Here is a 65,407-nt window from a genome sequence, read left to right on the forward strand (position 1 = left end):
CTTCCCTTCCAATATTCCCAATTCTATCATCCTACTACAAGAAATGAATTGTTACACACAGACAAATTTCTCGTATTGAAATACCAATACCTTGGTTTTAATTGCGTAGTAAATTCTTGAGTTACATATGTATAAACTTGAAAGTAACTACCATCCCTCCTTCTGTTCTCCCCATTGAATGGAGGGGTGAGAACTTAATATCCATAAAATTATTTTTCGTACTCAAATACTTTTCGATGTCATATTTGATTTCATTTGCAGCAAAAAAAAAAATGTATGGAAGCCCCCTTTCCCCCTTTATATCTTTCCACTGAAAAAAGGTGGGGCTTCAATTTATAATAGAAACATTTCTCGTATCCAAATACCCTCACACGCCAAATATGGATCCATTTGCTCGATCAGCTCTCCAGTTATACTGAAAATTGTAAGGGAGACCTCTCCTCCTCCTTTTCATCCACCTCTTTGAAGGAGTGATGGTTACCAAATATTCATAGAAGCATTTATCGTACCCAAATATCGTTCCATGCCAAATTTGGTTCCATTTGCTGTTGTAGTTCTTGAGTTATGCAGTAAAAATGTAAAGAATTCCCCTCCCTCTTTCCTTTTTCCCCGCTGGAAGAAGGAAAGGGTCTCAAACAATCATCTGAACATGTTCCAAATACATTCCCAAATACCCGCCCATGCCACATTATGTTCCATTTGCTTAATTAGTTTTTGAGCTATGTAAAAAGTTATTAAAAAAGACCCCCTCCCTTCTTTATATCTTCCTACTGGAAAGAAAGAGGGGTCTCAAATAATCATAGAAATATTTTTCGTATCCAAATACCCTCGCATGCCAAATTTGGATCCATTTGCTTTATTAGTTTTTGAGTTATGTAAAAAAATATGGAAGAGGCCCCCTCCCCCTTTCTACAAAAAAAAGGAGAGGGGTCTCAAATAATCATTGAAATATTTTTCGTATCCCAATAACTTCCCGTGCCAAATTTGGTTCTAATATCTTGATTAGTTTTCGAGTTATATGAAAAATTGTAAGGTAGCCCCCCTCCCCCCTTCCTGTCAACCCACTGAGAGGAGGGAGGGGTACCTAATATTCATGGGAACACTCTCCGTATCCAAATACCACCCCATGCCAATTTTGATACCATTTGCTTGATGGGTGCTCGAGTTATGCAAAAAATTGTCTTTGTTTGGAAGGCCCCTCCCTCCCTTATTGAGAGAGGCAGAGGTATCAAACCATAATAGGAACCTTCCCCGGCCTCCAATACCCCCACCTGTCAAGTTTCACGCAAATCGGTTCAGTAGTTTCCGAGTCTATAGGGAACAGACAGACAGACAGACAGACAGACAGACAGACAGAAATTCATTTTTATATATATAGATTAATTATAATTCAAACGACTTAGAAAGATTTGACTTTTGGAGTGTCAAATTGACACTCTAAGTTGGAAAGGGTATTTTTTTTGTTCAGGCTTCCAGGGTTCGTCCACAAAAATTGTAAAGATACAATATTCAAGAACTTTTGAAATCATTTGGGGTCCCCGAAGAAATTTTTGTTTTTTGAAGCTTCTGAAAAAAGTTACAAGCCTTCAAACATGCAATAGTATCGAAATGACACTCCAATGCGGATAAGGGTTAAACCCTGGAGCTTAAAAGGCTTCGTTTTAGTCCAAAACTCATCCATGATTTTTTGCAGAATTTTTAAGTTACGCTTAAATGAGAAAATTTAAAGTTTTGGGGTTGTATGGTAAAATTAAATATTTTGTTTTGAAAAATCAACATAATTTTTGTTTCTTCCGTGGAACCGAGACTGCTTATGGTTTTTGTGCCAATTTAAAAGTTTTCTGACGGAAATTTTTGCTGAATAACTTTGTCGAAGACTCTAGCTTCGTATTTTATTAGACAACAAATTTATTAGATGTTGAATGGGGGTGTGTCTTTTGGCACTGATAAATAATAAATTGAATTGACATCACTCCTGAGTGCCTAGCTAGGTATGGCAAGACTACTTTTCATGCAATAATTCGCTAGGCTCCAGCAGTGATGTCAATTTAATGTATTGTTTATTGTTTATGCGAAAAGACATACCCCTGTTAAACCGCTAATATCTTTTTGCCTAATAAGATACGAAACGACGAAATTAAAAAATATACACCAAAACCTTCAGCTGGCTCGGTTCTACAGAGAAAACAAAAATGATGTTGTTCAAATTTACTCATGTAAACGTTACTTAAAATCCTGCAACAAATCATGGATGAGTTTTGGACCAAAACAAAGCTTTAAAGATCCCAGGGTTTGAGAAATTCAAAAATGACCCCAAATCGACTCAGTCTATCGCAACAATGTCTTTATCCTTAATTAAATTTCAACGGCTTGGAATCCGAGAAATAGTAAGTAAAATTTTCCAGTAGAATTTCCAGCATAATTTTTGTTAAATTTATCCTCAATCTGAAGGTACTTAACATGACGTAAAAAGATGTTCAAAGTTGTTGTGAAATTATGTAAAAAAGATTATACATTACTTTAATAATACTACCTCAATTTCTACAAATTTATGAAAAGAAATCAAAACTTGAATGAGCCCCTGTGAAATAATATCTAGAATAGTTTTTCTCTTATACAAATTAAGGGGGCCCCAGAGTAAGCAGTGAAGGAGTTCTCCCGCATTTTCAAATATCGAAATCCTAGTATTGAATTGAGAATTTTCAACCCAAAATCTACACAAAAATAATCTAAACCGAATTCGAAAAAAAATTAGTAGAAAATGAGGAAAACACCACAATTTTTTTTATTTTTTTTTTAAATCCAAACATATCAATCAGGATATTCTGTACAAATTCCATTACAACCAAGAGTCTTGCACAACTATAATGTTTATTATTACGTTAATTTTCCAAATAGTGGTTACTGCATTAAAATAGTAGCTAATGAAATGAATTTGCGGCTTTATCGGTGAGGGTTAAAGAGTTGAAATGAAAGACGGATAGAAGATCAGAAGAAATTTCTAAGGTGGTGAAAAGAGCGAAGAGCATTTGAAATAGAAGCTTGACCACATGCTAAATTCTTTGTCCCGCATCAATTAACTGTATTGAAGAAGTAGTACCCAATAGAGAAGGCACTACATTTTTCGATACAGTTAATTATGGATGGTTCGACCGCCATGTGAGTGTGCACATGTGCCGAAGTATGCACACTCACATGGCGGTCGAACCATCCATAATTAACTGTATCGAAAAATGTAGTGCCTTCTCTATTGGGTACTACTTCTTCAATACAGTTAATTGATGCGGGACAAAGAATTTAGCATGTGGTCAAGCTTCTATTTCAAATGCTCTTCGCTCTTTTCACCACCTTAGAAATTTCTTCTGATCTTCTATCCGTCTTTCATTTCAACTCTTTAACCCTCACCGATAAAGCCGCAAATTCATTTCATAAAACAAATTCACGGTGATTTCTCCTCTTAAAATAATAGTAGCTAATTTCGCCAAAACTGGCTAACAGTGGTAAGAGAGAACGGAGAAGTTTTATGATAAAAATTCCAGAATGTTACCCAGGCAATATCCGGGTTAATACCGGGTATTTTTATAACTTTTCACTTTTCAATCATTATTATTAAAATTTCCGTTGGTTTATAAATTTCCATATTTATCTATAAAAAAACCGTAGTTCTATAAATCTATAAAAAAAAACTGTAGTTAATTTGATAGGACCATTCGACAGTACTGAGTTTTATTATTAAAATTTCCGTTGGTTTATAAATTTCCATATTTATCTATAAAAAAACTGTAGTTCTATAAATCTATAAAAAAAACTGTATTTAATTTGATTGGACCATTCGACAGTACTGAGTTTTATTTATTGAACTAGCTTATTTTACCCGGCCTTGCTCGGGTTCACAAAAAATTTAAATCAAAATGAGTGGTTTGATTTTTCGAAATGTTGGAAGCTTTACATTCATCATTTTAAGAAATTTGGCTCATGTTTGGCCACGTATGTTTTGTTAGTCTTTTGAAAGTTTTTATTGAGATTATTCACTGTGTTTATCGATTTAATTTCTTTTTTTTGAAGAAGCATACAGTTTTGAGGGTTATCAATAGAATTTCAAATTAATTTTCTTTCCCTTTCCCTATCACGAAAAACTTTTTTAACCCACCTTTTTTCTAAGAAGCTCGAATAGATTTGGCCGTTAATTTTTTAAATGCAAATGATAAAATAATTTGCTATCTTTCCCATCCTCCATTCGATGAAAATCTCTTTTGAAGATTATCCCACTTTTCAAGATGGATGATCTACTTGTACAATGGTATATTTAAGTTTTATTCACTTAAAAATTTCCAGAAAACACTTCCGAACCTTGTTGAACTATGTTTAAGACTCATTTTGAATGTTTTTAATTGTATGTGTGCTTTTTTCGCCTTTTAATTGAACACTGTTTTATGATTAGTTTTTCTTAAATGTAGAAAGTTTAACTAAAAGTTTCTTGGAGTTATCGAAAATAAATCATCTCTGAACCGCAATTACCATTTAAATGGTCTTATTTGAGTTCTATTTAAGTTTTTTATCCTCGGACACAATCATTCTATTAATTATTTTGAAGAGTGATCAATGTTAAAATTCTTTGATATCATTTGTTTGAACTCGCATTACCAAAAGATTTTTTTCCAAATTGGATGGTAGAATTGAACACATTGATGGCCAAAAATAAATCAAAAGTTATAAATTGGTCAATGAAATAGAATTGTATAAAGCTTAAAACCTCAGATTTAATTATCTTAAAAAATTTCTACTTCCCCGTTTAAATTTCCCGGCGGCTATCAAAGCATTGAAATTGAAGCCTTCAACGTATAACTCTGAATCTTATTAATTTTTCTTTCTTTATAAGGAATCCTAAAAATATGAAAATGGTTGGACTTTAAAAGCTGGAGTCAATGAAAACGCTGTTCATTAGTATTTCAGCCTCCAGTCCAAATAGTTATTCACTGTTCACTTTTCAGTTTACTGTGTATCCTTGTAGACTCTCAAAGCCCTCGGGCGGTGGTAGGGAGCACTTTGAAAACCATTGAAATTCTAGTCGATATATTCCTAACAGGGTAATTGTATTTTTTAATCCTTAATTAAGGCTCATTATTGCAATCAAATACCTCGTACCAGTACCACGTGCTTAGAACAGTAGAAAGAAAAAAAATCAGCCAAAAACTTCGCTTTGAACTTTTAAATCGCTAGCAGGCTTTGATTTGCTATCCAGTACACGTGAACTCTGGATGGTCGTTTCTAATGCCCAGCCCATGGTGATGGTGAAAACAACCCCGCCAAAGGAAACGAAAAACGGTTGGCAAAATGGGTGCCATGACTTTTGATTCGTGTGAATAAAAACAAAAGTTGTATGGGAGGGTCCCTTTTCTTAGGTGGGAGGGGCTCAAAACTATTACTAAAACCTTACCATGGTCCAAACACATAACCGTGCCAAATTTCAGGCTGATCGGTTAGGCGGTGTGGATTTGTTTAAGGTGCATACAAACAAACATATATAGCAAAACTCATCTTTATATATTAGAAGAAGAAGAAGATTTCCATCCCAATTTCTGTCTTAGACTTGAAATTCGTTCTTAAACACTTTCAACTGATTTAACCAAAATTTTATCATCTACTAAAGTAAATATCCTAAATTCAGCATATCATTTTTCAAATGATCATTCTCAAACTATCATAAAAACGATATCATAGTTAAGTTGCTAATACCATTGAGTGATTCTCTCAACATGAATATTTCTATGTTTTTAGTTTTTTGCTTTCCAGTTTCAATTCATTAAGATTTTCTGAATTTTGAGAACTCTGGATCTTAGTTTTAGGTACTTAACTAATTTGGATTCCTTATCTGACATTTTCAATGATAACTGATTTTGTGTTTTAAACATTCATCTCTATTCATTTTTTCATTTATACCCCTTTGGCTTTGGGGGCATCGAATGAAACTTTTGTCACATTTAGAATAACAATTTGATATAATTTTTTTTTATCTGATATTTCTTGTTCATATCCATAAACATCTTATGAAAACGTTTTATTTTGTGTTCCAAAGATATCAAATTGAAATAAACATTTGGTGTCATTTTTGCTTTGGCTCTGATTGTAACTTTAAATCACTTTTTTTTATTTAATACATATTTTGTTTCTCAAAATATGATTTGAAATTATGATTAAGATTTGAGACACTGAATTGTGGTTCTGAGTATAACCTAATTTGTTTAAAGTTCTTAAACTCTTATATTTGCATCTCTTTCGAATTTAATTATTTTGTTTATTTTCATGAATTTTGTATTCTATGATTCAAAACTTCATGATATTTCCCAATTGTCATTAAGTAAATATTTCTCGATGAAGCACAAACCAGACGATCAATGATGAAATGAAAAACATTTGAAATATCTATCCGGTCATGTTCCTAAATCAAAAAATTTTTATTGGTGATAAGTTTAGAATTAAATTTTGCATTTTGCAGCTCAACTCAGAGCTTTTAATTTTGAGAAATTTCTAAACTCTTCCTCAATGTTTGCACGTTATTGATTAACAATTTTCATTTGAAGATACCAGATACCATCTTCTACGCAGACAACATGGCTATTTGAAGAGAGTATACTGAACTCATTCCCAGTTCTTTTAAACGTTTAGAATGTTTTGTATTCTCTGGGAAAGCATTTAAAAAAATCGAATCACAGGGGCCTCTCGAGAAAGTAGTATTGCTGAAATGCAAAATTCCCTAATTCTATAGGAAAATCTCTAGAAAAATCCCTTAAAAACCTTTGTGATACAAGAAATTGTCAAAAAATGCAGTTTTTTATTCAAATAGTTTGTAGAAGCATTATTATTCATTTTTACACAGAAAATACTAAGAAATAATCTTGATTTTTGTAGAAAAAAAAGTGCTGCTATTCTTATTTCGCATTTTTTTTATTATTGATCCTCAACGTGAATTGCTTCATCCAAAAAAGTAAACTTATGCCTGATTTATCCGATAGGCAATTTAAAACAAATTGTAGAAAAAAATTTGGATGATTTTCAATCATTCATATTATAATAAGCCAATAACATAGTGGTACTATTCTTGTATCGTTCACTGTATCTTCCATGATGGTAGGTACCGTAATCCGGGGTAAGATTGATCAATTTTTTAAATGTTTTCCGATTATTTTTTCTGTTAAGGGGAATGTGGCATGTTTCATATTTTTAGAACCAGTACTGGACTCCTATGAACGTAAAATAGGGTTGCAGAAATTTACTATTTAAATTGGATTTAAAAATCGATTATGTCTCTGTTCAGAATTTGATGGTTTGGGGTAATATTGATCGGTCTCTATTTTGACGGTTTTAACGAGTTTTCTTGATCATAAAGGATACAAAACACCTTCATAATATTTGCAAATGCAAGTTTATCAATTTTACCTTGCTTTTCAACGTTTTCTTTCCAAAACATTTATCATCAAAAAAAGAACAAAGATGCTGCATACATTTAGGGGCAAAAATTATAACAATTGCTAAATAGTTTTAGCTTCAAAATACAAATGAAATTTCACCTTAACACGTTCTCCTAGGCCCTCCTATTATTTCCATTTTCATTTTTTCTTCAAAGTTAACCTTTTGATAGGGTTCCTATCCATTTGTCTAATACGGGCTTACTTTATGAAAATGTCCTTTTTAAATATAAAAAAAAATATCATTAAATGAAATGACTATAAAAAATAGCACTCAAACTATACATATAAAAAGAAAAAAAGATGTTCTATCACATTCAACAACCCGTTTGCTTCTAAATGCTTTTTGTTATCATCAAAAGAGCTGTTTGTATGCGAGCCCTGGAAAAATAGATATTTGAAGATTGTGAAATTAGATTTTACAAGAGAAAAAATTTCAAATACTACCCAATTTTTTCCTATTTGATACTCAATTTATAGGCTTTCAAACGTTGAAAACAGTTTAAAAAAATTCAAACTATAGACTGAGTATGATAAGTGAGAGTGAGAGTGATGATAATGTGTAAAAAATTATTGTTGATCAAATTTGCCCCGGTGATCAATGTTACCCCGTTTTACGGTACTTGTAATGATCTTCTCAAACTGTTTTCAAAACCACTACTAGACCTGTTGAAATAATTTGAGAATTTTTGAAAACTTCGTCTGTTGAAGGAGAAGGACAAATTTTCTTTCAAAAATCATACAGTGTTTGATAAAACTTAAAAACAGATTCGAAAGTGCATGATTAGTAATTTTTAGAAGACTTTTTTTTCTGTATTCTATCTATTCTTGAATTCGGGTGGCAAGAAGAAATTTTTGGCTCTTACTTTCATGTATACACATGCACCGATTGTTCTGAACATGTAGTATTTTTGAAACTGGACGTAGTTTCACATATTTCAAGTTAAAAGATGATACTAGATACGAAGTAAAATTTATCAAGGGTAGATAAAGCGGTTGGCCAGAAGTGTTCGTTCTGGTTGAAATTCTGCATGTGAATTTCTGGTGGGCCAATAATCATTTGGCTGATTTGGACCACCCTAATGTCAAGTGATGTTGTGCATTTTCGGATATCAATTCATGTATTGATTCAAATTCGAACATCCAGTAAAATCGGTTTTAATCTTCAATATTTTCTCACAGGTCAAATCTTAAACGCTAAATAACATCGTAGTCATTGCTTGCACACTGTTCAACAGTGCAGCAATCCACCTTGTATCAAGGCACTAAACGGATTTGGTGTACACACAGCTGCAACCATTCAGTCGATAGTAAAATTAAGTCACTATATTGATCCGATAATTGCGATCTTTTGGTTCCGGTTCTCGGGTTTGTTGTTTATGGCATTTCGTCTTTGGTTTTCCCTCCACGTTCGAAGTTGGGACAGATCAGAGTTTCAATATCGATACTCTGGACCACTCCATTCTGAAATTGAGAATCGAAAATGTAAGATAGGTGTTCAGATAGTAGATATTGGGTGAAACGCACTTCCTTCATCGCTTGAACGATCGTCTGGTGCGCCCGGTTTTGTCATTGGTACAGCAACATCTGCTCCAGGAAAGTCGGACTGATCATTCAAAGTGGATGTTACTCGTTTCGGTGGCCCCAACTCTTCTGAGTTCCGGAAATAGCTCCACGGTAGCTGACTGCGTACTTCCGTTGGGACGTTTGTCGAATTCCGGGGGCTTACCTGCTGTGGAGGTCCCGCCAGATAGGAGAACGGTTGTGGATTGCCAGGCATGTACGAAAATCGTTTATCCGTGTAAGGATTAAGTATCGGTTTTGGTCGTACTGGAGGTGGTTCATTGACGTCGTACCTATCCTGTTCCGGTGGCTGCTCCAGATAAGGGGAGTCATTGCCGCCCTTCAAAGGTTCCACGGTCCGGACGACGTTTTCATCAGCCGCAGGAGCAGAAGCTTCACTATAGGAAGGAATATCCGTCGGTGTCCTCGCAGGGTCTTTGTATCGACTGGCAGCTGCTGAGACGGCTACAACATCCGGTGAATTTCTGATCTCTTCCATCTGCTCAACCGGTGCCGTCGGGGCAGTTCTGGACGCATGGACAACACTATTGTAGGCGGGAGCCGGTTTGTTCTCCTCCCACAGTCGACTGGCCACGCCCATCATCACAAAGGCCAGCAACAGGAAGATCAACCAGAAGATAAATCCTTTAATGGCGGTTATCCACATGATCAATGGAGGCACCACCAGATAAATGTTGTCGATTTGTTCGAATATTGGCCTAACCTGTTCCTGGTTACCGACTTCAAGCAGATCTAGCACAAAATCTATATCCTGTAGAAGAGAAGAAAGTAAAGTTTGACAGTAGTTATCAAACGAATTCAGACTTTGAATTTTGAGTTTGATTATGAACTCTGATTTGGATTCCTAATTTTTAATTTAACTTTTGAATTCTGTGTCTGGAATTTAATTCTGAATTCAGAACTCGAAACCTTCCTCAACAAACGCCCTCCCACCCTACATGAGGGTCAGAACCGGCAGAAGAGATAGTGGAGTACTATACTAAAAATTCTGAATGCTGAATCCGATTTCACTTTAGGGTGACTTGGGTGTTAAATCATTAGCTCTGGACATGGATCTGGAGCATTAAAAATCAAATCTCAAATTTAATCTGAGATTCATTTTTATTAATTTTCGGCACTGTTGAAGTGGAAAATTTGAATTTTCACGGAAAATTCTAAGTCATGACCAAGGTTGAAAACTTAAAATTAACATTAAGAATTTTATGTCTGATCTGACTCTCGATTTGAACTGGATAAGCAGCTTGAGCTTTAAATATCTTTGTGTCAAATTTATTACTATTACATGAAAATTTTCTGCCCTACAATCCCACCAAATATTTTGTAGGATTGTAGGTCTAATGAGAGATACTATTTAAATATTTATTTAATTTATTGAATAAAAATTCCACATTAAATTTTGAGAATCAATTTGTGATTTGAAAACAGATAGCCCACGAGAGGAGCGGAAAACCCCAAATATCAACATTTATGCACTTGCCTTTACCATTGAAAATTCAATACAAATCTTGACGAGTAGCTTTTGGGATGAAACGTCTGAAAAAAAAAAATTTTCTTTTTATTTTTTCCGTAGTTAAAAGTTGATGATTGCCAAACCCCGTATTTAAAACCATGAAAAATAAAACAGTGTATATTTTTTACTTTTCGACAAAAAAAAATGAGCACTTTTTGAAAACATTTGTAATCGTTTATGATAAAAATTCGTGCAGGAACCAGATAAAATCAACAAAGCAGTTGTTTCATAGATGAGGCATGCTCAGTTTGGTGAAACTTGTAAACTTGTGCAAAACTCTCTGAACGACTTAAAAAAAAGTTTTTAGAATGGTCTTTCTAATGAAACAAAATTTGATACCTGCTCACTGATCAGTGATTTAATCAGATCAATTTGACATTTGAGCGTCTTTTTTGTTTTTTTTTTCTGTTTTCCACCCTGGGTGTAAATAACCGGTGTAATATAAAATTGACTGAAGGTATTTTTCAAATGTACCAATACTTTGTTTTGAAAAAAAAATTTTTTTCCTTGAAAAAGTCAATTTCAAGTGCAATCTATTCCTTTCGATTGTATTAAACGTAAACAAGTAAAAACATATGACGAGGTATTTATTGAATAAAATTTATTTCTAAAATAGTCAATAAGATTGACCGAAATGTATTTAAGAATATTTAGTACCCCTCCCTCCTTCCAGTGGGAAAATAGAAAGTGGGAAGGGGGCTTACCTTACAATTTTTTACATATCTGGAGAACTAATCAATCTAATGGAATCAAATTTGGCATGGGAGGGTAGTGGAATACGAGAAATGGTTTCATAATTATTTCAGACCCCTCCCTCCTTCCAGTAGAGACATGGAATGGAAGGAGGGGGGCTTCCATACCTTTTTCAATGCATAACTTGAAAAGTATTCGAGCAAATGAAACCAAATTTGGCTTGGAAGGGTGCAATGAATACTTCTATGAACATTTGATACCCCTTCCTTCTTCCAGTGAGTAGATAGAAAGTGGGGGGGGGCTCCTTTACAATTTTCAACATAACTAGAAAACTTATCAAACAAATGGAACCAAATTTGGCGTGGTATTTTATTAAGAGTAATGTTTCTATGATATTTTGAGAACCCTCTGTTCTTCCAGTCAGAAAATCTTGAAGGAGGAGGACAATTTTTCACATTACTCGGAAACTTACCCAGCAAATGGAACGAAGTTTGGCTTAGGAGGGTTTTTGAAGAATATTTCTATGAATATTTGGTACTACTGCCTCCTTCAAGTGGGGTAATAGTGTTGAGATTCAATAAAGCCTAACCCTATAAGTTATTTTCTTGACTTTATTTCTGGCAACCCTTCCAGCAATTGTGCATGTGTTCGTAACAATGTCAACCCACTGCCCCCGTCCGGTTCTGTCAAGTCAGTTCTTTCTCAACCAGTGACCTAAACAGACGTGCCTAATAGTCCTTTCAGTGTTACACATAAAAGTGGTCCTTCGAACCGGATGATAAAAGAAGCAATGGCGGATGAAGATCAAATACAATTGGTGGAGCCATTCGTCAATATGGAGGAGGAGCAAGAAATACAACCAACAGTCCCGGAATCGTCCAATGTTCAACAGGTATACGTCTTGCAGTCTGATATGGATCGACTTACGAACCAACGGAACCACGCCAGCAATAGGATTTCCCATATCATCGAAACAATGGAGGCTTTCCAAAATGATGTGGTGATGATCGAAACGCGACGCGACATGCTAAAGCAAGCATACACTGCTTACGATGCCGTTCAAAATTCTCTCGAACAACTGATGCCTGACGAGATCTCAACAAGGGACGCAGTGGAATTAAAATACATTGCGGGTATGGCAGCCTTCGAAAAAACTATCAACAACCAAAAGAAGACCGATGTGCCCCCAATATCCAAGGACGCTATACGACTACCTACGATCGATTTGCCAAAGTTCAGTGGTTCAAGCGAACAATGGCTTGAATGGCACGATAAATTTAATTCGTTGATTCATTCAAGGGCAATACCAGGAATACAAAAATTGGAATATTTAAAAGTATCTCTACGTGGTCCAGCGCTCGCCATTATTGATTCTCTGCCGACAACTGAGAACAACTATCAAATCGCTTACGACTTACTAACGCGAAGATATAACAACCCGAAACAGTTGATCCAACAACACGTCCGGGAATTATTCGAACTCAAACCGGTGGAAACTGAGTCAGCAGCTAATCTGAGAGTGTTATTTGACAGCGCACGAAAACACATCAGATGCCTGCAGATATTGGAACAACCAGTTCAAAGCTGGGATGCTATGTTGATCCATATGATGTCCAACAAACTAGACGCGTACACTCGCAGGCAATGGGAAACAGCAGCGTCCGGAGTAACACCGCCCACCTACGAACAATTGGAATCTTTTGTATTGGACCGATGCCAGGTAATTGAAGCTATCTCGGTCAAACGCAAAAATCCTTATGAAAACACTGCAGGCCCTTTGAAGCGTGTAAAAAATGTCGTGGTGGTAACTGTTGAAGATGCAACGGTCGGCATCATACCTCACTTCATCGGGACAATCATCGAATCTATGATACCAAGCGTGAGTAAATCTATGAAATGTTTTATTGTTTCACATTGAAATTTGTTGAATAAAAATTTACAGAAAATAACAGCAAGTGTAATCAATCACCAGACACAGCTATCCTCCCCACAGCATCAATCTTAGTACGTATAAAGGAAAAGTCTGTCGAGTATTGCTAGACTCCGGGTCTCAAACTAGTTTTGCTACCAAGTCGTTTATACAGAAAACAGGGATATCAACGAAAACCACCCGGGTAAACGTCCAAGGATTTGGTAACACTAACACAATAGTGCAAGAAAAAGCCACTATTTCGATCAAGTCTCGTATAAGTGATTATCAAAGGTCAATCACGGTACTTATTACGGACAGCATAACAGATTCCGTTCCCAACAACGACATTGTAATAGATGAATGGGATTTACCCGAACTACTTTTGGCTGACCCTGAATTCAATAAATCAAGGCCAGTCGATTTATTGCTTGGTATTTCAATAGTACTGGACGTTTTAAGAAGTGGGAACCATCAAGTTGGACCATGCCTACCGTTTATGCAGAACACTAGTTTGGGATGGATAGTAGGAGGTTATTTACAAAAATGAACGAAAATCGCAAATTAACTCAGTTTATGCAAGAAAATATCCAAGCTTACAACACTCTATCATGGACCGAAGAAGAATCTGTTTTTGAGCAACTGTTCCTTGAAACAACTTTGAGAAATAAAGAGGGGAGGTTCGTGGTACGTTTACCCTTGAAAGAAACTTACGCTTTATTGGGTCAATCCAAGAATTTGGCATTGGACAGATTTCTCAAATTGGAACGTAGATTTGAACGCGATCCCTTGTTACATGAACAGTATAGAGAATTCATGCTTAATTATTTGGATCTAGGTCATATGGAAAAGATCAATGAGGAACAGATAGCAGAGAACCAGGCACATTTCTACTTCCCTCATCATCCTGTCTTAAGACCTGATAGTGCGACGACCAAACTACGAACTGTTTTTAATGGATCAGCCCAAACGTCTAGCGGATTATCATTAAATGACGTTTTGTTAACCGGCCCTACCATACAGCAAGACATTTTCAGTATATTATTGAGGTTCAGATGCTATCGCTATGGAATCACGGGAGACATTCAAAAAATGTTCCGACAAATTTTGGTTCACGAAGAAGACAGAAGGTTTCAACTCATACTGTGGCGATTTTCATTGGAAGAACCTATAAGTACGTATCAATTGAACACCGTAACGTATGGAACTTGCTCAGCTCCATTTACTGCTGCTCGCTGCCTAAAACAACTAGCAATTGAATTCCAATCTGAGTTCCCTGAAGCTTGTAAAATCATTGAGAAAGATTTCTACATGGACGACGTTCTATTTGGCCACGAAGATGAACAAAAACTGATCCTACTAAAGGAACAACTTACCCGTATACTTAAAAGTGCAGGTTTCGAACTTCACAATTGGAAGTGTAATGACCCAAAGACGGTTATAGAAGAACAAAATACGTCAACGAAAATCCTCGGCCTCCAGTGGAACACCTTCAAAGATCTGTTAAGCATTACGAACGAAATCGACATAGAAGCGGGAACCACGAAACGCAACATTCTTGCAGAAGTGCAGAAAATATTCGACCCCCTTGGAGTGATTAGTCCTGTTGTAGTACAAGGGAAGATTCTTATGCAGAATATTTGGTCCCATAAGCTGCAGTGGGATGAAAAACTACCAAACGATATCATTTCTGAATGGACTTGGTTTTGCAAGCAGATATGTGATTTGAAGTACATCCAATTTCCAAGGTATTGTGAGATTATTCATATTCTTAATAGTCCATATTATGGAATTGGTAATTAATTAAACACAATTACAGGTATACGTCTTCTTCGGGACAGTTTACAGAACTCCATGGATTTTCTGATGCTGCCAAACGGGCTTATGGAGCTGCTATATATGTTCGTACTGTTGCATTTGATGGAAAAGTAACGGTTCATCTAATGTGTGCTAAGTCAAGAGTAACTCCACAAAGTGCGAATAATAATAACAACGACTTAACCATCCCTAGACTTGAATTAAGAGCAGCTGTATCATTGGTAGAATTGATGGATAAGGTCCGAAGTGCTTTGACTATCCCAATACAAGGCATTCATTACTGGACGGACTCGATGGTAACTCTAGATTGGATTGCCAACCCAAACAGATCACGGCCACAATTTGTAAGCAACCGGGTGAAGATTATTAATGAAAAAACTAAGTTAGAAGCATGGCACCATGTTCGCTCAAAGGACAATCCAGCGGATCTAATATCCCGGGGAAGCTCTGCCAAGAAACTGATAAACAATCAACTGTGGTGGAATGGGCCAATCTACCTACGAGAAGACAATAAGAAATGGAACTTTGAATCAACATTAAGTTTAAAAACAACTGTTCAGATACAAAGGTCCACAAATGATACTGACTCACCGTTTGCTTTCATTGAAAAGGTATCAAACCTAGGAAAACTCCAAAGAATCGCTGCTTACTGTTTGCGTTTCGTCCAAAATTGTCGATCCAAATCCAAACCAGGTGATCGTCTCACAGGAAAAATTACCATTTGGGAAATTCGGCGAGCTCACAAAACTATCATCAAAACAACACAACAACGTTTTTACGCGGAAGAAATAAGCTGTATAAAGAAAAAGAAACCACTCTCCGGTAAAAGCGTTCTGCTCACACTGAATCCTTTCATAGATGTCGACGGATTAATGCGTGTTGATGGCCGAATTCAAGCAGCTGGAATCTCATTTGATCAGCAACATCCAATCATTCTTCCTCCCAAGTCAAACTTTACACAAGTGGTTGTAAGAAATTATCACTTATCGTACCTTCACATTGGACCTCAATCGCTGTTATACACGGTTAGATTAAAATACTGGGTTCCAAAGGGAAAATCATTAACACGAAAAATAATTCATCAGTGTATGACATGTTTTCGCAATAAACCCAAACCACTGAACCAAATCATGGGAGAAATTCCGGAAGTAAGATTGAATCCGGGAAAACCCTTTAAAGAGTGTGGTGTCGATTTTGGTGGACCTTTTATCATTAAAGAGAACTTTGTAAGAACTCAAAAAACATTGAAGGTTTATGTGGCATTGTTCATTTGTCTTAAAACTCGGGCAGTTCATCTGGAACTCGTCAGTAGCCTGACAAGCGCATCATTCATCGCAGCTTTAAGACGATTTTCCGAAGTTCGGGGTCGTAGTGCGATAATTTATTGTGACAATGCGACTAATTTTACTGGGTCCAAAAATGAAATCAAATCATTAAAAACCAATTTCAAATGCCAAGTAGAACCAGATATTCAAGACTTTTGCACGAATGAAGGCGTTGATTGGAAGTTCATTCCCCCGAGATCTCCGGCATTTGGTGGTATTTGGGAAGCGGGTATCAAGAGTGTGAAATACCACTTGCGGCGTGTTCTGGGTTCTTCAACACCCACATACGAAGAAATGTTAACTTTAATGAAGCAGATCGAGGGGTGTCTTAACTCAAGGCCTATCTCTCCAATATCTTCGGCGTCTAGTGATCCCATTCCTTTGACACCAGGACACTTTCTGATAGGTGAACCGATAACTGCTATGCCAGAGGAAGATTTAATAACCGATCCACCAAAATTACTCAATCGCTTTGAACAAGTGCAACGAAGTGTTCAACTATTTTGGAAACGTTGGCAGATGGAATACCTCAACAATTTACAGCAAAGAACAAAAGGGTTATCAACGGCCAAACCAGATTTGTTAGTTGGTCAATTATGTCTTGTTAAAGAGGAAAACCTGCCACCATGTGTTTGGATCACCGGGCGAGTAACAAAGGTACATCCTGGACCAGATGGACATGTACGTGTGGCCTCTTTAAAAACACCTAGAGGTGAAATCAAAAGATCGATTGCCAAGTTGTGCCCTTTACCCGTTGAATAGTTTGCGTGGGGGGGAGTATGTTGAGATTCAATAAAGCCTAACCCTATAAGTTATTTTCTTGACTTTATTTCTGGCAACCCTTCCAGCAATTGTGCATGTGTTCGTAACAATGTCAACCCACTGCCCCCGTCCGGTTCTGTCAAGTCAGTCTTTTCTCAACCAGTGACCTAAACAGACGTGCCTAATAGTCCTTTCAGTGTTACACAAATAGGAAAGAGAGATGGGGGCTCATTTACAATTTTTCGCATAATTCGAGAATTAGTCGAGCAAATGGAAACAACTTTGGCATGGGAAAGCATTTGGATACGTTAAGTGGTTATTTGGCTATTTGAGACTTCTTTCCCCTTCAATTGGGGATACATTTAGGGAAGACGGGAGCTCACATACGGTTGCTTTGCATAAACCAAGTACTTATCTAACAAATGGAACCAAATATGACATGGAAACAATTAAGTTTCCTCACTCTTCCCTATACACAGCCCGAGCAGACTTTGATGCCCGAATTGATAGCAAACTGAGATCATAATAAGGTGTCAAAAGCAAACTGATAGCATTTTTTGCTGTAGAATTTTGTACGAGAGCAAAATTAGGTATAATTAAGGTATCATATAATTTTATTTGACAGCAAATTGAGACCACATTTAGGTATCAACAGCAAACAATGAGCAAAATTTGGTGTAGAATTTTATATGATTGCAAAACTAAGCATTATTAAGGTATTCATATATTTTCATGAATAAAAACCTGAGTCCAAAATTATCGCATAATTTGCTGTACAACTAACCCAACAGCGAAATTCAAAGTTGTAGCCTCATCTGGCAAATAAATTATTAATTTTTTTCTTCATAGAAAGAAAACATTAATAGCAAAAATAGGCAATGATAAGCTATCCATAATTTATGTATTTTTCACAGCGAAAACTAAATCATTCAATTTCGACCATCGCTCAACACACAAATTTATGTTGTGTGTGGAATACACAACGTGGTTTGTAAAATTGCAAACTATAAAATTGACTATGCGATGCGGAAATTTTTTAATTCTAAATATTAAAAGAAGGGGGACTATTCTTGAACGGGGCTAAACAGTTAGAAAATTTACAAAGGAAAGAGAATGGTTTGAAAATGAGTCACTTTCTATTACAGCTTTCCAAAAGGCTTAGTTAGTGATAATTAAATTTTATACTAGGTACATATTCTTTTATAAAAATAATTCAAGGTATTGTTTTATTAGTGTTTCATAAAGAATTCAAAATTCATTTTTGGATATCGAGCACATTTATTGTCAATGTAAATGAATTGAAATTAATTTAAAATTTATCTTTATACAGTGAAATTGAGGAAAGAACGTTTTATAAGTTGGAGTAATGACTTCAAAATAAGTTGAATTTTTAACTATTCAAAAAAGAAAAACGAATTGCACCTGATCTTCAAATAACATTTAAAAAATGAATGTGTATAAAAGTATTGCTGATTTCTTTATCGAATGTAACATTGATATATGAAAACGATTAATTTTTAAATAGTCAACACTTGGCCGGCTATGTCTAACAGGTTAAGCCAATTGTAGAATTAAAAATAATAAAATAAAGATAACGTAACACAAAAACTGAAATTTGCGTCCCGAAGCTGATAATCGAACTTTCGAATAGCAGTTAAAAATAAGATACATTATTTTCCATTGCTTTCATTGAAAATTTTATCATTTAAATTTGGATTCTAAAATTATTAAGTTAAGCATTTTTTTTATATATTTTATTACAATACCTTTTCATCTTTAAACAAAATGATGTGACTATCGTTTGGACATTTTAAGTTATACTGCACTATACTTAGAAAAGTAAAGACATATATTTGATGTTACTGATGCAAGCATTAATGCAACAAACCAGTTGAAAACTTTTGCTAAAAATGTGTGAATGAAAATTGAATAATGACCTACATGTTTGCTTTGTTTCCTCAGCGTGTAGAATTGGAAAATAAGAAATCAAAACAGGAACTGCGAAGTGTTAAAAACAGTGAGGTCCGCCAGTGCGCAATCGATCCGACCCAAGGTAATGAGATACACACCTTGATCCGACCCACTGCAGATTATAAAATTCCAATACGCCTGGCATCCCAGTTTGCTCCGAAAAGAGAAACGTCAAAGAGGCGCGTACGTCGCGGCGGTTTTATTTTGTTTTGTTTTGTTCTCTATTCTCTGTCGTTTTGTGCCGAGACAACCCCGGCTCTTGCTCTACTAGGAGTAAAATCCAGGGAACGACGTCGTGAAGAGGATTAACGTTTATACGGGACGTCTGTTATCGTCAGCTGTAGAAAGAGTGCAGTGAAATCTAAAATGTGTATATCCTCCGAAAACAGCAAAAACTTGCGCGAATTAGGTGAAAAAAACAAGAGTTTAATCTCATCAACGAGAAGATTGGCTGGTCGTCTCCTGGAATTCGACGCCGGTCGAGGAAAATAGGTTATTAGCCAATATAAAAAAAAACAAAAAATCATAAGTAATTTTTCACATGATTTCTTGTTTCATTTTTTCCCTCAGGCAGAGCTCGATGCGGTTGAATGCAAGTTCAAGAGGACCTTTGGAACCTTTGCATGTCTAAATTTCATGCGGTAAAAGGGGTGAGTTTTATTTTTATTCTTTTCTGCCAAAACTCTAACTCCTTCAATTTATTCCTACGTCCTACAAGCAGCAGCTACGATCAAATTTGGAGAAGCATTCCAACAAACTACAGACTGTGTGATCACGGGGCTTTTATTCAAGTACGAGAAAAACGGCTTCTTTATCGCGGAGGTGCAGGACATAGGAGCGCGCGTGTCGAGAAAAGGTGCTGCGTTGTCAACGTTCGGAAAAGCTGTCGATCCAGATTCATAGTGATAGTACCACAATGCAGTTTTGAAAGGAACCAATACAGCTTTTCCTACTGGTCAACAACCGAGATCAATGCAACAGGAACTGGGTTAACACTATTTCTGCAGGTAAAGCGCTTATCGATAAATTTATGATTGAACTTTTAATGAATCAATGTCAACATTGTAGTTTAACTTTTGATATTAGATTACGCCGATAAAATGAGGAAATTGTTTATATTCGGCTGACGTACTGACGTAAGTTGCCAATTTTAGATAATTGATTTTGAAAAGTATCTTTAATAATAGATAGTAAAATTGTTTTAAATAATTTTGAGTTTAATGTATCTATGCTGTTTATAAAATGTTTAAATTTTAACTATAGATTCTACGCGACTTAAATCAACGATACAGTTGCCGAACAGTATTGAAAAAAGGTTTACTTTATATTCCATGTAATCTTTTATTCCATGAAAAACTCAGTAAGATTTATTGTAAAACGATCACAAAATAGCATTACCTCAAACCAGATTCCAAACTCCTAATTTGATTGATGTAACATTAACATTGTATTAAACTTTTTTACGGTTAACTATTTATCGTCTAATATTGGTGTTTGTTTTTGGTTTTCGCTCAGTCGCGTTTGTTGAGGAGAATTTTCGGAAATTTAGACTGCTGTACGTGAAACCATAACGGAATAAAAGGGTTTTCGAGATAATATTGTGTTTTTAGTGAATCTGAATAGCAATTGTTTTGGTTGTACGTCGTCTGAGGCTCTTTTGTAAAGTACCGAGTATTTTGGAAGGAATTTTCAAAAGAGATTTCTAAATATTTTGTTTCCGTTGAGTTAAAATTCAATTTATTATTTTTCAGCCTTTGATAGTTATGCAAAATGAACTTAAACCGTAAGGACGGATTCAGCGGGCTGCTCCGCCTATTTCTGACCAACAGCAAAATCGTCAGTTGCCGACGCCAAACAAAAAGAAAAAACTACCGGAGATTAGTTGGAATTAGGCTTTCATCAAGTATTCTGACGCCACCGGAATGTGTTCCGTGATTTAAAAAATCCGAACGTTACTACCTTAGTACGAGCGAGGTGTTGTTGAGCCAAATCCGAGTAGCCAAGAAGATCCATTGCGTTGCTGCTAAGCGCAAATAGCACACCGGAATAAACTTCAGTACACGGAGAGTCTGATGTATCAAAGTTTATCGTCACTTCCGACAGTGTTCCACGACGTAACTGTTTGTTGAAGCAAAAAAAAAATCAAACACTTTTCCAACTGAGGGTCGAGTTGAATTGTATAGTCTCAATGAAAGGAGTTATCAAAGGTTGTAATATGTACATCTGCCATCAAATTGCCGAATAAGTTCTATTTATGATCAAAGAGAAATATTACTAGCTTATAACTAGAAGGTAAGTTGAAATATATACTGACTAACAGTGAACCATTCCGAGAAATTATTAAATTTGTCAGATACAGCCAGTTCAATTAATGCCTTTATTAAAGAATCAACATAAGATTAAACTTTGACCGTAAAGGCAATTTCAGGGTCATAAGGTTTAGTTTGAAATATGTGAATTGAGCTTGAAATCAATTGTTTCTATTCGCTTTTTTTTAAGATTTGCATAAACAGAAATCGTAACGAGATTTTTCAACCGATTATTAATTTTACTTGTTCTGAACGCATCAATTGGTTTAAACCTTTTTGAATTTCAGAATCTTATTCTTTCTTTTATTATAGTTCTATTAATGACTTAATTCTCAATTCGTGATCAGCTGTTTCGTTGTTTGATAAATTAAGAATCAAATTCTTCAAACTGTATGCAGTTTTGTTCAAAACATTCATGATTTTTTTTTAACTTTTGTTATAGAAACAAGGCTATATATTAAATATAACAAAGCAGCAAATCGAGTAAAAACTAAGAAAAAAGTAACATTTTGAGAACTACAATGTGATAATCTTTTTTTTTGTTTTCAGATGTCCGATGATTGAGAACAATATTCCATCACACTAAAGAAAGTCAATGTTGCTATTGTTCCTGCAACCAAGCCGATATATTGATGTTCCATAACCTACACCCTTTGGACTCAACTAAGAGTGATTATACATCCAGAACATAACAAAGAAAATTTAGAATCAAATGATGTCAGATTGATTGTTTTAGTAATTTTAAAGCCTTTATGTTGAATCATAAGTTAAAATTGAATATTTACTATTAAATATTGAACATTTATAAATTTTCAAAAGCATTTTTCTTGAAAAAAAAATGTTAATTATCATAGTTTATTAGAAGCTTTCACAAATGTCTAGATAGGTGCTGAAAAGTTGAGAAATAATAAAAATCAAACCTATGTAAAAAAAAATTTCCAAGTTTAAAACAGTTCTTAAGATATTCTATTTTTAATTTATTTAGTTTATTAAATACATTCAATGTAAATTGCATTATATCAACTTTGCTATCACTCTTCGAGGGTCAAATTATTTTTCATATTAGTTTTTTTTAGCAAACATTACAGCAAATTATTTATAAATGGATTGTACAATAAAGCAAAATTTTTCTTGTACTGAAGCTTTAAATATACTTCGTTTTGCTGCCGTTTTCCATAAATTTGGTTGCTATTTTTGCTTGTTTTATATTGGCATGTTTTGCAGTTTTCGATAAAATTTTGCCGAATTCTGCTACCATGCTTTTTAGAAAAATATGGTATTATTTTGACCGACTAACGATGAAAACATACCCCACTATTGCTCTTATTTTAACTCTTCAATGCATAGTGTTGTTTTAAAGCAACACTAATCAAAATCCAAATATTTCGAAAACGCGTGGATATTTTTGAGTTCTATGCATAGAAAAAACTAGAACCAAAATGTTCATATGCTGATAGCAAAGTACAGCCAAATTTTGCTTGAATTGAAGCTCTAAATATACCTCGTTCTGCTGTCGTTTTCGGTAACTTTTGATAGCATATTCATGTCAAGTTTTGCTATCATTCAATATTTACTGATGCTTTATATTGGCATCATTATGCTCTCCAAGCTCTCGAAAATCGAGGTGTAGTTGGGCTCTCAATTTTAGCAAAATTAGGCATCACTTTGCTCACGAAGTATGAAAATTTGTGCTCTCATTTTTGCTGTGTACCACCTTATGTCAAGCAAAATGAGAGCACATTTGGCTCTCAAGGCGTGATAGCAAAATTTGCTATAATTTTGCCATAAAAGTCTGCTCGGGAGATACTTACAAAACTGTGTATGAAGTCGATCAAGTAGATGACAAATGCCACCACTTCGTAGGCCAGTACGAGGAACAGAATGATTATGAATGGATAGATTCCGAAAACTATGCAGCCTCTTCCCACGCAGGAAACACAAGCGGATCCTAAAATTTAAAACACTTGTCTGTAAAGAATGTTTTAAAAATACTTTATATTTTTCTAGACGTTACCAAACATCAAGATGGTGGAAATGGCCCACACCCCGTACAGTGCCACCCCAACCAGACAGAATATGTAGGTCCGGAAGGCGGCATCCGACACATCTGGCAGCACGATTGGGAAGTTTTCTGGAACGGTTACGCCCAAGTTGGTCAGGTTCACTGGGCCGCATTCTGAAGCTAATAAAAGTTTTGGGGGAAAAATGGTAGTTGTAATTATGTTGTAACGACAGTTATAAACTAATTTAACTTACACCGAAGGTAGTAAAGATAGATGGCATATTCCTCTTTCGAGTTGTTCATAGGAATAACGCAGTTATGAGCCAATATTCCTGCAGTTGTGCCGAGGATGTAAAGGATGGAGAAAATCTGGGGAGAGATGAAATAAAATATTTAAGCTTATCAGAATGTTTCATAATATGTGATACAGTTCCAAGAAGTTTTCAAATAAGATGGCTCCAGAGACTTCAACAGCAAGTAGTATAATAGTTTTCCCTAATTTTGTTACTGTTAAAAGTTTTATTTGTGCTGTTTGATTTCATAGGAAATGAAGATGTAATTTAATTGCGTTAAAATGATTACAGATTTTCAACGTAAATACAGATAAGAAACAGATAGGGGAGAGTGGGGATACTTGATCCCCTTTTCTCATTTTCACCATATCTTTTTGAAAAAATATAGCAACTCGCCGTCTTTGACATTTTATGACAGCTTGTAACTTCAAGTTTCTATGATCCAAAAATTAAAACGATACTTGAACCCGTTGATGAACTAGAAGCATTTTCGTGGGAGTAAAAAAATTGAGATTTTTCTGAGGTTAGGGGAGACTTTTCTGCGTGTATTTAATCCATCGGACTGAAAGTCTAAATGGATGTGATGGGAAAAGCACTAGGCAAAAAACCCATCTAAGAAGATTACATAAACGATATAACAGTTATCAGGAGACAAAACTAGCACTAATGGATTAACAAAATAGAAGCTAACTTAAAAACGCTGTACAAAACAAAAATTAACTTAGCATTGTAGCTCGTAAGCGGTTCACAAATGTATCACTGGACAAATTAAAATCAAATTCACTATATACATCATTGAATACTGCACACATGGCACGAATAGGCTCGTTCTGACCATAAACCGTTCGATGAAAACCAAGCCGAAGAAATTCTCGCGTTCTCAGTTGTCTAGGTACCACGTTGAAATCAATTCTTTCAAGAATGTTTGGTGCATCGATAGCACCGAGCAGCAACTTTCCAACAAACGCCGCCTTCAGGAATTCACGTCGGTCAGCGAGGCTGTCCAGTTTAAACCAGGAACATCGTTGCAGGTACGTGGGAGATTCTCCCAAAACTGGCCAGGGGTAAATCCGAAGTGCTGAGCGGGTAAATTTCGATTGCACGGATTCGATTCTCCTGATCCAGGTATCGTGGCTGGGGCACCAGACGACAGCCGCTGATTCAAGGTGCGAGCGCACTAAAGCACAATAAAGAGTTCGTAGGCAACGTAGATTTGTGAATTCCTTGGTGATTCGCAGCATAAATCCCAAATTTCTGTTTGCTTTTGCTACAACATGATTCAATTGGTTTTCAAAAGTTATTTTGGAATCCAGAAGCACACCTAAGTCCTTCACAATGGAAACTCGTTCAAGTGCGGTATCATGAAGAGTGTAATTCCAAGTCAGAGGATTCCTTTTCCGTGTAAAGCTTATCACGTTACATTTCGCCACACTGACCGTTAAGCAATTCAAATTACACCACTTAAGAAATTTACTCAACATTTGCTGCAATTCTAAGCAGTCGCTGTAGCTTTCGATTTTCCGATAAATTTTCAGGTCATCAGCATACAACATTCTACACCCCGACGGAAGAGCGTATGTTATGTCGTTGTAGTAGGTGCAGAATAGAAGAGGTCCGATGTTGCTTCCTTGTGGTACTCCTGAGTTATTCTGGAACACATGGGACTCGGCATTTCCGAGACGGACAGTAAGAGAACGATTCGTCAAGAACGATTCGAACCAGAGAATGAGTCCTTCTTCGAGTCCGAGATGTCGTAGTTTTGCGAGGAGCAAACGATGGTCAATACGATCAAAGGCAGCCTTAAGATCAGTATACACTGTGTCAACTTGACCACCTTTTTCCATAGTGCGAATGCAGAATGAAGTGAACTCCAACAAGTTTGTGTTCGTCGAACGTCCCGGGTAAAACCCGTGTTGATCGACAGAAATGTACGACTTAGCGGCATTAAAAAGTCTCTGTGACACCAGGATTTCCATCACCTTAGAACAGGCACAGAGGGAAGTGATTCCCCTGTAATTCGTTATGTCGTGCTTATTACTTTTCTTGTGAACCGGGAACATAAACGACTTCTTCCAAGAACTTGGAAATTTACCAGTGCGAATGGACAGGTTGAAGATAGCTGACAGTGGCTTCAACATAGCCTCAACACAATTTTTCAAAATATTAGACGGAATTCCATCAGGTCCTACAGCTGAAGACGGTTTTAGCTTTGATATCGCTGCTTTAACTTCATCCTCCGAGAAAATAATTCCCGTTAGATTGAGCATGTTGCTAGGAACGTACCGCAGGGCTCTTGCGATTTTAGTAGACGAGGCATGCGAAGTACTGAAAACGCTGGCGAAATGTTCAGCAAAAAGATTACACGTCTGTTCCAAACTAGACGATTTATGCTCGCCTAAAAACATCTCCGATGGGAACCCGGTTTCCTTTCGCTTCTCGTTGACAAAAGACCAAAAACGTTTCGGGTTGTGCTTCAACATAATTTGCATGCGCTCAACGTGTTGTGAGTATCGGAGTCGATTGTAGCGTTTGTACTCATTGCTTGCAATACCAAACCTGCGTTTATTGAATGGATTTTTATCACGCGACAAGCGTCTTATAGCAGCAGCTCTTCTGCGTTTCAGCGTACGCAAATGTGCATCAGACCAAGGTGGTTTACGTAGAGGACGCTTCAATGGGACGTGATCTCGAAATGACTCGTGTAACGTAGAGGTAAAAAAGTCCACAGCCTGATCTACGTCAGTGACATTCTCGATGAACGACCAGTTGGTGCATAACAATATTTGGGATATTTGTGCAAAATCAGCTCTATAAAAATTCAATGAACATGTGTCAGTTGCGCTATCAAACGGTGTGGTTCCAGTGTAGGTTGACGCAATCAATAACGGTGGGTGATGAAGATCTGCTTCTATCAATGGTTCCATGGCGGTTGAAACGCTGCAACTTTCTGCAGCGAATTCATTGATAAAAACCAAGTCAAGGATGCGGTCAAGGAGAGTTGGTGCCAAGGTTCATCTGCCGATTACCCAAAAGATCCATCCCGTCTAATAGGGCGGAAGAGCAAGTTGTAAATGATGAAACCGCGGGGTCTGGATAGGCAAAATTTGCGGAATTTTTTATCCAACTGAGTAGAGGCTGATTATAATCGCCGAGCAGGATGTGCTGATCGTTGGGTCGTAAAGAATCCGCTATCGCGGCCGCTGAGTTCAGATGGGAATCCAAAATTGAAGGATCGCTAGCATCGTCTGGACTGAGGTAAACAACGCCAATATAGATCTTTCTCTGGTTAGTCTCGATAGCCACCCACAAATGCTCGACGTTCAGTTCGGTTTCGCTAACAACGGTGACAGGGGAGGATGTAAAACGGTTGGAAACAGCAACAAGAACACCGCCACCTCTTCTTAGACCAGTGATAGTAGGGTCACGATCACGACGATAAACGTTATAATGATGACCAAATAGCTGCACCGATGTGATTTCGTCATTCAACCACGTCTCAGTGAGCACTATAACGTCGTACTCAGGATCCGAAACTGCCAGAAAAAGTTCGTCGATTTTGGTGCGCAAACCTCTCACATTTTGGTAGTATAGCCGAAGAGTTGATCTGGAATGTGAACAACTATCAAAGGGCGAAGACGCCTGATCATGAAAACACGAAAACATACCTGCAGTGGCAGGTTGGAAGGCCCCTTCCCCAATGCTACACACAGGGCCCGAGCGACTACGACGGCTGGAAGATACTTTGGAAACCAGCTCAACTGTGGTAACGGATCGGGGGCCTTCCAAAGTGCCTTGAAACGTGCGCTCGGTGTCAGGAGAAGTTGAAGCAAAATGAAGAGTGCTGCCTATTTGACTTGATCCCCTATTGAAAGAGACTTGATCTTTTATTCAGGAAGCCCTAATCCTTGTATAAAAATCAAACAAAACCCCAAGACAGAATGTTAATTGACTATTTTGGTCATGTTTGTTTTTATTTCACCATTTATAGCAGACATAAGAAGAAAATTCTATAACTTTGTCTCAACGCTATTAACATTGCATACTTAAAGGCGCTATTTTTATAATTAAGAGAAAATTAATTATTTTTGGTCTTTTCTTCAGACAATTGTTTGATAAACATTAGTTTTTGGATAAATATAAGTTATTTCGTAATCAGCAATCATAACGATCAATTCAGAAGAAGAATATGCCGTTTGGAAGGGGGATCAATTGTACCCAACTCTAGGGGATCAATTGTACCCATAATCAACATTTTAGAAAACTTATTCTGAAAAAAGTTGAAAGTTTTCCATTGCTTTGAAAATATTGCATTATGAATTCATTTTACGCTCGAACGATTGATACATTGGAACAAATATTTTTTTCATAATTTTACCATGTAAGGAACATTTTAAAGTGATGGAAAAAGATCTTCAAGTTACATTTTGTGAAATTTTTCAAACAAAGTTCAATTACTCAAACAATTATTTTGTTAAAAATTTTTAAACTTCAAGCATTGTTATTTTGCTCATTTCGACACATTTTTCTAGAACATTTGATCTTTGTAAGACATTCCAGTTTCGAGATATAGCTAAGGAATCAAGTATCCCCAGGGATCAAGTATCCTCATTCTCCCCTACAGATTTCAACCCTCATCCGCATTAGAGTGTCATTTTGACACTATTGCAAGTTTGAATGCTTGTAACTTTTTTCAGAAGCTTCAAAAAAGAAAAATTTCTTCGTGGACCCTAGACGAATTCAAAAGTTCTTTAATATTGCATCTTTATTTATGCGCAACCCTGGAAGCCTGGACAAAAAAACTCTCTTTTCCGACTTAGAGTTTGATTTGACTCATTTTGACACTCCAAAAGAAAAATCTATTTAAGTCGTTTGAATTATTATGAATTTCATATATTCAGTAAAATATGTTTAGAACATTATATATAGCTAAAGCTTACAATTTAAAAAAAAATATTTCTTGGCTTCATGATGTAGACATTAACTTCAGCTTTCATATGCATAAGACAAATATTTTTTTGGACGTGTAATATATGAACTACAGCAGTTTTCCTGAGCATGTTTTTTCGGATTTTTTTTTCTTTCATGCTGAATAACGATAAAACTATAAGCTTTAGCTATATATAATGTTCTGAACATATTTTACTGACATTACAAGGTTTCTAGTGATATAAGTTCATTGTAATCGGTTAGACGATTTTAGCTTGGAGTGTCAAATTGACTCTCCTAGTGCTGATTAGGGTAATGAAATCTAATGCGGATGAGGGTTAAAGAACTTCTTATCACTTAAGTTGCTTTTTTTTTTGTAGAAAACAGGCTATCAAATGTTTTCTTAGATTAAGTGAGTGGTGCGTAAGGATAGCTTTATCGGTAATACCTAAACCGAAAACCTGTATCCCAGTCCAGGAATAGTTCTTTAATACCGAATACAGGTTTTACGTCCTTCCAAAACCAGTTTTTTTGATGTTGATAAATAACCAGGTTATAAATCAAACTTGGAGAAATGTTTAATTTTACTAAAAATAAAATTCACCATTTGTTAACAAAAGGTTTGCTGCTCGAGCTTTAATTCATAACCGCGGGAAATTTAACATTATTATGAACTTTAAATCTCGGTGGTCAAAAGTAAAATGTATGAAAATCTTTGATAAATTTAATAGGTGAGTAAGTCCACAAACCAAAGATCAAAAAGATCAATTTTCCTGAATGTTTGGACAACGTGCTGCTATTCAGAACATTAGAATTACAGCAAATAATAATTGTTTATGTGTAACATCCGGATAACAAAGATCCAAAATCTATTCTCTTGCAGTCTTATTTTTATACTTAGATACTTTTTTCAATGTTAATTTGTTAGAATTTGTTAGAGGTGATAAAAATATTTATTAGTGTAAATATGTTTCAAAACAGTCGATCATATATAACTGACAAGCCTAGTATAAAATGACTGTTCACTGATTCAAGAAGATTTTAATGAGTGTTTTTGTGAAACAACCATATTAAAAGATTTTCGAATTTTCAATATATGTACCTATAGGTTTCAATTTCATGAAACCTGAAAAGCCTAGCCAACGACATTTAGGTGAAGACTTGATGTTAGCTGCGCAGATCATTTTAAACGGATGTAAAAATTATCGAGTAGCCTAGCTCGCCTAAAATTTCACTCGTATGGAGAGGTCTTATCAAATAAAAATGTTCTGCAACGACATAAAGAAACGGAAAAATGAAACCTATGAAAAAACGTAAAAGATACAACAAAGAAATTAAACTCCCGAAACAAATGATAGAAAAAATCAATAAAAAATAACACTAAATAGCTATTTTTCTCTGTTGCTTTACTTACATCTTATTTTCGCTTACAGAGATCAGAGAACCTCCTTGAAGTGATATAAGCCAAAGGGATAAAAGTGTTTAAAAATTTCGAGAAAACATGCTTTTAAATTATTGTGTTTGGCCATTTTCCATTTATTTTTCGAACAGTTGTAATTTTTTTTTCGAGCGTAAAAGTATGAGGATATAATAATAAAAATCTGAAAACTTCATTAAATTTAATTTGAATCATCAAGAATCATTCGGCATTATTCACTCAAAATCGATCATTTTTGCACTTACATATACTTCTTTAGCTCTGAGGGTCTCATATAGTTTTACCAAAAAGTATACAGTCACTGAAATTACGGTTTTCAAGTTATCAAAATTTTACGATATTTGACACATAATCTGTGAATCCTATAACAAATTTTTCAATGTTTTCCGATTTGGATTTGGTGACTACATATCATTGACTTAAAGAGCATTCAAGCGAACTCTAGTCTTAATATTGAGGAGTTTGAATAGCCTGAGAAAGAAAGTAAGATCGTATCAAAATTATTTAAATTTTACATCAACTTCAACCATTCGTAACTTGAATTCTATTTCAACAACTTCGTTCATCCATCCAAATTTAATAACTTTTTCAAATATTGTAAAATATCGAAAGTTTGCTGTGAACATTTTTCCCAGCAGTTATTTTTTGCTAAGCTTTATGAAAATTAAACCTACTCCAAATATATTTTAATTGGCATCTTGCTTTGTATTTCTGTACAAGTACATCAATAATGAAAAACTAAACAGAATTTACGATTCGGTAGGAGAATTCAACTAGAATCGGTTTTGTACTGACAAATCTCAAGAAGAATGACATATATCATTAGAGGGAATGCATCTTTGGATAACCTAAAGAAATCATTGTAAGTGGCACGGGTAGCCGGCCATTGTAGGTTTCTGAGGGTTGGATGCCTTCTTTCGACGAACCATCGGACCGTGGAAGCCCTAGGAGAAATTCGAAGGCCAAGCCACACAGCCATAGGCAGGACCTTGCTACCGATGGGGGAATCATACATACATACATACATACAAATCTCAAGAAGAACGATTTTTCCCAAATTTAAAACTTACAAAAAGTGCAATGATTATCAAAGAATCAAATTCGTATTTATCCTGTTTATGGAAGGCTTTTCCAATACACTTGTCAACTCGAAATACTGGTAAATTTAAAAATAGTTGGATTGAGTTGAAATTGAGTTCCGTACTTTGGAAAATCAATATTATTTATGATATAACTAGAGTCTGTTGAAAAAGTATTCTTTTCAATGTCAAAAGCATGTGACGTTCTTTATTTCAACAATTACGATCTGCGGGATTTTTAAATTTACCTATAAAATTTTTCTAAGAAGAACGGTAAACTTGAAAACTTTGAAAAAAGGGCGGTTATTTTTGAATACATAGAGACCATGAAATTGACTTAATATTCATTGTAGTCACATTATTTGGCATTTTTGGGATGAATAAACCAAGGAAGTATTAATTGCCTTGAAAAGATTGATCTACATACGTTGGAAGGGATAAATCATTTCGTATTGCAAAAAATTCGTACTGTTTTTAAAATGGAGCAAAATTTGTTAAAATATGCTAGTAACAAAAATGACTCATTAAAATGAAACTATACTAAGGTTGACAGAATTTTTTCAGTCCGTATCCAGGCCAGACAGATCTGGACTATTTTATCTAATAACCTGGCATAATCCGGGCATTTGATTTCAAAATTGTCTACCAAAAATCCGGGAAAATTTGGTAAATACCCGAAAACTACTAAGAAAATAAAAATTGAAAAAAAATCCCGTAAAACTTTATAACAGAATTTAAATTGTATTTAAGGTTTCCACAAAACCTTTCATGATTATTTTTATAAAACTTGCTCAAAAAATTCGCGTTTTAGACGCATGAATTAAAAAAATTAAAATTGTTTTTTGTTCGATTCGGCAAAAACGGTGAGAAAATCCGGCCAAAATCCGAGAATTTTTTAATTAAATTCGGGCAACCAACTGGACCGGACTTTTCCCAAATTTTGTATTAAATATCTGGGAAAACTCGGAAAAAATCGGGTAATCTGGCAAGCTTTATCTATACTTGATGTGACCCAGGCAAATGTTTTTTATAGCATTTTAAAAATCCTTTATTATTCGTTTTCTTCGAATATTTTAGAACAATTAGTTTTTTTTGGCCCACCAGCTAATCTCATTTCTGAAATTTGGCCCGTCTGTTGAAAATGTTGGCCACCCATGACCTAGACAGTGGGGTTAATATGAACAGACGGGGTAATTATGAACAGACGTCTCAAGGACGTGAGTTGCGACCAAAAAAAAGTTGCTTTACAGAATGATGAAGAACACGGAATCATTCATTGTTGGCAGTTTTTCAGAATTTATTATAAGAAATAAACATATGGTGGTTGTAAGTGTGCCAAATGAAGAACTTTTGTTCATAATTACCCCACCTAGCCCTATGTATTTGACAAAATATAAATATTGAGTAGAGATGTACCGAATAGTGGTATTCGGCGAACGGCCGAATACCGAATATTGACCTTTTCAACTATTCGGCCAAACGAATATTCGGCCGAATATTCGGTCGAATTTTCTATTGAGTTTTTAATGAAAAAAAAACTATAGCTTTCATTTCAATGCTTTATGTTTCTTCCATATTAATGCACTCATGTTTTAGTCGATTATTTTCAACCAGATGTTGTTATCGTATAATGTATTACAAGATATTTTTTAAATAGAGGTCATTCTGATTTTTCAAATGTCACCAATAACTGAAAAGACATCAGATGAATAGTCGCTTCTAGGGCCTTCATCCCCAAAGAAATTGCGTTTCTGTGAAATCTGGGACAAAACATGTCGAAACAGGTGCTAAGCTATTTGAATTTGCTTCTTTGATATTGAATTAGATGAAGGTCGAAATTGAGCAAGAAATCTTCAAAATATGTAGCTATTGAAAAGAAAGACGATTTTTAGCCTTAAGCATACCATTCCTTTAACCAAACGTATCCACACGGGCATTCAGGACGATTTAAAAAAAAAAAAGTATTAAAAAAGGGCAAAATTTATGTTTATTTTTAAATTTTTGAAAAATCTTAATTGAACACAAATCCAAAAGTTTTAACAGAGAAATTACAGTTTTTTTTTGATTTACTAAACAATCTGACCAAATTTGGAAAGTGGTGAATATCTGGACATCCCGGCCAGATTTGTCTTACATATCTGGAATCTTCACTGGGTTTATGGGCAAGCCTGAATATATCCAGAAAATCTGGAATAAACTATAATCAAAATATAAAGCGATACTTGTTAGCATTATCCTGTACAATCTGCAGTGAAAGATATGCGTATACACGTTAAATGTTTTGCTGAAACCATAAGTTTTTGATGATTGTGTACCTTTTACAACATTACTTTTGAATATTTTATAAATTACCCAAAATCATTTGAAAAATTTTACAAATCTGTAGTAGCTATTCGGCCTATTCGGCCGAATACTTAGCTCAACTATTCGGTAAGCCGAATATTCGGCTTAACGGTTTTTTGGCGGTACTCGGCGCCGAATTGATTTTGTATGACTGAAATTTCAAAATTCGAATCCTTTTTTCAAACTTATTAAAATACAATTGTTTAATTTGCAATGTACTTAAAATTCATAAAATAGCTACTCAAGTCATCGTCCAAAAGTTTGGGATCATCCCGTGGTATGGTGTAACTGCAAAAGTTCTTCTGCTTCATGCTTTTTTTATTTCACGCGTATCTCTGTTATCAATCAACGTATTGTTTATCTGGTAAGCTGATTTTGAAGCTAATGAGTTGAACTTGCTTTATGAATATTTAGTTGAAATATTAGAACTTTAGCTAAAGTTTCATCATTTTCTGATGATTTTCATTAAATAGTCCGACCGTTAAAAAACTATGCAAATTTGTTTTGACCATAACTTATTAGTCGTACAAGTTATTGCAGATCAGTGTGGCTTATTTAAAATTTTTTGACCTGCACTCACTTTTGAGATAGTTTTTAAAAGTAAAAATCTCAAAATCATATGATTTATGTTATCACCAAGGCCGGATTAAGGGGGGGGGGGGGGGGGGGGCAAAAGGGGCAATTGCCCCGGGCCCCCGGCTCTGGGGGGCCCCCGAGGGAAAAAAAAATGTTTCAACATTACTTTAATCATTCTACTTCAATTTCTTTAAATCTATGAAAAGAATTCCAGACTAGAAATTTGGAATAAAAACTTGAAATAAAACAACTAAAGACGTCACAGTGAAATAATATGTTGAATAGTTTTTTTCTTACATAAGGGGGCCCCCTGCAGAGAAGAAGATCTCCCGAATTTTGCGGGCTGAAAATATCAAAATATTGGTATTGAAATTCAAAATTTTCAACCTAAAATCTGACCAAAAATTATGTAAACTGATTTTGAAAATTAATCGACATAAATTAAGAAAATATGAGGCAAACATGTCAGTCAGGATATTCTGCATAGAAAAGTTAAGATAAAGAAAATATTTTTTTTTTAAATTTTATAGACGCATTTAACCTATTGAGCTAGGTCTTTCGCGTCTCTGTTTTATTTATGACAATATACAAAAAATAATACATTATTCATATTCCTAATCCTTCCTAGCCTATTACAATTTTATATCAGTTTAAACATATCGATATCCTTAAGAAATTTAATCACTTTGTCTTCTTGTTGTTTCTGATTTTTCAATATTAACTCAATAGAATTACCAAGTTTCAACAATCGCATTTTTGGAAGTAACATGGTGCACTCCAAAAAGATATGGTCAACAGTAAGAGGGATTTTACAGTTAGAACAGATAGGAGGAGATGAATAAGGAGTAAGAAGATAGTCATGAGTAAGTCGGCAGTGGCCGATTCTAAGCCTGGTCAAAACCTTTTGTTCGTAAGGGTTTTTCCGATCAAATCCTGGGAAAACGTTAGCTTTAATTTTGTGTAGTTTTAAGGCAGGGTTTGTAGAGCTCCATTCATCTTGCCAAGCTTGCCATATTTTTGTGTTAATAAATAATTTTGCATCAGAACCTGTAATATCTTTTTTGTAAACTCTCTTGGATCTACCCTCATTAGCAAGTTGGTCGGCCCTCTCGTTTCCAATAATGCCGGCATGTCCTGGTATCCATACCAAGGTAATCTTTTTACTCTTCATAAGAAGCTCGCAGGATTGAATCCAAGAATTACGAGATTTGCCTGCTTCAATTGCTTTCAAGCAGCTTGCACTATCTGAAAAGATAGCGCACTTTTTGTTTTTGGGAGAATTTTTGATTGCGGTTAAGATTGCCATGGTCTCAGCACAGAATACAGAACAAGTATCCTGTAATCTTTCACTGGTCGAGGTTATTTCTGAAAATATTCCGAAACCTGTTGAACCATTTGCTTTTGAGCCGTCTGTAAATTTTTTTACGAAGTCTGAATAATTTTTAATGATTTCTTCATGATATACCGATAAAACTTTATGAGAGCTATCGCCTGCACGAATTTGCCGGGCAATTGACCAATCTACACACGGTTTTATGTAGTCCCATCTATGTGGACCCCATCTAATAAGAGGTGTAATTTTTCTAAAGGCACATGACGTTATCGTTTCAAAACATGTGGTTGCCCTTTTAATCAAGACAAGATCTTTCAATGTGCGTCCCATTTCAATCATTCTTATTGCAGTTCTGGCTTCAGTTAATGCTACCAAATAACCGAAAGGAAGTTGACCAGCTTCACAAAGCATGGCTTTAGTAGGGCTTGTGCAAAAGGCGCCAGAGGCTAAACGCATAGCTTTGTTGTACACAGGTTCTAATACTGGAAGGACATGTTCTTTTTTTCTACCAGCTACACCAATACCGTACAACAATCGGGGAACAATAATGGTTTTTACAATTCTTGTGAGCGTTTCTCTCGATCCTCTTACTTTAGATCCGATCATTTTTAAAACATTTATCATAGCAGACGCCGATTCTTTTCTTTCCTTGGCATGCTTCATAAAATTCATTTTTGAATCAAAAGTAACACCCAAGACTTTAAGCGTTTTCACTGTTGGAACTGTAAGATCACCCACAGTTATCTCAGGAACATGTCCTCGATGACGACGATTCTGACAAGTGTGCAAAAGTTGGCATTTTTCTATCGCAACACGGAAACCAACAGATGTTAGCCAATGGATCGCTTTTTCAGCGGCTTTCTGAATTTTTGCTCTGAGTGTTTTTCTCTGTTTTCCATAAGCTACCAACAGAATATCATCAGCGTAAGTGATAATTTGGACATTTGTAGGGATAACTTCGAAAATAGGATTCATACCTACAAGGAAAAGTGTTACGGAAAGTACTGATCCTTGTGGAATCCCTTGAGCAGCAGTTCGCAAAGACGAATACGTTGATCCGATTCTTGCTTTAAAAGTTCGGTTGACTAAAAAGTTTTTTATGAAATTTAGTATTTTCCAGAAAAATTCATTTTTATTAGTGTAGAGATGACTGCGTCTCTATTCAAAGTATCATATGCTTTAGAAATATCCATTGACAGCATTTCGATGTGTTGATTATCTCTCAATGGCTTATCAAAAAATTCTTCTAGTTCAGCGAAATAAACATCGGTGCCTAGTCCTGCTCTAAATGCATACTGCCGAGGATCTAGAAGTTTTATGTCTTCTAATTCACAAATTAAACGTCTGTTAACTATTCTTTCCAAAACTTTTCCTATGCAACTTATCAATGAAACTGGACGATAATCTTCTGGGTTGCCACTTTTTTTTATTTTTTTATGAATGGGTACTATTATAGACTCTTTCCAGCAATCAGGAATTTTTCCTGATTTCCACACTGCATTGTAAGTATTAAGTAAGCATAATTTACCAGATAAAGGTAGGTTTTTCAAGAGGGGATACCCTACATCATCACATCCAGTGCTTTTACTGGAGCACTTACTTAGAGCCCAGTCTAATTCGTTGAGTGTGAGATCTAGATTTATATTTAGATTTTTATCAGGTTCAGGGTTTTGTGGTAAATCGTTTGTGACAGAAAAAATGTTAGAAGAGGTACTAATTTTCTCAAAATGGTCGGCAAGGGTTTCAGCAACTACAACCGGGTCAGTTGTGAGAGTATTCCCGTTTTTAATAAAGTGTTGTGGACTTCTATAACGACCTTGGAGCGCAGCAATTCTTTTCCAAATAGCGGACGAATTGGTGCTTGGATTCAAACCCTCAACAAAATCAACCCAACTACGGTGTTAAGCTTCTTTTACAATTTTCCTCGTTTTGTTACGATTTTCCCGGAATATGACTAAGGCTTTTTGGAAATCAGGGTGATTAGGGCTAAGTTTACGAAGAGATCTAAGGGCTTTACGACGGGATTTTACTGCAAATGCAACTTCACTATTCCACCACGGAACACGTTTTTTGCCCAATAGACCACTTGATTTAGGGATACAAGAGAATGCGGCTTGACGAATCAGGTTTAAAAACATTTCATGTTAACTTCTTGATAAACTTGTTTTTTCGAAGGGGGTGAACTGCAGTTGTAACGATTGTTTTTTTCTTTGAGGGTGGAAACAAGTTGACTGGGTTCTCGATCTTTCTTCAGCGGCGACTTCGTTGATAAGCTTTTCAAGTAGAGCTCTCAAGTTGAATATTTCTTTTTCCTTTTCTGCAAGCTTTTCGGTGAGTTCCAGAACTGCTGGGGTTCTCAGCAGATTCATACGCGACTGTGCAACATTCATTTCCTGGTTACGTGAGAGTTGGTATTTTCGTCTGGCTTCCTCGTATGAGACGTCATTGTCAACTTTTATTTTGACAATCTCCATCTCTTCTTTTTTCCGATGGCAATCTCTGGATCTAGAGCTATGGGCACCATTGAGCAATTCGTACAATGGGGCTCAGCTCGACAAGGATCGTCAGTTGTTTCGTGTTCCTTGGAGCATTCAGGGCATGTCGGAGAATTTTTGCAAAAATTTTTCGCATGACCAAATTGCCAGCACAGAGCACACTGGAGTGGGCTTGGATAATATGGACGGGTTTTGATTCTCAAAAATCCAAATGAGACTGTTTCTGGTACCGTGGTTCCTTGTATGGTTAGCAAAATTGTAGAGGTTGGTAGAAGCTTTGATTTGTTTTTCGGATCCTTTTTGTAAAATCGTTTAGCTTCAATAACTCGTTGCGTTCTTAAACCTTCCAATAACTCGTCGTCACTGATGTGGAGACCATATTGACAGCTTATTATGCACTTTCGGATATTGAGTGTGTTATGATAACAGATCGTAATACCTGATCCATCAATCAAAGTTTTCAACTGTAGTAATTTTTCAACCTGACTACGTTGACGCACTTTCAGCACATATCTAGAGCCTTTAGCCTCGGGACGAGCATCTTCTATTTTCCCTACTGCTTGCTCGATCGACTTCTTGATGGTAAACGGATTATCAGGCAATCTCTCGCTCTCTTTCGCAGCTTTCAACATGAGAACCGACAGCTCTCCGTTGATCGGGTCCATCCATTCTGGCATTTTACGTCCAGCAAAACTGCTATCAACGGTTTGTGAAACATTGGCAGAGGTGTTCCAAGCAGTTCGCAAACTGTTTTCCGGGTCAGAAGTAGAAGAACCTTCTCCTGCCCTGTGAGATTGGCCTGAGGCCATCTCACAGTCGTGGTTGACCGAAGCCAACCACTATCCTTTACCCTTTTCCAACACTCAACAGCGAAGGTTTAAGGTACCACTGTTAAGGAACCACTTCCGAACAAATCGATACCGGTCACTCACTCGTCACACACAGGTTAGGTATAATCACGTTTCGTTTTTAACCACGTGGATTTAAAAGTTTTATTTGGAAAACAAATTGTTTTTCACTTTAATTTTCCTTTATGATACACACTTTAGTTCTTCTTGCGATATAAAAACACTTCAACTTCACAGCCGTATCGCGTTCGCTCAACAATATCCAAAATTGATTTCCGATTTATTCAAGACAAATGGTAGCTCATAAAACTCAACTGTACTCGTTGGTTGCTGAGAGCGAACTGAAAGAAAATAATTACATACAAACGTCTTGCACAGTAAACTTGTTTATTATTACGTTAACTTTCTAAGAAACAGTTACTGCACTTAAATAGCAGCTAATTTTGTCAAAATTGGCTCACAATGCTAAGATAGAACAGAGAAGCTTTATGATAAACATTGGGGGGTTGATGCCGGGTATTAGTATAACTTTTCACTTTTGAATCATTACTATTGAAATTTACGTTGGTTTTTAAATTCTAAACCCTTTTCCCTACCTATTTTTGAAAATAAAATCTAAAAAAAAACTGTAGTTGCTTAAATTGGACCAATCGACAGTACAATCTCAATTTCTGTATTAGACTTGAAATTCGTATTGAAACATTTTCAACTGATTCAACACAAGTAAATATCCTGAATTCAGCATATCATTTTCAAAATTATCATTCTATAATTATAATAAAAACGATCTCGTTGCTAATATCATTGAGTGACTCTCTTAACATAAATATTTCTATGATTTTAATCTTACCCTTTTCCAAATTCAATTCATTGAGATTTTCATGTCTTATATTGTTTCTTCACTTACTGAAGTTCAGTTTCATGATTTTTTCTGAATTTTTAGAACTCGGGATCTTTGTTTAAGGTACTAAACTCATAATGTGATTAATTTCTATTCTAATTTTTTTTTCAATCGATTATTTTTGCACTTTTACCCCTTTGGCTTTGAGGGCATCGTATGAAAGTTTTGTCACAAACAGAATAACAATTTGATTACAATTTTTTTTATCTCATAAGAATCATATACATAAACTGGAATGAAAAGATTTTTTTGGCTTTCAAAGAGACACTGAATTGTGGTTATGAATATAACCTGATTTTTAGTTTTAAATTCTTAAACTCTTTTATCTGTATCTCTATGGAATGTGAAATTAATCATTTTGTTAATTTTGTATTCTATGTTTCAAATCTTTATGATACTTCCCAATTGTCATTTGGTAAATATCTTTCGATAAAGCACAAACCAGACCATCAATGATGAAATGAAAATCATTCAAAATATCTATCTGGTCATTTTTTCTTAATTAGAGAACTTTAGTTGGTGATAAAGATATTTTAAAAAAAATGAGAACTATATATTGCATTTTGCAGTTCAAATCGAAACTTTCGTTTTTAAAAAATTTCTCATTTCTTCCGCAATGTTTGCACTTGATTAATTAACAATTTTTATTTGAAAATACCAGAAACTATCATTTACGCAGACAACATGGCTATTCAAAGACAGTATACTGAACTCATCTCCAGTTCTTTTATACGGTTAAAATGTTAAATATTCTCTGGGATAATATTTGAAAAAAAAATCGAATCATAGGGGCCCCCGAGAAAAATTGCCCCGGGCCCCCGATGGCTTAATCCAGCCCTGGTTATCACAACTTCATACTCATTTCAAAACTAATGTTCTTATTTTGATTAACGTTCTGATGATAATCATTTGTGATTTATTTTTTGAGCTAAGCTTTTCAAATTAAGTGCAATTTCTAGTTCCTTTATATGATAAGAATATTGTGTTTTCTCTTGGACGGCATATGAAAAAAAATTATTTATAGAAGCCCCCAAGAAAACTTGCCCCGGCCTCCCCGATGAATTTATCCGGCCCTTAATATCTCGGTTCAGAAGCGATTGCGGATGGATTAAAATATGCGAAGGGAATAAGTGACTACGTATCAGCACATTCTGCTGGAATGATAAATCTATACAATTTTGAGAAAGAAAAACAATAAATCTGCACACAAACCCGTTAGTATTTTTTATTGGTTTTGAAGCAAGCAATACATTTATTTATAATTTAGCTTTCTGGAAAAGATGGATTCCAAACAAAAATTTACCAAGAACGCCAACAAAACTCAAAATTTTATGTTTCTTTTTGTACTAATTTTAAAAACGAACACAAACACATACAGGATCTCAATGAAACTTGATGTTTCCTCGAAGAGATTCCTTTTTCTTAACTCTAAGCGTACATCTTTCGAGGATATGAAGGCTAGCATCTTACAAATGCTAAAACCACCAACCCACAGAAAGTGTACTATGTAAGCCGTGACCGGGATTCGATCTCATACACGAAGGCTATCCTCTACGCCAGGGGTGAGCAACCCGCGGCCCGCGGGCCGCATGTGGCCCTCAAGACATGCTTGTGCGGCCCGCGAAGCTTTTCTCAAATTGAATTTATATTACTTTTTTTACAATAGATTGTAAATCATCCTATTAGTCAGAAACCATGCTATCTTATTTATTAGCGAAGTATTATATTGTTTTTTTTTGTACAAATTACATTTATTTTTCTAATTATTTAACTACCACTTTCCAATTCAAGTCCATGAAAAAGGATAGGGAGAGTTATCAAAAAAACGCTAGGCTACAGATAATCCCAGGCATTTCTAAGTCCGTTAGTGAGATCATAATTTTTTCGTTTTTAGCAAAGTTTCATGATGGATATGCTCAGCAGATTTTTTTTCGGAATTGAATAATTGCTTATACTGTAAGCATTTTAATACCGTTAAAATTGAAATAAAGCCATATTTAAGGGACATTCTTGTTGAAATTTTGAATAACAAAGTCTGGGAGAACGATTTCAAATTTCTTATCAACATGAATAAGTATCAATATCTGCGACAAGAATTCCGAATACTTGACAAAAATTTAAAAAACAATATTTGTAATTCTGTGATTCGACTCAAAAATTTTGTGACGATTATCTGTGGTGCTAATTTCAGAAGTTTCATAGAAAAATCACACCGAACATCAAAAAATTTCGTCTTTTTTCTTGAAAATATTCAATCGATGTTACCATAGTCATACGATGAATCAGCTCTAAAAGCCTGTCTAAGTGGCATCTAAATTAAATTCATGAATATCCAAAAATCTGTAAAAAAAATTCTAGAATCAAGAATGTGAACTGTAACATTGCTAAAGTTTGTTTAAAAATCTGTGGAATTATATATTGTTTTGTGATTTTAATAAAATACAGCAATGTTATGATCTTATACGGAACGGTTTTTCGTCGTTAGTAGAAAAAAATATAGTCATCGAAAACAGAATTTGAATTGTGAAAAAGCTTTTCGAAAATGGGCACAGAAGAAGATTTTAAGTCAACCTATTGATAAACGATTCAAAGTTGAACGGTTACAAAAAAAAATATTTGCGAATGGTAATATAAGTTTGGTTAAAAATGATTTTCTTAATAAAGGGTTCAAAGCTTTTTCGAGCCACAGAAAGTTAAAGGGGTTTCTATAGTTCGAAACAGGTTAGAATTTTCGTTTTTAATAAAAAAAAGGTATACAAACAATGTTTTTGTTTGTAAGATAAAAAAAATCAAATAGATAAAAAAATTCAAACTACTAAATATTGATCAAGATTTTGTTATGCAGTTACATACCTACTTGTTCAATTTCGGATCATACTATTTACCTTTTATTTAAAAAAAACCGTGTTTTCTGTTTTCTTTAAAAAGATGAATTTGTTTAAATTTCCCTTTTTATCGTCAAAAATTTGTTGTTGTAATATTGAGATACAGCTTTGCTTAATGTTATTAAAAATTATTTGAGTGCGGCCCGCTGAATATATTTCAAATTCAATTTGGCCCGTTGCTTCAAAAGGTTGCTCACCCCTGCTCTACGCCACGGGTTGCGGCAATTTCATTTAGATTTTCCTTCAACAAAAAAATGGTTTATTTTTTTCTAAATTGGCATTTCTGTTTTCAATAAGCTGTACACTTTCTGGATTTTATCGTTTTAGCCCAACTATGCTGCCATTTGTTGTAAATAATTTTACTGTAGTAGATTTTTATCTACCTTATATTAGTAAGGGATAGATTTATTCGCGTTTCCGATGATAATGATGCTAACGCTTTACTCTTAAGGAATTATAAATAGTTTGCTACTTTTCATGACAACTTACTAGTGAAACAATTCCGACCAAAATGATCGTGGCCCGAGGGCCCATTCCACAGAGCGTACAATTGAACACCATCTTTTTTGGTCAGCAACGGCGTCGATGGTGTGCACTTATGCACCGGACAACCGATATGTCTTCCAAGCTGAAGTTCAGCCCACTTCAAAATCCTCCGTTACGTGACACCGTTCTTCTTCCGATAAACAACACTTCAGATGTAAATAAGCTCGGTATCAGCTGGGCCAGGCCAAGGCACTTGTTTTGCGAGCGTTCAAATCTCAAACTTTCACGTTCACGTTTACACTCTCTCGGTGGGGAGACGCACACGTTTCTTCATTTCTTCACGCAACCGACGCCCATAGACCAAACTCGATGACTGATCCCTCACTGCTGAGCACTGACTCAATGGGTTCACGATAATTCACAATCGGGTATCACAACAGAACCTCTCCACCCGGCGAGTTTCGGCGGAAGATAATTGGAATTCGTTCCTCTCTTTTGTCCGGAATCCGTCAAATCAATTGCCAAACCGTGGCCGAGAATCACTCTAATCAATCTACGTATTTTTGCGATAAAAGATTATTTTTACAAGACTCCGAACAACATTCGTGCGGAGTAGAGAAAAAAAACCCTCTATTTCTGATATCAGCTGGTTTCCGCGCAGGTTTTCCGCTATCAGTGTTCAATCTGCGACTGATAAGAGAGCTCTTGTCGATGAATCATTCCCGCAGAGGTGATATTTTCATGGCTGTGTGTTGTTCTCCAGACATTCGTGTGTGCTTGATCCAAATCCTGGCAGACAACTCTAGTTTAAAAGATTAGTTTTCGATCAACTCCCGAGGACGGCTTCTTCAGTTTGGCTCGCAACAAATTGAACGAAAGCGAAAAAAAATAATTACAAATAATGCTTATCGCGCACTGTTCACGATTAAACTGTCGCGCAAGCAAAACCGCGTGCAAAATTCTACCTGTCGCAGCTCGGGCGGCATCAGGCAGGTAAATAATAATCGAGCCGATCGCTGCTGGATGGTTTGTGTATCTCTGTGATGTAGTGTTCTAAAGTCCCCCAACACATGCCAGACAGATAGCGTCGCGGACATCTGTCCCGTTCCGTACCCACACTCTGCAATGTTTTGAAGCTATTAGAGCTACTAAACAGATACGCTGTTTCTTACTGGAGAGCGCCAATTCCGCCGACGACCGTCCAACTCTTCTTAACTCCCGCTGTACTACTTTGCTTAGTAAGGTTGCACGTCCCTATTCCTTCGCCGCCGGCCGTTCCCCGGAAGACGCGCTCTATATCGGATGGGCAAGCTGATGCTCTAAAACTCGGTAAATGTTAGAAGCCATTGGCGTAGGAAAAGTGGGAAAGTATAAAGTGTATTAGAGACCTACCAAAATATTTTTGTTTCAATTCTATCTAAAAAAAAGTTAACGAAAGGTCAGTGTATGTTTCACGTAGATTCCGATCATTGATCTACAGTCCCCCCACAATCATGGGTCACACACAATCATTAGTCATTATTAAACGAAATTATTTCCACTATTATTTTTAGCAAATCGATAATACTTATCATCAAAATGCAGTAAAACTATTATGTGTGCGCATGATAACAGTATAATTGCTTTTAGAATAATTTTTACCATACTTAAAATTGTTGAAAACGCAGGTTTCAGTGGTGGGATAGAGTTAATCTTTATTCGTTTTGTTCGTCAAGTCCTTCAATAACTACTTATAACATAAGCGATAGCTATTTATTACATTATTCACTGAAGTGATATACACCAAGGTTTTTTTTTTACACGTTTTTTTTTCACGCGGTTTTTTTACACGGCTTTTTTTACACGGTTTTCGGGAATTAACACGGTTTTTTCAAAGCAAAACACTTAGAATCTTTTTGAAGTTGGGAATATCTTATCTCTTAGACTAAGAACATGATACATGAGACCTGAAGCCTGGGACCTGAGACTTGAGACCTGGGACCTGAGACCTGAGACTTGAGACCTGAGACATGAGACATGAGACATGAGACATGAGATATGAGACCTGAGACATGAAACATTAGAAATTAGACATGAGACCTGAGACCTGGCACCTGAGACAAGGTATATTGGACTTGAGACCTCAGGATGAGACATGAAACCTGAGACCTGAGGCATGCGACAAGAATTATGAAACATAAGACTTTAGACCTAAGACATGGGACATGAGGCATGAGACATAAGACATAAGACATAAGACATCCCGAATAGCAAAGACCGTGGTATTAATTATAACCGAACAATGATATTCAATATAACAATAAACTTCATCGTTATTTCTCAATATTTATCAACCGCTTTTTATTTTGAGATCACCATAAAATTCGAAGTCATCGTGAAGTTTATCGTTAATTTAAAATATTTCATAGTTGTCGAAAATACCAGAAGCACGGTATAACAATAATTTCCCTGTGATTTTTTATTGTTACTGTGTAATACATGGTAAAATTGAGATCCAAACCAAAACGAACGTTGGTAAGTTTTTGCTTTTTCTACCTATTCTCAATTTTTCGTGTGGAGATAATGTTTTTAATTCGCGCTATTTTTGAAACAATTGCGGTAAATTTTCTCTGCAGGCAAGAGGACCTATCTGGGATGGTGAGTATAACTTTTTAAAGTGATTGTGTTTTAAAGAACCATACTTTGCATATAAACATATCAAATTTATTTTGCAAGGTGCCCTCCACCGGCTCTGGCAACAAGCAATTGCTTGTGCTAATGGGAAAATATCCACCTGATCGGCGTAAATGGCAGTGGAAAACAAGCCTTCGGAAAGGTGCTGTGACCCTCAAATCACGAGGAGGAGGATCACTGGAAAATGATCCGCATAACGGCGGTTGATATCGCGGAGTCCGGGAGGATCTGTCGTAAGTTTTTTTTAGCAAGCAAAAATGCTGCATAAATCCTTGGTACCGTGCGAATGAAATTACGCTCGAAATCCATTTTCTTAGAGTAGTTTCAATTTCCCTGTTTTATCCTATCATTCGTTTCCTATTTTTTAAGGCTGCAGCCATGGCGGATTTGGTGTATAAAAAGCAGCTTCCGGTTCACCATGACGTCCACGAATTTTGCATCACACACCACTCGCAGCAGGTCGGTCGGAGCTGCTCTCAAAGCCAATCGGGAAACCATCAGCTACCCGAGACCGTCGTCATGAACGAGCTTAAGTCTCGGGAGTTGGCTTAAAAAATGCTACAGCAGGCGTAGCCCGGATTCCGATCGAGGTGCAAGCTTTTCTGAAATTGTAAAAAGTATAGCTTAAAAGTGACTTGCAATAGAAATTAATCAGTTTATTACAGTTATTCCTTGTTTTAGGGAATATTGGTTGATCGTGTTTTGTAATAAACTTGTGCCAAGTTTATTAAAAGCACGACTAAAGAAGTATAATATTCCTCAAAACAAGGAATAACTTTAACAAACTGATTAATTTTTATTGAATTATTTCGAAAAAAAATAAAAATAAAATATCGTGAGAATATCGTGATTTTTATCATTGTTGAAACGATGAAAATACAATCAAATACAATAAATTTTACGGTTCCCATTAGAAAAACCGGAATCTGTAATAACCATGAACAAAATTGTTTTGTAATTTCAAATGTATGGAAAAAAGTTGATTTTTTCATGGTTAAGTAGCTTAACAACCCCCTTTTTTCGTGGTAATTTTTGCCAAAACTATTAATTTTATTTTAAAACGTTGAATTTTACAGTACATTCATGCATTCAAGGTTTCAGAACCATGATATATTTTGTATGGACCATTTTATACATGGTAGAGTGAAAATGAAAATCATGGTTTTTTCACCATACTTTTCTATTCGGGATGAAACCTGAGGCATGAGACAAGCGCCATGAAACATGAGACCTGAGACATGAGACTTTGGACCTGAGACCGGAGACAAGCTACTAGTATTAGTACCGCGAGAAATTAGTTTAGCTCCGATTTCAACTTGTGACCTCTCTAATGAAAGGGTTTGACTTGTAGGTGACGAAAAAAAGTGTCGCGAGTTCGCTTGTACAAGCTACTAGTGTTAGTACCGCGGGAAATTAGTTTAGTTCCGATTTCAACTTGCGACCCCTCTAGTGAAAGGGTTTGACTTGTGGGTGACGAAAAATAGTGTCGCGACTTCACTAGTACAAGCTACTAGGGTTAGTACCGCGAGAAATTAGTTTAGCTCCGATTTCAACTTTCGACCGGTCAAGTGAAAGTGTTTGACTTGTTGGTGATGAAAAATAGTGTTGCGAGTTCGCTAGTACGACCTACTAGTGTTAGTACCGCAGGAAATTAGTTTAGCTCCGATTTCAACTTTCGACCGGTCAAATGAAAGGGTTTGACTTGTAGATGACGAAAAATAGTGTCGCGACTTCACTAGTACAAGCTACTAGGGTTAGTACCGCGAGAAATTAGTTAAGCTCCGATTTCAACTTGCGACCCCTCTAGCGAAAGGGTTTGACTTGTAGGTGACGAAAACTAGTGCCGCGAGTTTGCTAGTACATGCAACTAGTGTTAGTACCGGTAGCCAGTTTATGGTTTTTATGCCAATTTATAAAATTCCAAATGGAAATTTTCCGCTGAACAACTTTGTCGAAGACCGTAACTTCGTATCTTATTAGGCAAAAAAGTTAGTAGCTGTTTAACAGAAGTATGTCTTTTCGCATGGATTAACAATAAATTCAATTGACATCACTGCTTGAGCCTCGCGAAGTGTTGCCACTGAACCTCGAAAATACCCAAACTTGAGAACTTTCCCCGCCAACCCGAATTAAACTCCCTCCCTACAGGTTTGGCTATTGGTGGCATAGCTCAAAGTTAAGCTCTTAAAGGAGAACTCATCCCCCAAAATCTGATACCACAATAAAATGGAAATCAAAATAAAAAAAAATATCGCCAGGTTCAGGAACCACACCCATACCTGCAATGGCTTTGCGATTACCATCTCAGGATGCTAACCGCTCGACCACCGAAGAGTTGTTGAGAGAGGCAGCTACATCATCGTATATGTGAGACTTTCTGCGAATGAAGCGGGAATAAAAGTTATTCCCCAAAAAAAAACAGTTCTTCGCTTTGAACTTACCCCCCAAACTTAAATCTGCCACGATGGAGGTAACAGAATCAGATGCGCTTACAACAAAAACCCCCCAAAAAACAGTTCTTCGCTTGAAGGACAAGTTTGGCTTATTGGCAAGCTGTGATTTTTTCACAAACTTAAGTTGTCAATCTTGAACTTAGGTTTGGCGGGTGGCAGTTCTCAAGTTTGGGTATTTTCGATTTTCAGTGGCAACACTTCGCGAGGCTCAAGCAGTGATGTCAATTGAATTTATTGTTAATCCATGCGTAAAGACATACCCCTGTTAAACAGCTACTAACTTTTTTGCCTAATAAGATACGAAGTTACGGTCTTCGACAAAGTTGTTCAGCGGAAAATTTCCATTTGGAACCATAACCATAAACTGGCTCGGTTCCACAGACGAAACAAAAATGATGTTCATTTTTCAGTACAAAATATTCAATTTTCCCATACAAACCTAAAAGTTCAAATTTACTCATGTAAACGTTACTTTAAAATTTTGCATAAAATCATGGATGAGTTTTGGACCAAGACGAAGCTTTTTAGACCCCAGGGTTTGAGAAATTCCAAAATGACCTCAAATCGACTCAGTCTATTGTCCAGCGTTATGTGCCAATATATTGCCATGCTTACCATGCGCCAAAACTTATACGTACTGCAGACGATGTGCAAGGATGTCAACGTTTGACATGTGTTCAGCGACGGGATCACCCTTATATCATGATTGCCGTCTTGTAAAGAAGATGGAGATTGCTATCAGAATGGGTGTAAAGCTTGCTTCATTTAGAATTGGAACAAATCCGTCTTTCATTTCAACTCTTTAACCCTCACCGATAAAGCCGCAAATTAAATTAAAAAAAACAAATTCACGGTGATTTCTCCTCTTACATAATAAAAAATAATTCGGCTATAAAAAATCAATTACAAAACATCGTTCAAATAATCGAAAATAGTTAGGCCAAGATTTCTGACCGTTGACCGTAGGCGACAACTCAATCCAGTTGGAACTTGCGCACAAAACGAAAATAAGAAATCTACCTAGCCATCGATCGAACGATATAATATAAGAAGACTTAACAGAGCAACCACATGCTAAATTTTTTTTGTCCGTTCGACACATGTGCATTCACATGGCGGTCGAACCATCCATAATTAACTGTATCGAAAAACGTAGTGCCTCCTCTATTGGGTACTACTTCTTCAATACAGTTAATTGGTGCGGGACAAAGAATTTAGTATGTGGTCAAGCTTCTATTTCAAATGCTCTTCGCTCATTTTACCACCTTAGAATTTTCTTCTGATCTTCTATCCGTCTTTCATTTCAACTCTTTAAACCTCACCGATAAAGCCGCAATTTAATTTCATAAGTTGGAACAAATTTTCGCTCATATTTTGGCGCTCCTTGTGGACGGATTTGGAATTTCTTGGAGCCCACGTGTCGAGAATTTTGTCAGCTTCACGTATGTATTTTTGACATTCCTCAAATCAACTTTACTTTGTAAACAATCCACATGGAAGCCGAAAGAAGGACAAAAATTGTGCACAGTTATTTGGAAAATCCATTGTGGTCTGCATCTAAGCTAACTAAACAGCTGAAATTGCCCAGAAATACCGTATGGCGCGTTATCAAACGGTAGGAGGGAAACATTTACGACGATTCGGAAGCCTCAAGCCAATCCTCGGAGTGGAATTGTCGACCGGAAACTGCGTGGGGTAAGATTTTTAAGACGATTAAGAGGAATTCCAATCTTTTGAACCCTGATTTGGCCAGAATATTTGGTGCTGCCCATAGTACCGTGAGGAGAATTCGACTCCGGCAAGGAATCAAGGCGGATCGAGCTAACAAGCAGCCAAATCGGACCATAAAACAGAATAGTATGGCCAAAATCCGTGCTAGCTACACGACCAGGTGCTGACCAAGTTCGACGGGTGTCTTCTGATGGACGATGAAACCTATATTAAGGCTGACTTCGGGGAAATCCCAGGTCTAAAACTTTACTTGGCAACGGCTCGGGGCGATGTTCCAGCCAAATTGAAATTTGTTTTTGCCGACAAATTTGCACGAAAATTTATTATTTGACAAAAAGTTCATAAAACGAACAGCGATTTGATTACACGCTCTCTAACACGTGAGTTCGGGATGCAAGCCCCTCGAACACTAGTGAGTGTGGGAAAGTGCGACTCTTAAACTGAAAAATTTAGAAACATTTCGATAGTAAAACTCAATTCCGTTGTTTTGTAGCCAGTTTGCCGTTTGTTGGTCCCGCCACAGCAACATTGTTACTATGATATTTCCGAACTGTATCATTCGGTGGTCCTATTCTGACTGAGCTCCGCTCTCGGCTATGCTCTTTATTTATAGTCTGTTATACTCTTAGCGCACTCATCTGATTATGTCAGTTTTCCATTCTATTCAGGATGCCACAGTTACGATATTTTCTGGCACATTTTTGGATTTCTCCTTTTTTATAGCGTTTCAATACAGCAAATGGCGGCTTTGGGCATGATCAAATTAGAAGATTTTTTGAACCTCGTTTTTTTACCTTTTTGAAGTATAATTTATGTAAAATTATTTTAATCTACATTACGGCCCCCCGCTTACTAACTCCACACAAAAGTAAAATGAGTACTCGGCACAAAAAAGCTTTATGAGTTAAAAGCTTTAATTAAACTACTTGTAAATAAAAAAAATTAAAATCAACATACTGAGACAGAACTCAGATTGAGAAAAAGATTCAATTCAGGATTAAGGTTCAGAATTCAGATTCATAATTTATTTTCAGAATACAGATCTGATATCATTTTTTTCACTAACTTTGCCAAGGTTGTTTTTAATTACCATATGCGTAGGGGTTGCTTCTAATAACCATCTAGACCAGCGGTCGGGGAACCGGGGTAAATTACCCCAAATGGGGTAAAAGTGAAATTCTTGGGGGTAACAGTGAATATTTTGTGAGTGAAAAGTGTATATTTTCATTTTGCAATTTGTTGGTGCATGATATGAAGATGCTGAAAAAATTTCGATTTCGTTATTTGCTCTTCGTTATGGGGTAATATCAACTTAAATAAAAATGTTTTGGGGTAATGATTCAAAAAGTTCCCCGACCCCTGCCTTAGATGCTAACTTGTCAAGGGAAACTATACACCGTTGGAATATAATTCTTGTTCAACTTGTCGCAAGATGTGTTATGTCAAGATTTGAAGTGCAATCAGATACACAGTTTGTTTTATCATCGGTATAATCTTCAATTCTTCACCATTTTGTTAGCCAAATAAATGATATCACATTATCACATGTATCTAACTGCAGAGATCGCCAGGCCACGCCAGGAAAAATGGGTATTTTCAGTTTTGGAAAAACTATGTGTTTTTTTAATATTTTTCTTAGGAACACCTTCTTTTTGTGTGATTTTTCAAAAAATATAATTATTTTCCATTGGCTGAAAAAAAATTGAAGCAACAACTCTCTCAACTTTCTGCAATAATTTCTTTTTTTAATCGTTAGAACTCATGTCTAACCTAAAGGATTTAAAAGCTGAAATGGCCAGTTTGGCAAAAAAAAACCATTAACCAACCGAAGAACATCAACTTGGGCCCATATTTACCTCGAACATCAAAAAGCCATTGGATTTGTAAATGCTTACTAAATTAAAATTTCCTTTAGGTTGACCTGGTTCTATTGCCTTATCGAATTTATCAAATATATGTACATCCCACTTTAGCTAAACATCAAATAAAGAATCAAGTTTTTACTTCATTAATATGCCTAAACCACGTGTAACCTGAAGGTGATCGCCATGCCCTTATTTTTCTTATCAAACGGAAATTTTTAAATAAGATTTCCATTCAATTATAGTACTGGAAAGGAATATTAAGTTTAGATTCTTTGCTGAATTTTCATTTGTGATTCTTACTTTTCGTCAGCAAAAGTAGATAGTTTTTAAAATAAAAAAAATGCATAAGTCGTAACAAACATTAAGTTCTGTTAAAATTTCAAAACCGTCTTTTCATGTAAACTTGCGTTACCTAGAACCAAGATAAAAAAGGGATAATATATGCTAAAACACACTTAGTCAGCTAGTTTAATACTAAATTTAACATTCATAAGAGTTGTTAGACTTGCTTTTTAATGCAAGCTTCCATTTATTTTAAAAATACGTTAGGAAGTTGAAAATGTAAGCATTTTTTAATATCCACCTCAAATACCGATTTTCATACCGATTTTTAGTATTACCATACCGATAAAAGATTTTTTTGGGTTCCAAAATACCGATAAAAATGTGGCATCACTGTCTAGATCAGGGGTCGGGGAACTTTTTGAATCATTACCCCAAAACATTTTTATTTAAGTTGATATTACCCCATAACGAAGAGCAAATAACGAAATCGAATTTTTTTCAGCATCTTCATATCATGCACCAACAAATTGCAAAATGAAAATATACACTTTTCACTCACAAAATATTCACTGTTACCCCCAAGAATTTCACTTTTACCCCATTTGGGGTAATTTACCCCGGTTCCCCGACCGCTGATCTAAGGAGACAAGAGCATTGTCAATTGAGATTGATCTTTAGAAACTTCCACCTTCTGCTGGCAGTCGCAGTAAGTCAAATATCAGCCTTGAGCTGAGTCCATTGGCTTTTAGGTTGAGCACTATAATAGTGCATCATTTGACAGAACATAGGAACAAAACAGCGCGAACAACTGAACGAATTAAGAGAGTGCACCGTGAAGATCTTTGCAGGGTACTTTAAAAGTTGTACAGATCAGTTACGCCACGCCAGCTACCGCACTTTGTCTCCTTTCTACGGGACCTTTACGAGGATAGCTTGAATTAAGTGGGAATGTGGAAGTGGACTGAAATTTGAATTAAAATCTTAAAAATCGGTATGAAATCGGTATATTTTGCCAAAAATCGGTAATCGGTATATACCGATTCTTGGTCAAAATTTTGCTCAAAAATCGGTATAAATACCGGAAAATCGGTATGTGTGGCATCGCTGCATATAGAGTTAATGTTTAACGTACAAAGCATGTTGATGGTAGAAAATTTGAAATTTTACCGTTTTTTTTGTTCCTTCTTCTATTCGAAGAACGCGGCACCGGCACAATGTTCTTGGATGTAACATTGAGCCTACTTCAGGAGTTCAAGATGGGTCACGAAAGTATTAGCGAAAATACGCTGTGCGTGAAAAAAGGAATTCATCATTGATCTTTTTTATGATATCAGTTCTTCATAGCTGAATTACTATTTGAAATGAGGATTCGAAACTAATTATTCGATTTAAAAAATATTACATATTTTTTAAGCTTTCTGTATTTATTTTTCAGGAATTTTCATCCTATTTGATGATTCAGCCCATCTCTAGTTATTAGGAAGCTTTCGAAATTAGAGTTCTGTACAGACTTGACATTCAAAATTAACATTAAGATTCAAAGAGAAGGATTTCGATTAAGAATTTAGTTTGTGAGTTCAAATTCAGGTTCGAATCCAGATTACAGTTCCAGGATTCAGATGAATGTGAAAAAAATCTAAACGTGAATTCTGTATATTTAAAAAAAAAATATTCCGAGTTGCGTTCGCATTCAGAATTCAGATTCAAACATCAAATTGAAAATTCAGATAACATATTACATCTAGCTTCGGTTTGGCAAGACTTAGTGAAGATTTTGAATTTCTGATATCCAGTCTGTCTGTATTTCTGTCTTAATATCCAGTTAGGCTGGAACAAAAATCAATTTCTACTTTTCTTCGTTGAGCGACCCCTTCTCTTGATTCGATCTGGCCCAAATTTGGCTTGAGACCTTGTACTAGGCCTAGGATCAATTTTAGCCTGCAGGGCATAACATTACACAAGCTTGAAATTTCTCATACAAATTTGGGGCAGTCTACTGTGCATGTACACTCAGAAAAATACTATTATGTATGCCATAAGATTCTCTTATGAAGTGGCGCCATAAGAAAAATTTATGAAATTCATAAGATTGTCTTATGACGCGAATGAATTCTGAAGATGAACGCCTACTTCAATGAGAGGTTGTTGCTTTTCATAAGAGACTCTTATGGAAACAGTAAATCACTTTCTAATAAGAAAAAATCTAGTTATTTCATGCTGAAAACATTCACTTTATTGTTTGCCAAATTTGTTTAAAATTAAATTCTTCATGGTCACCATCAGCAGTGCATCAACAGACGGCTCCATCAGTTTTTTTTTGCCGCATCTTAATCTTTGACCTTTCGTTTTTTGGCGATCAGCTTGCTGAAAAGTAAAGAAATTATGTATTTTTGTTTACTAATATATTAAACGTTCATACCAAAAACATCAAATCGGACTTACCATTCCGGAGATAGCAATAACATTTAACATTGAAGGAAAACTATAATAACTATGAACTGGCGATTGTTTCGTACTGTTAGATGATGAAAAAAACTGATGCTATGAATGAATATGTTCATTATTTTTTCACAATGCCGTTTCTTCTATTTTTCATAAGAACATCGTATGAAAATTGAAAGAATTTCATAAGACTCTTATGAAACATTATTTTACACTCTAAAAAGAGGTTCATAAGATGCATCTTATGAAAATTATAATAAGAATTTGCCTGAGTGTATATGTAAGCAGGCAGTAGGAAAGCATTTTTTTCTTTTCCAATTCCCTTGCTGATCATAAGACAATACTGGCAAACCCTCCGACCAAACACCAGTCACTGTGCGTATTTTTTGGTAATGAGCTGTGCAGAAATACTATAAGAATTAACCCTCGTTGCCCATCTGCATCAGGTGGAAGACTGGATAAGTGTTAGGATGGGCAAGATGAAAATAGAAATTGAAGTGAGTTCAATTCTCATCGACGACAGTTTTTTTTTAATTTTTCTTGTCTCTGGGATGAATTATTCAATACGATTCGGCACATAGTTAGCTGCGATCGGCATTGAAATTTTGCAACCTCTTCTTTGAGTGGAGAAAAAAAATTTCACCAGGAAGTAGGAATTAAATTTAAGTTCAAGATCGGAAATACAAACCATGATAAAGATACAGGATGTAGGTTCAGACATCAATGTTAGACAGTTTTTCCATAAATAATTCCGGACTATGCATTGATAGCATAAAAAATATTTTGAAAATTCAAAGTGTAGGTAACTAGAGAGTTAACTTCACATATTATGAAGATAGGACCCTGTCAGTTAAAATATTTACCTTGAGTAAAAATAAAATTTTAAAATCTTAGAAACTTTGTTATACTAAGATATTTATTTAGTAACAGCTGCTACGCTTATGTATTGATGTAGAAAGGGGGAAATGTTTTGTTTTTATTTACGCCGATGAATAAATCTGAGTAACTAACTATCCTACTCGAGCAGGGATCGTGACTGAAATCAAAACAGCCGGGACCATATCCCATTAAGGAAGGTTCGTTTGAATAACTAAAAAGGCTTTCTATGTATTTTTTGTAATAGCCAGAAGCAACGTGCGTTGAAGTGCGCAAAGTTTCTTCAATTAGCTGTTTTCAAATATTAAAACTGACAGCAGCACAATTTTTAAAGTTTTATTTTTTAAAATAAATTTGAAAACTTTTTAAAGGTTAGGTTTTTAATAAATACTATTAGATTGAACCATTACGAATTGTAGCTAGCGAGCTTTTAATCACTCAACCGTATTACTTTATCTCCACCACTGGCTAATCTTCACTCTCACCTGAGCTCGTTTATCACCATCCTCTTACAGATAGGCAAGCCAGCAAATGAATAATAACGCACATCGCACAAACAACTAAATACTAAATGGTCTTGAGCTTGACTATCGTATCTCTACCATAGCTAAAGCTAGCGACATTTTATCTCGTTTGTTGTTTAGTACACCCTTCTAAAGATACACTAACCAAAGTTGAGAAAACACTAAACGGTGTATTTAAATAAATACTCCACCACAACACAACAAAGCGGCCTGTTAATAGTGAAACGCGCGCGATGACCATATTCGATTGACATTGCTTGAAAGCAAACAATCGTGGGCGTTTCAAGTACCTCATACACCATTATTTCAACGTCTCATTTAGTGAAGATGAAATTGGAAAATTAGAAGTCAGCTCTTAATAGAAGGTGTGAATTTGAATTTATGAATAGGGTTCTTATCCAACAAATTTTAGTATTTTAGCGTATTGTAAACCTAATGTTTGATGTGTGCGTTTATGTCTCACTTTATTATGGGTCATCTCAATAAGAGTTAAAACCAGAGATAAGATAGGAGGAAGAGATACAAAATAGCTTAGGCTAGATAAACGAGATTGTGGGTGACTCAAAGCCAACCTATAAATTAGATTTCAATCGTGGCGCGCAATTCGAAATAACGTTAGATGCTACGATGATGTGAAACCACCCCTAATCGGTGCTGCATGCGATTGTCTTCGCCATTGGTCATATTTGGTGATGCCGGTCATTAATCAAATTCATCAATATAGCCTCTATGAAAGTGCATTGCAAAGATTTGCAAGTGTAGATGAGAATTACAACAAAAACGTTATATTATCTTTCCTTTTTATATTGTTATAGAGTTCATTATGAGTATTAGTAAGGTACAAATTTCTGAACCTTTTATGAAATTTTGAAAATTATGATTAAGATATTTTTTCATAGAAAAATTAAGACCCATTTCTCTGGTCCAGAATTTCTGAATCTAAGTTTATTGTTCAAAATCAGATTCATTTTTAAAAATAAATTTAATTAACAATCAAAATTTACAAGTAAACTTTTTTTTTCGTGGCGTTTAAATAGCTCGGGGAGCTGACGCTGGAAATGAAAATAAGAATAGTTTGGAGAAGAAAATTTAAAGTTTAGAGAGGCAGCGTAGAATAGTAAGCGATCTTGAGACGTTGGTTAGACCATCAAGCACTTCATTATATCCATGGAATATGGATAAAATGCAGTTCAAGATAATAAACCAACCCCTCCCGATACCAGTTGGAGGAAGGACATGGGCGGGTTCGAGACTGGCCTCTACATACTCCCCACGCAACTAACTACATTTAAGGTTGTATTATTAAAGGAATCATTTTAACTTATCTTATATGTTTTTCCTTCCTTCGTCGTCGTCGTTTTTGGCCTTACCGTAGATGAATTTTCCCTATCTGTCACCTAACCTTACTCGTTTCTATAAATTTGGATTCTTGCTAGTTTGATTTAAAAATAATCATAGATTTGCTTAGTAAAAGATATATTCAAGTGATTGATACTACGCGACTACACGGTTATTCAATAACTCAATTAGGATATCATAAAACAGAATCTATAAAAGGTGTCTCTTAAACTCATCAACAATGAACTGTAAGCCTTAATAGCAATAGCTTTATTATTTTTTTTTTTAATTTTTTTTATCTTTATTTGAGAGGTTTTCAGCCACAGGCTGGTTCGCCTCTAAATAGCTTTATTGTTATCGTCAACTTATCAAAGGAACAGGAAAATAACAGTGCTGTTCTTTAAAACCTCATCACTAATTATGGTCAACTTCTCAAACAAACCTTAATACTCAATCTACACGATAGGGGTTCAATTCAAATAAACCGTGTACCTGTTTTTAAATGTCCGAAATGAATGATCTGAACTATCTACTCATTCTTGCTTATCGAAATCATGTTTTCTATTTTAAACTTCGATTTATGAATTTCAATCCTAACCGAAAAATGTATAGATCTACCAAAAGTAAAACAAATGTCGAAAGTGTATTACAAAATGAAATATCATATTTTTCAAAACAGCATTCCCGTCCAATGAGCCTCTAGTTTTTGTAAAATGCTTGATTTAAGAATAAGCCAACGAAATTCATAAACCGCAAATGCACACTTTCTAGAGCATTGGGGAGGCGAATACCATTACCTATACCTAACCTAGCTAAACTTGAAACATCCTAATTCTATGAAACTAAACTAGCTAACTACCTTACCAAACAGATTATGCCCTATTGGAAAGTATCACTTTATGAAGCAAATTGTGATATTTTCACTACAAAATTTTCCCATTGTTCAACGGAAGGGAGGGCAAGTGTTTCAACTCCCATTCATCTTATCAGCATGGATCATAAAAAATTGGAACACCATTGAACCTACCGCTAATTTAATTTAAATAAAGGTGTCCATCACGCCTTCTAATTTGAATCATATTATGATCCATGCTTGACAAGATGTGTGCAACGACACTGTCAGGACAATGATAGTAAACCATCATTATCACACGCATGCACACCGCCGCCGTGACCCATGGGAACCCAGGGTATGGAAAAATAAATTTAATTTACAATCAAAATTTACAAGTAAACTTTTAAAGATATAATCGAGATGATTTTTTTTATTAAACAATAATAATATATTTTAGGTCAATTACCATTAAAATTTGTATGTGTCGTGGTATTCTTGAAATATTTCAAAACAGCTTAGTTAGGGAAGCAGGGAGCCGAAATAGTCGCAATGTTGGTATAAAAAACAACTGAAATTGAGAAGGAAAGAGGCGAAGGTATGCATAGATGGAAATTGATTAAATTTTCAGAAAATCTTCTTAGTAGTGTAATGTTTACATGTGCAAATTTTTGTGACGTTCTGTCAAATGGTTTCCGAAATAGCATGAATGAAAAAGTTTTTCAACTTTTATTTTTCGGCATCACGTGTGCCAGCTATAATGTATAAAATGAACCACCCTTTTTCCAAGCCATGGCTATTTTTGATTACGTTTTATTTTTCCTGAAGCATGACCTTCAAATTACAAAAAAATGAATTTGGTAGAAGTTATGACAATTTTTTTCAATTTTAATTTTTATATAATGTAATAAAGTTATCATTTGATGATAACAAAATGATGATGACATAGTTTCCAACATTAATGTTTTTGATTCTCATAGAAAATTAAAAAAAACGAGCAATAGATGTACAATTTTTTAACATTTTTCGATGCCGTAGAAAACTTTACCCGGTATGACGGATTGGCTTAATGATTTCATTTACAAACTTTATATTGCTTTTATTATGTTATACCAACACTGTTGCTGTAATTTTTTTTTACATCCAATCATCAATTTTTTTAAATATATATAATTTAGTAACCAGTCTGCGCTAAAACGCATCAAAATACAAAGCAATGATTTTTTGTAGTATTTTTTACCCCTAAATGTATGCAGCACAATTAAAGTCTTTTTTACATAGAATCTGGTCGCATCTTTTCATTTACTGCAGCAACCCTAGTTGTTACATCGCGAATCTATTGACAGTGTTTTGATTTGGATGGTTTGTTTACTTTAAGTTTACTTTAATAGTGGTGAAAATTTCATCAAGATTGAAGCAGTCAGACAAAAGTTATCGACGATGGAACGCGAAAGGCGAGAGAAAATTCTGCACACTCACGTAGAGAAACCGACGTGGTCAGAGGTAAAGATCGCGAAATTCCTGAAATATCCAAAATCGACTGTTAATTCGGTGCGTTACCGGAAGACCCTTACGGTGGATCGAGCAAAACAAACCAGGCTTAAAAGTGGAACATATGACGGGAAGCTGCAAGCAAAGGTAATTCGATCAGTTCACAATAATCCTGGAATCTTCTTGCGTGATTTGGCGAAAAAGTTCAAGATGAACCACAGTATAGCTCGACGAATTTGTTTGCGAAAAGGCTTGCGGTCGTATCATGCAAGCAAACACCCCAACAGGACGCTGAAACAAAACCTGGTTGCCGAAACCAGGGCAAGGAAGTTGTACGAGAAAGTGTTGACCAAGTACAACGGATGCATTTTGATGAACGACGAAACTTACGTCAAAATGGATTTTGGACGAATGCCCGGTAACAAATTTTACCTTGCAAAGCGTAAAAGGAATGTTGCGGGTAGATTCAAGTTTGTTTTCGCAGATAAATTTGCTCGTAAGTTGATGATTTGGCAAGGGATCTGTAGTTGTGGGAAGAAGACTAAGATTTTCATCACTGAGAACACAATGAATGGAAATGTTTACAAAGAAGAATGTCTCCAGAAGAGAGTTTTGCCATTTATTCGGTCCCACAAAGGTCCGGTGAAGTTCTGGCCGGACCTAGCAAGCTACCACTACAGCCGGGATGTCGTTAAGTGGTATAAGGAGATCTTGTGATTTTATTGAAAAAAGTATCAATCCACCAAACTGTCCGGATTTTCGTCCCATCGAGAAATATTGGACAATAGTTAAGGGCAAACTGAAGAAATGTGGCAGAACCATGAAAAAACCCGTTCAAATGGAAAAGTGGTGGAACAAGATGGCGAATGAGGTTACCAGCAGTACTTTGCAGAAAATAATAGGTGGTATCACAAAAAAAATTCGAAAATTCATCCGGAAAGCTGACAAATGATTTTTATGTATTTTTTCCTTAAAGTGCAATAAAAACCCTAGAAAATGAAATTTTTACTTTTGTTGTACGTTATTTCTTTGCGGAGAAATGATCTATTTTATCCGACCAGATTCTATGTGAAACAGACTTTATGCATTTTTTTGCGGATTTTCAATTTCACATCAAATACCTATTTGAAACAGAAAAAAATTGTTAAATAGTTATTCCGAATGTGACAAAAAATTAATTTGAAAACCTAAAATCAGATAATAGATTAGATTTTCAAAACACAGAATCAGTAATCATTTTAAAAAAATCAGATGGGCTTATAAGTTTTAACACAGATTTCGAGCTCCTGAAATTAAGAAAACCATGAAACTCAAAAGACAACACACGATTTTAAAATGTCAATCTCTTGAATTCTCTTTTTGTATTGAAATGAATTTGAGAATTATCAATTGGGAAATGATACGCTGAATTCAGGCATTTACTTCAGAAAGAAAAACTTTATAATAAAAGCACAGCAGAATCAATAGTAGAAAACTTCAGCTGGAAAAGTTTCAATTAAAATTTCTAATCTAAGATAGAAATAGGAAAAAATTCCATAAAGAATCTCAGTCTGGCCGATTAGCCCAATTTAAACAACTAAAGAATTATTATTTAAAATTGAAATTCACACATTTTAACCCTCATCCGCATTAGGGTGTCATTTGGACACCCTATGCTGCTTCGTGAGGCATGTTTTTTCGGATTTTTTTTCTTTCATGCTGAATAACGAGAAAACTTGTAACTTTAGCTGTATATAATGTTCTAAACATATTTTACTGACATTACAAGGTTTTTTTTTGTTGTAAGTTTTGTTTAAATCGGTTTAACACGCCAAAAGTTATAACGATTTGAGCTTGTAGTGTAAAATTGACATTCCTAGTGCTGATTAGGGTGATGAAATGTAATGCGGATAAGGGTTAATAATGATCAAAACGCTAACAAAAATTTTGTATTATTCATACTGATACTAAAGGGTGATACGGTCAAAATTTGGTCAACATCAACTTGACGTATTTTTTCCAATTTTGCATTTAAAAACCTGAACACCCCTCATTTTGTAAGTTTGTGTGTGTGTGTGTGTGTGTGTGTGTGTGTGTGTGTGTGTGTGTGCGTGTGTGTGTGTGTGTGTGTGCGTGTGTGTGTGTGTGTGTGTGTGTGTGTGTGTGTGTGTGTGTGTGTGTGTGTGTGTGTGTGTGTGTGTGTGTGTGTGTGTGTGTGTGTGTGTGTGTGTGTGTGTGTGTGTGTGTGTGTGTGTGTGTGTGTGTGTGTGTGTGTGTGTGTGTGTGTGTGTGTGTGTGTGTGTGTGTGTGTGTGTGTGTGTGTGTGTGTGTGTGTGTGTGTGTGTGTGTGTGTGTGTGTGTGTGTAAGTGTGTGTGTGTAAGTGTGTGTGTGTAAGTGTGTGTGTGTAAGTGTGTGTGTAGAATGTTGCTCCTATTTTCATTTTGGAATTGACTCTTCAGTTGTCAAAATGCCTCCCAAGGAAGAAGAGCAGCGTATCAAAGTTTTGCTCGCGCATCGCGAACATCCGAGCAACTCGCACGCAAAGCAGGCAAAATCGCTAAAAGTTGCCAAATCAACCGTTACAAACGTAATTAAAGTGTTTGGGGAACGTTTGTCGACAGCCAGGAAGTCTGGATCGGGGGGAAATCGAAAACCGGAAGCCGCTGAGACGACAAAGAGAGTTGCCGGTAGTTTCAAGAGAAACCCTAACCTCTTTCTTCGAGATGCCGCAAATAAGCTGGGTGTATCGTCTACAACCGTGCATCGAGCCAAAAAACGAACCGGACTATCGACTTACAAGAAAGCGCGATCCCGGAGGCTGTACACGACGATGCTGACGAAGTTTGACTGCGTGGTAATGGACGACGAAACCTACGTCAAAGCCGACTACAAGCAGCTTCCGGGACAGGAGTTTTATACGGCAAAAGGAAGGGAAAAGGCAGAAGATATTTTCAAGCACATGAAACTGTCAAAGTTCGCGAAGAAATATCTGGTTTGGCAAGCCATCTGTACCTGTGGCTTGAAAAGCAGCATTTTCATATTCATATATTCATATTTTCATATACGGCCGAGATGACCAAGATGAAGGATTTCCCACAAAACCGAGCATGCATGTATAGGTGCATGGCATTCATGCACCTATTATTGCCAAAATAATCCGGATACATGGATCGCTCAATGATAATCACTGCGTCGTACAAAAACTAAAAGAACATTTATTGCATTTAATAAAACTTAAAAAAATTGAAATATTCTCGGTTCTCTACATTTTCTTTAACACGTTTGTCGCCACGCTCATTGTGGTAGTTTTACTAGCCGGGCCCAAAGAAATTTTCAGAGAGAGAAAGCAAAGAGGGAGAACTCCCATATTTGAAACGTGTGGCGAAGCTGAGCGGTAAACTTAAATAAGAGAGCGTCACACGCGTTTTGATGTGACGGGCACTTCCCGGCAATGTTATTCAAACCGTGTGGAGCACATCTCTCAGATTTCCCCTTTTTTCCCCTCGTTTTGACAGATTTAAGCTTTTTTCCTCAGATTTAAGCTTTCGTCTCCTATGCTCTCAAGGCAAAAAAAGCTTAAATCTGAGGAAAAAAAGCTTAAAAACGAGAATCACGACCACTTATTTAAAAGATGTTGGTCACAAGATACATAGACAAATCGTGTAACGTTGCAGCCATCTGGTGACGGGCCCCCAGGAAATACACCCGTCACCCGAATATGGGTGCCGTGGCGGCGAACGTGTTAAATCGCAGACACCAGATACCCAGACTGACCACTGAAGGCAGATTTTGGCGCTTGTTCCGCAGCGCTATCTACGGGTTATCGTGAAACTAACGGCCACATACACAAAAGGAAAAATCTCGATATATCACACACACATTTTCATTGTGCTATTTTTTTTTCTACATCTAGCGATGAACACGGTCGTTTTTGATTACCTACTTTTGATAGAAAAAAATAACACGATATATTTCGAAAACCACTAAAAAACCTTTTTTGAATTGGAGCGCATTAATCAAATGTGGTTAGAATTCAACCATAAAGCTTATAAAAAATATATCGACTTCGACAAAAATGAAAATTGAATGAAAACTTGAGATTTTCTGCTCCACTTCCTTATTGCGTTGTGGTTGAAAAATAACCATTTTATGACATCTTTGGCTTCATTTGTGAAGATCACTTTCAACTGCAAGATTTTGTAAACCCCGAAACCTCCGTCAAGAGTAAGTTCAAGTTTCCCGAGTAGAGAAATATTGTGACAACCCAATCATTTGTAAATAGTTATAAAACGATCTAGGACTTGTTGAGAAAACGACAAATGACATCGTTAAAACATTCCACTGATTGTATATTGAAAAACTACAGTATATTGAATGCAGCTTTAATTATATTACTATTTAGAACTGTTATATCAGTTGAATGGACGAGATTCTTACAAAATTTTGTTGAACAATCTGTTTCAGTTAGAGTTTCTCAAAACCCTTCACCTAGCCGAATTGCCGCATTTACAGAGGTTTACAAAACCTGAATAAAACAAAATAAGAGATTATTATTATTATAATTTATTAGAGACCTTTTAACCGAAATTAGAGAAGATATTTACAAAATTTGTTAAACAATGTTTCTTTAAACAGAAGAATTAATGAAAATCACAACAACGAAATATACCATTAAGTCACCATCTACAACAAAAACCGGTGTCAGATTTTTATTCACTTTTTTCTCCAATAATTCCTAAAACTTCCCTTTCGTTGAAAAATTTAGTCACATTCGAGAAATGTCTTCTTTTCAAAATATCTAACTAAACTTGGATATCAAGCTAGCAGTTGTGGAAACAATATTTTTCGCTTCGAGATGATGCATTTTCCTAGTAAGAATAGTTTAGCTCTTCCTGTTCTGTTGCTAAGTTATTTTTTCATTATTTTTTTTGTGGTCAAATTTCGAACCGTTTTTTGAATATCGCACGTGTAATTGATTTTATCCATGGGTAAAATAAAACAAACGTGAATCCGTCACATCAAAATCAAAACTTTAAATGAATTCACTCACACAGACATACGATATTTGACATTCCATAAAACGACAAGAAAATAAAAATGACTTTCGTTTGCATCAAGATAATACTGTTCTTTTACCATTCAAAATTCGTTTTGGTGGTGTGGAAAAGCATTGAAAACGATATAAAAGTTTAGTTACAGCGAAATTATTTCTTATTTACTGGGCAGCGGTTAAGGAACATTAAAATTAGGCGACCCTTATTTAAAATTATAGTTTTTTGAAGAATGAATTCATTTAGTAAACTACCCGAATAGAATTGCACCATGGAAAAACAATGAATTCCATGTTCACACACCATATATTGTACGGTTTACACAATGATTATTATCGTCCTCGATACCGTGAATGCACATTCGAATTCATAGTTTTTTACCATACATTTCATCGTTTTGACGAAAATAACCATGAAAAAGGTGTATTGTTATGCAGCGTGACCATGAAAAAAATGGCGATTTTCCATACATTGAGAAGCCCAAAAATATAAAGTTCATGGTTGAAACAGCTTACAATTTTTCAAAGTAAAACCAGGAAAATCCGATGATTTTCATTGTTAAGCCGCTGTAATAAAAATTTTCGCTCATGGTGGGGTTTTCGTACTTATTTTTTGATTTTGTCATCATTTTCATAGTTTTTTTTTAAATTAAGTTAGTTAGGATGGATTTATTCAAATTTAATATTTATTTTATAAAAAATTACACTTAACATTACACAAAAATTAGAAAATTGCACTAAATTACACTGGGGCTCACACTACGCGGTATTCCGAACCTGCTCCAGGCATCCATTCATTGCACTGTGATTGTTTTTGCTGAAATTTATAAAAATAAAAGATTAAACAAGATTGCCTCTTGTCAATTTCAATTTAACTCACCATTGCATCCATCTTCGAGCACTTTCTAAAAAAAC

General features: G+C 35.7%; 2 protein-coding genes across 3 annotated transcripts; one reads left to right on the forward strand and one right to left on the reverse strand.

Moving 5' to 3' along the window:
- Positions 1-8,608: 8,608 nt before the first annotated feature.
- LOC129757285 (uncharacterized) lies at positions 8,609-43,985 on the reverse strand. Its single transcript, XM_055754452.1, has 6 exons — positions 42,956-43,985; positions 23,604-23,718; positions 23,362-23,529; positions 23,159-23,295; positions 8,994-9,801; positions 8,609-8,930 (listed from the first exon to the last, which is right to left on the reverse strand). The coding sequence occupies exons 1-6, from the start codon at positions 43,025-43,027 to the stop codon at positions 8,902-8,904; spliced, it is 1,329 nt and encodes a 442-aa protein (XP_055610427.1). The 5' UTR covers positions 43,028-43,985; the 3' UTR covers positions 8,609-8,901.
- LOC129757284 (uncharacterized) lies at positions 12,060-17,498 on the forward strand. Of its 2 annotated transcripts, XM_055754450.1 has the most exons (3): positions 12,060-13,132; positions 13,196-14,910; positions 14,982-17,498. In XM_055754450.1, the coding sequence occupies exons 2-3, from the start codon at positions 13,682-13,684 to the stop codon at positions 17,065-17,067; spliced, it is 3,315 nt and encodes a 1,104-aa protein (XP_055610425.1). In that variant the 5' UTR covers positions 12,060-13,132; positions 13,196-13,681; the 3' UTR covers positions 17,068-17,498. The 2 variants fall into 2 exon arrangements, with proteins under 2 accessions (XP_055610425.1, XP_055610426.1); XM_055754451.1 differs by lacking the exon at positions 14,982-17,498 and having other exon boundaries at positions 13,196-14,598.
- Positions 43,986-65,407: the final 21,422 nt, after the last annotated feature.

Source organism: Uranotaenia lowii, chromosome 3, assembly GCF_029784155.1.
Source record: "Uranotaenia lowii strain MFRU-FL chromosome 3, ASM2978415v1, whole genome shotgun sequence".
Classification (NCBI taxonomy): domain Eukaryota; kingdom Metazoa; phylum Arthropoda; class Insecta; order Diptera; family Culicidae; genus Uranotaenia; species Uranotaenia lowii.

Excerpts from the sequence above, each read along its gene's own strand:
- LOC129757284 (XM_055754450.1), top strand. The coding sequence starts at position 13,682 with ATGGATAGTAGGAGGTTATTTACAAAAATGAACGAAAATCGCAAATTA. Across the intron at positions 14,911-14,981 it reads AAGTACATCCAATTTCCAAG|GTATACGTCTTCTTCGGGAC; the intron begins GTATTGTGAGAT and ends ACACAATTACAG.
- LOC129757285 (XM_055754452.1), bottom strand. The coding sequence starts at position 43,027 with ATGGTGTTCAATTGTACGCTCTGTGGAATGGGCCCTCGGGCCACGATC. Across the intron at positions 23,719-42,955 it reads TGGTCGGAATTGTTTCACTA|ATTTTCTCCATCCTTTACAT; the intron begins GTAAGTTGTCAT and ends ATCTCTCCCCAG. Across the intron at positions 9,802-23,158 it reads TCGACTTCATACACAGTTTT|GATATAGATTTTGTGCTAGA; the intron begins GTAAGTATCTCC and ends TCTCTTCTACAG.